Source organism: Pinus tabuliformis, chromosome 6 (assembly GCF_031772625.1).
Source record: "Pinus tabuliformis cultivar Carrire ecotype Pingquan chromosome 6, CPIR1, whole genome shotgun sequence".
NCBI classification, from domain to species: Eukaryota; Viridiplantae; Streptophyta; class Pinopsida; order Pinales; family Pinaceae; genus Pinus; species Pinus tabuliformis.
Window position 1 is genome coordinate 786171741 of NC_142292.1, and position 72089 is coordinate 786243829.

General features: G+C 34.5%; 1 pseudogene; it reads left to right on the forward strand.

The window, feature by feature from the left end:
* The first annotated feature begins 43254 nt into the window (after nucleotides 1–43254).
* Nucleotides 43255–44776, forward strand: LOC149261104 (UNC93-like protein 1 pseudogene; annotated as a pseudogene).
* The last annotated feature ends 27313 nt before the right edge of the window (nucleotides 44777–72089 follow it).

Sequence of the window (72089 nt, forward strand, 5' to 3'; positions counted from 1 at the left end):
CTATCAATCTAGGTAACACCCCATGTCAATGACAAATAATAACCAAATAACCACATACATATACCATGAATGCCAACCAAATAACCAGATGCATATACTATGCATGCCAAAGTATAAAGGAAATCATACATGCAACTCGATACCTACTGCTTAATATATAAGCAAATTAGATACTGTAATTAGATGGGGAAAGTAATATATAAGCAATTTTTTTTTAGTAAAATGGTCCATTTTACAATAAGATGTGTAATTAATTTTTTTTCTCAAGTTAAATTAGATTTGTGCCACATGGCTCCTACCCACAAATTTTCTAGGGATTTGAGATTATTCCAATTCTAATAAGTTCATATTCTAATTAGGTGGGGAAATTAATATATAAGAAAATTTATTTAGCAAAATGGTCCATTTTACAATAATATATGTAATTCCTTTTTTTTCTAGACTGTCCACCAATTTCCTAGGGCTTTGAGATTATTCTGATTCTAATAGGTTCATATTCTAATTAGATGGGGAAATTAATATGTAAATAAATTTTATTTAGCAAAATGATCCATTTTACAATAAGATGTGTAATTCCTTTTTTTTGGAAAGTTAAAGTTGACAAATAACCTTTCTACATGGATAATAGAGTAAATGTGTGTACTGGTATGGCATTCTTAGTGATGCAGTAGTTTTTTCTTTTATATTTATGAGGTCTTCGGCTATATCAACGACATTAATATTTTTAATGTGGTTGTGCTAGTTATTATGCAATTATTAAACTTAATTAAATATGTTTAGAATGGGTGAGAATATTATAGATTTTATGATGTTTATGGGGCAATGATAAAATTATTAAAGAAATTAATATTAGATGGTTTTAGATTTTATGTTTTTATAGACAAATAATATATTTTCTAAAGAATTTAATGATGTCTGAAATTGTATTATAAAAATATGAAAAATTAGTACAAATCTTTTCTTTATCATGAATTTAACAAGTGTAAAGAGGATCAAGTCTTTTGAGGTGTAAAGAGGATCAAGTGTTTTGAGGTGCAATTTTTTTTTTAAGTACAGAACTTGAAAAGAGATTTGTATAATCAAAGATTTTATCCGTCTCCACCTTTAATAAATCTATGATTAAAATATATGTATAGCATGTATAGTTTTTCATTTTTTAAATTGCATTTCTTAATCTTTGACAAAGGATTAGTAGAGGGAGATATTTGATTCCTATCCACCTTTAATAAGTCTCTAATTAAAATAAATGTATAGCATGTATAATTTTTCATCTTTTAAATTGCATTTCTTAATCCTTGGCAATCGCCTTGGGTACTTGGATTGTGTAAACTACAGAGTTTAAACTTGCAATTCTAACAAATAGTTGTTATATTTGAAACAAAATTGTAAACCAAAATGTAAAATAATTTAATCAATTGACATTTTTAAACCATATTTTTTTTCTTTCACTGTATATAATATATGCATAGCCTTTTTAAACCATATATAACATGTTCATAGTTAAAGTTGAAATATTTTATTTAACATGGTCATTGAAATATTTTATTTGTGGATCACATTGTTCATATTAAAATGTTTTTTCTTGTTATTAATATATTTTTAAATATACATCAGTGTTATTTAACTTTGTACGTTGAAATGTTTTATTTATGACCTAGATAGTCTTATATATTGAAATGTTTTATTTATGACCTAGATAAATAATTTTTCTTCCTTTTCTTACTTTTCTAGGAAGCAAATGATTTTTTTTAATTATTTTTAGAAAGAAAATAAATGTTATTACTTTTAATTACTTCTACTTTTTAGATTTTGAAATATTTTATCATGGTCAACATTAAAATATATTTTTTTAAATATAAAGTTGATCTTGAAATAGAATTCAATTTTGAAATATAATTACTTTTTTGAAACTTTTTCTCATATAAATTTAATAATAAAATATAATATTCAATATAAATATTCAATTCTTGCATTGAAATATTTTTCAAAATATAAAAATTATATAGATTCCACACAATGAAAGTGAAAATATAAGATGTTCTTTTAACTTTTAATTGTTTTATCACTTTTTAAAGTTGATATAAATTTATGTTACTTTACATGTACATGCAAATATTTTATTAATGATTGAGAGTGAGTCATATTTTTTACCACATCTCCTTGAACTTGGTTGCAATATAGGATATGAGGGTTCACTTTGATGTCACAGTAAGGGCTCACCCCAGCCAATGCTTGCAACATATATGTAGTGTTCTCGACCCCCAACCAAGAAACACGATGATATCTAGAGCTACATAATTAAAATTAAGCTTAAATTACATTAAATGTTGAAGCGTTCATTCTTATTTCAGGCATAATTTCTAACCTAAACATGGTTGTTATAATTAATATGAATGAAACTCTCACCTCCTAGAATGTTATATTTTCACACATAGAACCCAAAAGTACAATAAACAACATAAATAAATGTACATCAATAGACATTACCCTGAACCCCTAGAATTAGGGTTTTAACATAAACACATTAATCAACATGTTAATTATATATGAAATCATCTATAAAACTGGGAACTTGTATGAAAATAGACGCTGACTAGTTGTGTGCCCTCCATGTTCTACCCAACCATAGACCTGGTGGTTCATAAGCTCAATCATTAGGCCACCCCTGAGTTGGGATGAAAATTCCAAGGCAAAGGTAATTGAAAGTATCCATGCATCCATGGAAAAGTTTCGAACCCAACAATCATGTTTCTACAGGGCTCTAGCCACCCTCCAAGTAAATTTCCAAAGTTCCAACCCAACAACTGTGTTGCTCCAAGGCTCCTGGCATCCTCCAGGCCATAAACCGAACACCTAGTTCCCACCAAAATACCATGGATTCCAAGCCATAAAAAGGGTCATCAAACCCTCAGATCACCAAGCTCTTGGAGCCAACATAGGGACTCTCATCATAAACTGGATGTGTCCATACGACATGGTTAACCTAATAACCACATCCCAGTTAGTCTAAAGTCCAACCCCAAGACTCACTTGTCATCAATCAGTCTCAAATTCCACTCTCTGGACTCACTGAATTATCCCTTGAAGGATTAAATAAATCCTAATCCCAAACTACATTTCTTAATATATTTAGGTCTCTAATTTTCCATGTCGCACCTTCTAGAACCCTCATGGGCTCCAAGTGCACTTTTCACCAAAAATACCCAACTGTTTCCTTTTTCTTTAGAGTTTTGTCCCCGTACTATTTCCGTGGAGTGTGCTCGACAATTAGCCTTATTTTATTAATATATAAGGATACGCACATTTACAATACTTACAATATTCACATTGTGGCCCCTCGGGCCACTTAGTAAAAAATTGGCATATCAATATATATGCAACTACATGAGTGTGGAGGCCAATAAAGTACTTCCATCTCGCCAACCTAATATATACATTACATGTATTTAAATCGTAAAAAAAATTGGGGTATTACATTCCCCCCCTTATTTTATTCATTGTCCTCAGTGCATCGTATATACAAATATACATGTATACAATGTATTAGTAAAAAAGGTGAGGGTATTCTACCCTCATGACTTCTTCTTGCTCCTAGGTCGCATCGTCAAGGCCAAGCATAGTCCATTGTACATTTACCATGCCCATGGATCAATTCTGAAGCACCTTGACTTTGGTGTCTAAAATTCACATCAAATCAACCTCAAAATATCCCTTGGGTTCCATCTAAATCATTTTTCAATCAACAACATGATTAGTGCCTAATACATATTTCTTAAGAAATGAAACATGAAATACATCATGAATATGCAAAGATGCAATGAATATAAACCTTTATGCATTGGGACTAATAATCTCCAGAATCTCAAATGGACCACAATATATAGTTAAGAGCTTGGAACAATTTCCCAAATTTAATGAGCTCTTTTTTTAGTTTTACTTTCAAAACTACATGATCCCTGAATTTAAATTCCTTTCTTGACCTATTCCTGAGAGCATAAATTTTCTACCTATGTTGAGCAACTCTTAAGTTTTGTTTGATTTTAATCATTTTCTCTTCCATGTCTTTGAGAAATTCATGACCCACCATAATTCTATCCACTAGGTGACTCCAAATCGTCGGAGTATTACATTTCTCGCCATATGAAGCCTCAAACAGAATCATTTTCAATAATGCCTCGTACCCATTATTATATATAAATTCAACGAGATGGAGGTATCCCTCTCATTTGGATGCCTTATCCATCACGTACATCTGCAACATGTATTCAAGTATTCTATTTACCCACTTAGTATATCCATCAAACTAATGATGATATGTTGCACTGAAGTTTAAATTGGTACCTAGTCCTTTAATTTATCTAGTCCAAAAATTAGATGTGAATTTTGGACCTCTATCTAAAATTATTTCCTTAGGCTACCTGTGAAGCCTAGAAATTTCCTACATATAAATGTGATCTGAAATTTGAGGAAAACTTCTCCTTCCTAAAAAGTGATTGTTCTTTGAAGCTTTGCAAGGAAAAATAGGTCTTATGAAAAAACATGTTTTCAAAGGTCTCTTCAAGGATTGTGAGTTAGTTTTTCATGTAAACTTAAAACATAAGCAACACCTCATCATTTAACTCATACATGCATTTATGAAGAGAAACAAGGAAGAATTTGGTGATGGAGTTCAACCCTCCCGGGCTACATCTCCGGGCCTGGCAACATAGCTAGATCGCTCCATATATTTAGTGAATAGGCATACATCAAATTTACTGATAATATGAGTGACTATTTTCCCCTTCAAGTAAATGTTCTCCTGCAAATAACTCTTCACTCTAAAAGAATGACAACCTACAATTAATCATGAAACCATCACCAAGAAAAGGGTTCTCTTACAAAGACCCAATACTCCATATGAAAATGAGCATACAAGTACTACAATTCCACATTGAAGTACAAAAAGAAAGATTTCCTCAACAAAACATAATGAGAAAGGACAAAATGAGCTACACCCTACAAGTCGCAGCTACTGTAGTAAACTTTTGAAGGTAAGAGAACCCCTAAAAGACCTTCTCCATGCTCAAACACCTTCAAGAACTGCTCAAAAACATTGTTTGATTCATACAACCAAGGAGTTGAACCTGCAAAAAGTTTATTCATATATGCTCTAATCAGAAAATAGAGGTCACCATTGGATCTAGAATGTCCAAATACCCCTATCTGGACTCTTCTTGAGCTCCAAAAGGCCAAAAACTCACCAAGTTATGGATCTCACAAGCTCTCTACTAAGTTCCTATGTTATCCATCCTACAAAATGGATAAATAGTCTAACAATGCTACAATTTTTCCCTCTTTTCCGCTGCATATGTGACAAATTCACCCGTCGAAGGTGCATTTTGTTGGAAAATTAAATTTCCCAATAACATCTTAGTGCCAAAATTTCTGCTCCTTCTCATGGACATATATACCATGTGGTCGGGGTCCAGGCTAACTGCCCACCCCTACTATTATGCACCTTTCAACTTAACCTGTGGTTGCATTATTGCCATAAGTATGGGATACAGGCTAATAGACTGCCCCTGCTAGGTTGGCTCCTCCATTTGTGTCATTGGTTCCATAGTGACCACAGGACCCAGGGACTGATCCTTAACTCTCGTGCTCATCACCTCAACTCTTGAATGCTTCTGTCATGGTCCGTTGGTTTGTCACATAACCCAGGGCTAGGGCCTCTCCCCCCATTTGTGTGCACCCAACACCTCTGCCAGGGTCTTGTATGATGATATATGTTGATGGGTCGAGCTAAGCCCCAAGCACCTTGTTCCTGCATCTGTTGCGGTGACGTGGGTTGCAGTGACCATGGGCTAGGGGCTTACTACCCAACCCTTCCTCCAAAAGAGGTGCCAATATAAACTTTACATAATTTCGGAGTCCTTATTGGTTAAGAACCACCGTGAGAGTGTAGGGGTAATGCACTGGACTTGGTCGATGCAGGTTATGTGTTAAAACCTGGCTAAGCCTCTATGACCCTTACCAAAATTTTAACCAGCCATGGGGTGTCATGTGGCAGCCTCTGGTTGGGCCATGTGGCATACCCTCATTGGACCACCACATAAAAATTTGACCAATAAAAATGAGCCATTGTGCCTTGTATGAAGTTGCCACTTGGAAAGCCCTCATTGGTTCATACCTACCTAGTAGACCTAACGATGTTAGCAATATGACTACTCAATCAACAACCCAGTCAGCAAACCTATTAATTTTTTCGCTGTTGTTTGAGAAGTTTAGAGCATCATAACTTTGTCATATGACATCAGATTGAGGTGAAACAAGTGTCGTTGGATTCATAACAACCAACAATTCAAATTCATGCTAGTATCGAAAGATTTTGGGAAATTTCATTTTTGAGCTAAATTTTGATCACCAAATCATACCTACCCAGTAGGATCTTTTGGACTCCAAAAGTTTACTTATCCTAGTAAATAAAATGAAGTTGAAACTAAAAAATTACCCAAAACTCTATCCATCATGTTTTGTTTTCAATTAGTTCCCTTCAAGCTCCAATCAAGGTACTTCACCTATCTTCTTCGTGAAGACCTACTATCTTGTCAAGTATCAAGCCAAAATTATTATTACTAATGCAAGAAAAAAAACACTGATGAGTGGAATCTGAACATTCCCTTTAACCCCATATTTCATTGCTCAAACAACCTCATCTTCAAGTTCCTTTTTTGAAGAAAAACTTGAATTTCCATCTTGGAAATCAAAAGCAATACAATGCATGTCGTGCATTGAAACAAATTTTTCTTTACTGTCCTCAAAATATTCCTGTACACAAAAGTTCTCCAGATACAAAAATTCAATCGCACAATTGCATTTTCCTAAAAAGAGATATTCATATCTTATACAATATTAAACAAATGTTCTATTCATAACAAGTTTCATCTTGAACACTTGTATCGGTGAGCACATGACTAGTTGTAGACAAACTTGGACGAAATACACTCTACATCCTAAAAATCCTTAAACATTTTGACTTATAAACAAGCCAACAAAATTACATGTCAATGAAAAACATACTTGTTGCACATAGTGATTATTCTTGTTCACTTTACAAAAGTACCCAAAACAGTTAAACAACAACAAGTATTTACAATTTACAAAGCAACAAAATATACAAATAGTCTACCCAATCTTTTCCTCTCCTAGGCTTAAGGGTTATGTTTTTGCATCTACTTTGATTTGAAGGTTTCCTTAGGAATTCTTCGAGTCCACTTTGCCACATATTTCTTCCCTTGCATTAGTTTTCATAAGCTCCTTATCCTTCTTGGAACGAAACTCTTGATGTAGTTTCCAACATTGTTGATTCCCATGCCCATGCATCTTGCAATGGGTTCAAAAGTACTTTCTCTTGCTTGCCGACAAGGAAATCCTCAAATTTGAAGGAGATTCATCCTGCTTGATGCCAAGAATCTGATCCATTCTTTTGACCATTATCATGTGTTTCTCACAAACAACCACACAATGGTCAACTACATCACAGAAATTGCAAAGATACATGTTCCAAAACTAGTCAAACTTACCAACATTTGGAAAACATCGAATAAATTTGTACTTGTCCCTTGGGCTGCCACTTTGATGACGTGGACTGGATGATGGCATGCAATGTCCTTTAAAGCAGCCATCTCTTTTAGGAGATAAATGAACATTGTCACCACCATCTTGGTGTGACATATCATCCTCTCATGGTTGATTTTAATTAAACAGTTTAGAGCATTCTCAAAACTCCCTTGCCTATTACTGCAACTTGGTCAAAACTAGCTCTGATACCAATTCATCTGAAATTGGAGGAGAACTTCTCCTTCCTACAAAGTGATCGTTCTTTGAAGCTTTGCAACGAAACATAGGTTTTCAAAGGTCTCTTAAAGGAGTATGAGTTATTTTTTCATGTAAATTAAAACATAAGCAACATCTCATCATTTAACTCATAAAGGGTATTGATGAAGAGAAACAACAAATAATTTGTTGATGAAGTTCACCCCTCCTGGGCTACATCGATGGGCTTGCCAACATAGCTAGACTGCACGATATATCTAGCGAAAAAGAGTACATAAATTTTGTTAATAATATGAGTGGCTAGTTTCCCCTTTATGGAAATGTTCTCCTAGAAAGAACTGTCACTCTAAAAAGCATGACAACCTACAGTTAATCATGAAACCATAAACAAGAAAATGGTTCTCCTACAAAGACCTAGTACTCCATCTGAAAATGAGCATACAAGTAATACAATTCCACATTGAAGTACAAAAAGAAAGCTTTCATCAACAAGACATAGTGAGAAAAGATAAAATGAGTTGCACCCTACAAGTCACAGTTGTTGCAGTAAACTTATGAAGGTAAGAAAACACCTACAAGACCTTATCCATGCTCAAACACCTTCAAGAACTACTCAAAAACATTGATTGATCCATACAACCATGGAATTGAACTTGCAAAAATTCTCTTTAGATGTGCTCCAATTAGAAAATAGAGGTCACCATTGGATCCAAAATGTCCAAAAAACCCTATTTCGACTCTTCTTGAGCTCCATAAGGCCAAAACTCACCAAGTTATGATTCTCACATGCTCTCTACTAAGTTCCTCTATTATCCGTCCTACAAAAATGGATAAATAGTCTAACAACACTACAATTTCACCATGTTTTCCACTGTGGAGGTGACAAATTCACCCGCCGAAGGTGAATTTTGTTGGACAAATAAATTGTCCAATAACGTCTTAGCACCAAAATTTCCACTCCTGCTCCTCGTCATATAGACCATGTGTTTGGGGGCCACGCCAACCGCACTCCCCCGCCATTCCACACCTTCCACCTTAACCCGTGGCCACATTATTTCCATAATATTAGGGGTAGAGCTAACAACCCTCCCCCGTCGAGCTGGCTCCTCCATTCACACTTTCAATTCCACTATGACAACAGGACCTAGGGGTCGGTCTTTAAATCTCACGCCCATTGCCTTAACTCGTGAACACTTCCGCCATGGTCTGTTGGGTTGTCACATAACTCGAGGTTAGGATGTGGAGCCTTACCCCCCATTCCTTGGCACCCAACACCTACGCCAGGGTTTTGTGTGATGATATATTCCCATGGGTTGGGGCTAAGACCCAAGACCCTTGTTGTTGCATTCACTTTGGTCATGTGGGGTGTAGTGACTAGGGGTTAGGGGTTTACTGCCCCACCCCTCCTCCAAAACATGCACCAATATAAAATTTATATAGCGTTGAAGCCCTTAGGAGTTAAGAACAACCATGAGGGAATAGTGGTAAGGCATTTGACTTGGTTGATGCATGTTATGTGTTTGAACCTGACTAGGGCTCTCCGAACCTTACCAAAATTTTAACCAGCCACGGGGTTCCACATGGAAACCTCTGATTGGGCCACAAGGTTCCACATGGCAACCTCTGGTTGGGCCATGGAGCACACCTTCATTGGACCACCACATAAAAATTTGACCAATAAAAACTAGCCATCCTGCGCTATACAAGGCTACCACTTGGGGATCCCTCATTGGTCCATACCTACCGAGTAGACCTGATGATGTCAGCAATATGACTACCCGATTAGCAGCCTAGTCAGCAAACTTGTTAAGTTTTCAGTTGTTTCCCAAAAACTTAAGAACATCATAACATTGTCATATGACATCGGATTGAGGTGAAACAAGTGTCACTGCATTCAAAAAAATGAAGACTTTGACTTAACGCTGGTTTCTAAATATTTTGGGAAGCTTGAGATAAATTTTGATCACTAGATCAAAATGTCTTCAATACTTTTTGCTTTATGTGTTGAATTTATCAGAATGAAGTGAACAGACTTCGTAAGCTTACCCATTACAACCATTATGGTGTCATGTACACTTGTTGTTCTAGGAAAACTGGTGATAAAATAAAGTGATACCATCTCCCATTTCAACTCCGAAATGGGAATTGGTTGTAGTAAACCAACTGGGTATTTATGCTCAACTTTCACCCGATGGCATTCCATACACATGACTATATAATTATCCACTTCCCTTTTTAAACATGGCCAACAAAATTATTTCTTAGTTAAAGTCAATGTTTTCTAGTACCTAGAGTGACAAGAATATGGTACCTGATGCATTTGCTATAGAATTATTTATCTTATTGTTGGAACGTCTGAAACATAAATTCTTCATTTATATAAGAGAATATTTTATGGGCTCAATTCATAATCCTGGTAGTTTTTTTGTGTTGCGCCTTGCTGTAAATTATTTTTAATCTTCATATATTCCTAGTCTAAATTACTAGCCTATATAATCTTTCCCATAAAATTAGTTTCATATCTACTAATTATTATGGCATGCATACCATGTACTCTTTGGTTGAGTGCATCAATGTAACCACCCCTCCCATATCTACCCAGTTTCATAGACCTGCTAATGTAAACAAGAGACAAAGAGTTACTATGATATGAACTGACCTCCTAGATTCCATTAACGAAGTGGGGCCGACAACGGAAGATAAAATGACAACTCAACACATCCTACAGTGGCTACATGTCACTCAAAGGCTAAGTAACCACCCCAAGTGTCTAAAACCTGAGCTGGACACCCCTTTTTCTGATATGAGCCCTTAATCATTCCCAAAACAAGGCATCCATCCTTTTGGAAGCCTCCAATCACTCCCACAAGTGTGCTTCCCAACGGTTGTAGCCTAAAATGTTAAGTTAAGAGCATGTGGTCCCGAATTCTGAGCCTAATTTCTAGGTAAGTCTCTAGACCACTGCCTAGAACTCAATGAGACTTTCTAGAATCAATAATGGAACCAATACAAAGCTATCCATACAAAATTTTATCAAGTAATTGACCTTACCAGGCCTAACCATGATAGTCATCTTGTCAAACACATGGCGAACATGTAATCTAAAGGTAATGAATGCATATTTAAATAGAGGGGTCTAGTACTCATTTGAGAATCGTCAAGAAGGTATAATTCCCTCTCATATTAGCTATAATAACATCTATTAGCTCATGCAATCATTAACCAATCATCAACAAATCAAAATAGATCGAGAACCATAGCCAATATACATCATATAAACAACATATAAGTAGTAAATGAACAACATATACACCATAATAAACCAGCCATCAAAGGTGCATTATAACAAGTATAGTTACTCATGGAAATACAAGAGGAAGAGAGCTCTTATTGACATATGAAAATCTAGCCAAATCAAGTACTTCCACATACCACCCGACCATAGATTGGGTTGGACAAAAACTCCCTTTTAGTCAATCACCCCATGCCATATTCCAAGCATGAATGTGGTATCTCATGGAGTAATCCAAACAAACTTGAACCAGGGCTTCCAAAGGCCAAACCACATCAACTCTCAACTAGTGATTCCATCTCACGATCGAACATCACTAACACCTTCCAGATTAGTCTCTAACTAAGTTTTTAAGGGCTCTAGAGCATTTTTCCCAACTACAACTCTAGGAACTAGTAAATCAACAAAAAACCTTCCAAGTTCTGGAACATTTGTCCAACCAAGACTCTAGGACTAGTAACTCAACCCAAGTTGTTCCAAGGCTCCAGAGCATTTTTTCCAACCAACAGCTCTAGGAGCTAATAACTAAAGCCACAACTATAAGGAACCTAAGGGACAATCACAAATAACAAGTGGAAAATCCCACAACACCATGACTATCTAGGAAATGGCAAGGCTAGGAAAAACCATTGTCAATCTAGGCAATCCTCCATGCTAGTGATATATCATAAGAAAATAACCACATGCATATACCATGCATGAAAAAACTCAAAAGGAAATCATACATGCAACTTGATACCTGCAAAGCAATCCCGCTATAGCTATTGGTTTCGTTGTCCCCTTGCACTTTCCTGATTTTTTTTTTCCTTCTTTCCCAAATCCAATGAAAACTAGAATTCTCCAAGTATGCTCAAAAAAATTTCCAAGACTTCTCCAAGTGTGCAATGGTATGAGGGAGAGAGAGAGAATATAATGAGAGTGTGCAAAGACTGAACTAACAAAATCTTGACCAGTAAAAGCTCAACTGACCAAAGCTATGAACTGGTCCTCATAAGCCTTTTTATCATTGAGTCCTCTATTTTCTCCATTTTTCCTTAATTTTATTTCAATTTTCCTCACATGAAATTTTGTGACCTTTCACCTTCCTTTTCTCCTATTTTCCATTATTTTCATAAATAACTTTCAATTAATGCCACTTTTCTTTTGCCACTTTTCATAGCCATTAATTAATCATCACTGATCTCCATCACTATGTTTTACCCAACATTCAACTTGGAGTACATGTCTCATGACCTTGGTTATTATTTTATTTATTTACATAGGAAATCAACTAGGGGTTGTTACCAACCCCTCCCCCTTGGGGGAACACCATCCTCAGTTTTCAATGACACTTATAAACTAGAAAACACATGTTGCATATGAAGATTTATAACACAACTCGATAAAATATTTACATTATATCATACTCCTCAAAACATACCCAACATATCATGAACACCATACCGCTTATTGGAGCTTTATAAAACATCTTGACGTGATATTTACATACATATGAATATACATAGACACAACCAATACACAACATCAAAACATGTACCAAAATACATCTGCTCAACCCACGAATAGGGAAGCATACATAGCCCACATATGATCAACCATAAACCATGTAGCTTCATCAGGCCCAACGTGCTTCCACAAAACTCTAACTTGCTTGATTACTTGATTCCGGAGCATGAGCATATTTTGCTGCAAAATGGACTGAGGTTCTGGCTGTAATTATCCTTTAGGTTTTGCTTCCAATAAAGACCATCCAATCACATGATCAACATATTTCACATACTTCTCAAATCAATGACACATGGAGAACATCATGAACTTTCATTGTCGAAGGAAGTGCAGGTTGATATGTTGTTGGTCCAATCCTCTTAAGAATATTGAAAGGCTCGCAATACCGAGGTGTCAAGTTGCCACATGATCCAATCTTTAGGGAGCTCTTCTTAGGCTATGCGCAAATACACCTATTCCCCAACCTGAAACTCCTTAAACTCCTTGTGCTACTCTGCATAGATCTTCTTTCTGTCCTGTGCCACCTTTAAATTATTTTTGATTACCAACACTTTATGTTCCATCTCTTCCAACATGTCTAGTCCAATCAACACCATGTTCACTGGATCACTCCAACTTATAGGAGTATTACAATTCTTCCCATAAAGTGCCTTAAACGGATTCATCATGAGTGGCTCCTGATACTCATTCTTATATGAAAACTTCACTAGTGGAAGATACTCTTCCAACTTTCACTGCTAATGCATAATATACATTCTCAACATGTCCTCCAAAATCCTATTGACGTTCTCTTTCTATCCATGTGTTTGTAGATGATAAGTTGTAATGAAAGCCAACTATGTTCCCAAAAATGTAAATAAGTCTTTCAAAAACCTGGAAGTAAACTTGGCATCTTTGTCCGACATAATCTTCTTAGGTGTACCATGCAACCTCACTACCATTCTAGCGAAGAGTCGTGCTACCTCACTAGTTGAATTCGTAGACTTTAGTGGAATGAAGTGCACTACATTTGTCAACATGTCCACCACAACCATAATAGAATCATGTTGTCTAGATGTCCTCAAAAAACTTGTAATGAAATCCATGGAAATGACCTCCCATTTCCACTCTGGAATCAGAATCGAATGCAATAACCCACCTGGATTCGTACACTATGATTTTACATGTTGACCATCCAAATATCTCGCAAATAACTTTTCCACATCTTTATTCAAGTTCATCCAATGATAAAACTTCTTAGTCATTGTCAATGTCTTTTGATATCCCGGGTGACCTAGATATGGCTTGACTTGAAATTCCCTCAAGATAAGCTTCTTGAGCTCTCTATTTTCCAACACATAGATCTTGTCCCTAAATCTGACCAAACCATCTACTATGAGATGATAGTCCACATCATTTTCACTTGTACCCTACTGATGTAACCTGCGCTTAAGTTGTTGGTACCTTCCATATTGTTTTCTTTCCTTTAAGATCTGATCTTACAAATCTGTCCCATATGAACACATAACTGCTATGTGATTTACCTGCACTCTCCTTATAAGTGCATATGTAACCCTATTCTCTTTACCTTTAATGTACTTAATCTTGAAGTCAAATTCACTAAGTGTAGCTAACCACCTAGCTTTCCTGGCATTCAAATTAGGTTGGTCAAGTAAGTACCTCAGTCCATTGTGATCATTGTTGACACCTAATCCTTGTGATTGGGTAAATATATGTAAATAAATAAATGAGAAATATGAACAGTCATCGAGAGATGAACTGAACAGTCTCTCCCTCATGTATATAATAGACCTACCTGATGGAATAAAATAGACGAATCAATTTTTGCTTTGTGGAGTTACTGCATGGCCTGACATGGTATCAGAGCCACCTCTTTTTAGCCTTTGTGTCCCTTGTAACTCCCTATCTACTCTCCATATAGCTGAGCATCTCCTCCATAAAATTAGCTGCTTCTAACATGGTAGCTGCCCCACTGCCCATACTACTCCACTATCCAGCGTTGTCCATCCTATCTGACTGTTCATAAACGTTTCAAAAAAGTGGGTGTTGTACTGACATAAAATAAGCACTGTCCTGTGCGTTGAAATTTTTGAAATGGCGTATTTTTTTCCTTGTCTCCTGTAAAGAGGGCATTATTGCACCTGCCACCTTCATTACATGAATTTCCTCACCGCGTCTCCACCAGAACCTATTCTGATTACTCATTAGATCCTCATTTGCGTCAACAGCAGGGTTCAAACCTGCGCGGGGGCTTTGTTCGACGCTTTGTAATAGTTTTAAATCGTTTACCCTATGGAGCTAAGAAATAAGAGGTAGTTTGATTTAAATTCTACTGAGAGAAGAGTTAAGAGGAAGTCCGATTTGAAGTCTGTTGAGCGAAGAAATAAAAGGCAGTCTGATTTGAAATTTATGAAGTCTGGCACTCGAACTTGGAAAATAAAATTACCTTATTTTATTTTTGACTCAGATCTGTAGAAGCATTTTGTGTGCAATAATCTTGAGACTACAAGGACCAGTAACGTAGCTTTTTTCTGCAGTCATTTTGCTACAAGGACCTTTAAGTTAGTGAATTTTTGAGCATATATAATGTTATAATTGAGTTTTGGGCGCTGATATGTTAGTTGCATTTTGAAGAAGTCGAAATTGTGATGTCGTTGCTGCTCTAACTTTGTAGAGCTTGTAGTTGATGTTGTTGCTGCTCCAACTTTGTAGAGCTCGTGGTGAATGATTGATTATTGACTGTGATATGAGTTAAACAACCAAAATCGTTCCCCATAGACAACGTTGCAGTGTTTTCTTTGGTATATTTAATATCATTTTTTTCTTTGGTATATATATATATATATATATATATATATATATATATATATATATATATATATATATATATATATATATAACACTGATATATATAAAGGGTTCCAAGTCACTATTTTTTGGTATATAAAACCTCTGACATTTATGGAATTTATATGCGGTGGATTTATATAATGATGGATTTATGTGGGTCACATAGTGGATTTTAAATCTTTTGAGAATGCCCTTTTGAGTACAATTTTACTATATATTGGCAGAAGTATTTTTCTATCAGTAGAAATAATTTTTTTACAGAATGCATTCAATCATATCCATGGTGGGAATAGTTGTCACTAGCAAGGAGAACTATCCTGAATGGTCCTGGATGATAAAACACACCCTTATCTTCAATGAGTTGTGGAAAGGAGTGTGTGTCGGAGAAGGAGACAATGACCCAATACAGCCTACCTCAGACAAAGAGCTCGTCATTTGGGAAAACAAGAACAGAAAAGCTTATGCATTAATCGTAGCATCTATAAATGAAGAGGTGAATCACCATATTTCATCATATTCAACTGCCTTTGAAGCCTTACAAAAGCTGAAAGAACTCTATGACTCACATTCTGCACTTGAAGTTGTTCAACTCATGATTAAACTCTTCACTCTTGAACTACAAAATAATGATCCTCTTGCTCTTGCATCTGAAGTAAAGTCTATAATGCATGATATCAAATCCACTAAGGTTGAGCTAGATATTCCTCTTATTGCTTTTCTCAAGGCACTTTATCCTACTTACTCCAATTATCTTGAGTCATTGCAAGCAAATGGAAATCTCAAAGATATAACCTTTGACTCTCTTGTGAAAAAGTTTTCTGAAAGAGAGAAAGCTTTTAGAAAGAAGACAACCCCTGAATCTTTTGAAGAGACTTTGTGCCTTGCTCATAAAAAAATCATCCTGCTCAAAATTCTACAAGAGGAAGAGGTGGATGAAGAGGAAGAGGAAGATATTTCAGAGGCAGGGGGGCAAACATTCTCAAGGAGAAAAGGCAGATTTGCAATGTATTCACTGCAAAAGAAATGGATCACATGATGCCTCTACATGCAAGCTACCATGGGACAAAATTGAACAGAAAAGAAACCAATAGAAAGGTAAAGCTGATGATACAGACAAAGGTAAAGCACCTGAATCCGCTCACTACGTTGTGGCACAATGTAACATTGGAGTAAATGAAGATCTATTTAATGCTTCACTTGATTCTTGGAAAAATGATTGGTTGCTTGATTCAGGAGCAATCTACCACATGACTCATAGAAAAGATTCTTTGAAGATTTCACTAATAATGTTGATGGAGCAGTATACTTTGCAGATCAATCAAAAATCAAGCCATCAGGGCTTGGCACAATCAGGCTTAAACTGCCTGGTCTTCCAGAATTTCTTCTGCATCATGTTCTATATCTTCCACAACTGAAGAGAAACTTGTTGTCCCTGGTCCACATCCGCCAGCAAGTTCACGCCATTCATATGTTTGATGGCAAGCTTGAGGTAAGAAAAGCATTTGACCACTCACTTGTCATGAGGGGAATAGAAGAAGAAAGGCTTATCAAGCTGCAAGGAACCTCTGCTCATGCACAACATTTCTCATACAATTCTCATCATGAAGAAGGTACACTTCCATCAAGTTTATTATGGCATGCTAGATTTGGACATTTGAACTATGATAGTCTTCGCTTGTTGAAGAAAAATGGTGTCGCTGGTTTGCCTACAATTCCTAGGAAACTTAAGCAATGTGATGCTTGCAATCTAGGAAAGCATAGCGAAAAGTCTTTTCATGATTCACATTCAAGAGCACATATGAAATTTGAACTCATTCATTCAGATTTATGTGGTCCAATGCCTGTTCCTTCTGCAAATGGAAATAAATATATCATGACATTTATTGATGACTACACCAGAATGCGTTAGGTTTATTTATTGAAGAACAAATCTGATGCTTTTCAAACATTCAAGAATTTTCATAAATTGATTGAAAATGATACACAATCTCATATTGGGTCTATTCGCACTGATAATGGAAAAAAATACACATCAAATGAATTTGAAAACTATCTTCGCCAACATGGGATCAAACATCAAACAACTGTGCCTTATAATCCCCAACAGAATGGTGTAGATGAAAGAATGAATAGGACAATCTTAAATATGTTATGATCCATGCTCTTTTTCAATAATGTAAAGATAATGTTTTGGGCTGATGCTTCTCTATGTGCTGCATATATAAAGAATAGATTTCCATCTATTGCTATAAGAAACAAGACTCCATATGAAATGTGGTATGGACATGCTCCTTCGGTAAAGCATCTTAGGGTCTTTGGTTCCACCTGTTATGCCTTAATACCAAAGGTACATAGAAACAAACTTGGTTCTAAAATTCGTAAGTGTATCTTCTTGAGGTATTCAAACACCTCCAAAGCATACCACCTCTATGATGAAGTAAATAAGAAATTTGTTGTATCTAGAGATGTAATTTTCCTTGAATCATCCAAAACTCAATGTTGTTGAGCGGCATCTTAATCACTTGGATAGATTCGCAAAAGCAAAATCATTTCAAGAATTTGATAATCATATTCCACATCTTGAAGGGGGGATTCCTATACTAGATCAACATGTGGAATCTTCTTCTGAAGAACACTCTCCCCCACATGAAACTCCAACAACGGATGATGCTTTAAGTGATGTAATTGATAGAATTGGGAGACTCAATCTTGATTCAGTCCCAACTCAATCAACGGAGCAGCCTGGACCATTTCAGAAAGGTCCCCCAAAGTGGCTAACAAAGACACTTGAAAGTGTTCATCCTGATGAAGATGGAAAGACAGGAACTAGAAATTCAAACCGGCAAAATGAAGGTGATGTAGATGACTCTAATTCACCTGTTGATATGGATGTTTCTTATGATTGTGAATTGAACTTGTCTACAGATTTTGAACCAATTTCCTTCAAATAAGCTACTTCTCATGATGAATGGAAAGAAGCAATGAAAAAGGAGTATGATGCCCTCATAAATAACGACACCTGGAAGCTGGTTGATCCTCCAATAAGAACCAAACCAATTGGCTGCAAGTGGGTCTACAAGAACAAGTATAAAATTGATGGATCACTTGACAAGCACAAAGCTAGGCTTGTGGCAAAAGTTTTTGCACAGAAGGAAGGGGTCAATTATGAGGAGACTTTTTCCCCCACAACAAAATGGGCTACCATCGAGACACTCTTTGCACTAGCAGCTCAAAACAGTTGGAAAGTCCATCAAATGGATGTAAAAACTACTTTCTTGAATGGAGATCCAAAAGTGAATGTTTTTATGTCCCAGCCTGAAGGATTTGTTGTCAAAGGACATGAACATAAAGTATGCAAACTTGTGAAGTCCTTGTATGGCCTCAAACAAGCACCGCGAGCCTGGTATGAAAAACTAACTGAGCATCTTCTAAAACTCATTTTCAAACATTTTGATCTTGATGATGGAACTTTATTTGTCAAGAAAGTTGCCAAAACAGTTGTATATCTTGAGGTATATGTAGATGATCTTTTGATGACAGGGAACAATGAAAGCTACATTGCATCCATAAAGAAGGAATTGGGGAAAAGTTTTGAAATGACTAATTTGGGCTATGTTCATTACTATCTTGGCATTGAAGTAACCCAACATCGAAAGTCCATATTTCTTTCTCAAAAGAAATACATTGGAGATCTGTTGAATAGGTTTGGCATGACAGAGTGCAGTCCTCTTACTACTCCAATGGAACAAAACTCAAAGCTCCATCTATTGAAAGAAAAAAATTCGACGATGCAACAAAGTATAGACAGCGTGTAGGAAGTCTCAACTACCTAACTACTACCAGACCAGACATTTCATTTGCTATTGCAATCCTCTCTAGGTTTATGCAAAAGCCTTGTGAGGGACATTGGTCTGCTGCAAAAAGAGTTCTAAAGTACTTGAAGCGAGCTCAAGACTTTGGAATCAAGTATACACAGGTGGACGACTTCAGCTTGATTGGATACTCTGATTCAAACTTCGATGGAGACAAAGAAACTGGGGTATCTACTTCAGGATATGCTATGAGTCTTGGATCAAGAGTTGTCTCCTAGAGATCTCGCAAACAATCAGTTCGAGCAGATTCCACAATAGAAGCAGAATATGTGGCAGCAACTGAAGCAACAAAATAAATTGTGTGGCTCAGGAAAATTCTTGAATATTTGCAGGTAAAACAAGTACAATCAACTCCACTCATGATTGACAATACCTCTGCAATAAATTTGGCCAAGAACCCAAAGTTCCATGATCGAACGAAACACATCAATACTAAATATCATTTGATTAAACATCATGTTGAGGCCAAAACAATCCATCTCCATAATTGTTCGACAAATGAGCAAATTGCAGACATCTTCACCAAAGGGCTTCGAAGAGAAAAGCTTGAATGATTCAGAATGATGCTTGGACTCACCAACATCCCTTCATATTAAGGGGGGGAATGTTGACACCTAATCCTTATGATTGGGTAAATATATGTAAATAAATAAATGAGAAATATGAACAGTCATCGGGAGATGAACTAAACAGTCTCTCCCTCATGTATATAATAGACCTACTTGATGGAATAAAATAGACGAAACAGTTTTTGCTTTGTGGAGTTAATGCTTGGCCTGAAAATCACTCATCAATACAAACCTCCTGCAAAGAACATAGTGTCTCCACATATTTAATGCATGAATGATTGTTGCCAACTCAAGATCGTGTGTCACATAATTTTGTTGTGTTGGAAATAATACTGTGGGGGGGCGTGAATCAGTTTTATTAGATCAATAATTTTATTTCCCAAACAGATTTATATATGCTACTTCTGCTAAGTAAACTAGCATGTATACGTGACTGTACTTTAAGCAACTAGCGTATACGCAGAGAACTTTTGATTTAAACAATTTATCATGTATTGAGCTTTAACCAATATATCAGAGATTTATTAGATAGTGCAGTAAAAGTAGAATAAAGCATCACACATAAGCAACACACATGAACACCAAGATATAAGGTGGAAACCTAATGTGGGTTAAAACCACCTGCTCCTGTCATCTTTGTATTCTTTTAATAATAAGAAAATTTATTTACAATATTGTACTGGTGCAGACTCATACTAGTACACAGGCAGCGACTTGCAGAAGGCTACAACCTCCTCTCGTTCTCCAGCTACTACTGGAAGGGAGCTAAAACCCCCTAGCTCTTGTACTAGCCAATATGTTTACTAGTACGTACGTGCTAGCCTACAGAAAAACTCCACTCTTCCATCAGGGACCACGTTTCATGACTTTTCAGACTAGATACTCCTGGAACACAATGCCACAATCTGAAGACCACGTTTCATCCAATTTTCATACTAGACCCATCAACAAAGCACTGATCGCAGAAGCCTAAAAACAATAATTTATAAATAGTTTTATTGTATTTATGATTAGTTTTATATTTCTATTTTGTTGAGAAGTGTATATATATGAATTTTGTATGGAGGGAGATTTGTTGATTTTTTTTTAATTGAGGATCTAGATTGATTGTCAAGGGTATGCTTCTTCTTTATGTCTATCAATTACTTTAATGTATTAACAAGCTAGTTAAGTTATATTGGCTTTTAATAAATTTAAAAAATTAGATTCGTGTCATGTTCCCCTACGCCTAACAATTTTCTACGAATTTGAAATTCTTCTAATTCTAATAAGTTGCTCATTATTATTTATAATATTCATTTATATATAACCAAATTTTATTTAGCCCAATGGTGCATTATTTTTAATAAATTTAAAACCACCCACCAATTTCATAGGGATTTAAGATTATTCCAATTCTAATAAGTTACTCTTTATTATTTATAAATTTCATTATTATCTAAGCAAATTTTATTCAACAAAATGGTCCATGTTTTGTGAACACTAAAATTGCATATTATTTTTTGCAGTTTTTTTTACCTTGAATTATTTTTTATAATTTTTTATTGGATCACATTATTTCTTACAGTTTTTAGTTAAGTTGCATTGACTTTTAATCAATTTAAAAAATTAGATCCATCCCATGTGCCTCCCCACCTACAAGCTTCCTAGGGATTTTAAATTCTTCCAATTCTAATAAGTTGCTCATTATTATTATCTCTGCAGCTAGTCATTTACTTGCTATTAGTTTTGCTTTGATTTAAAAATATTTCTATCCAATGTTTAACATTATGAAATTAAATTTATTATTTTTAAATAAAATTATTTCTATTTATCTCAAATATGATTGGTGGAAATGTCCCCCCTCTTATTGTGTAATAATGACTAGAATTGACTTTTATGTACTCTATTATTAATTAGTATGTACTATATCACTAATTATTATGTACAATAAATATAAATAATTTGAAAAATAACATTATATATTAATTATTGTGTACCATTAACACAAATGGTTTGTAATTAAATTCAAAAATTCCATTTTCTTATTCGTGTAAAGTATTGAATAGACCATTTTTATGGTTTTATTTTTTAATATAAAAATTGAAAAAATATATAAAACTAACATGTGTACAATTTGTACAACTCTTAAAACAATCTATACTCTAATGACATGACATGTGTACTATATAATATGAGCATTATATAAAAAAAATTGTCATCATTCAATACTAAATAAATAATTATTAACTTGTTATTATTCTCTTCAATGTCATATATATATATATATATATATATATATATATATATATATATATATAAAACTAACTTTTATCTACCAAAAAAATGTTTAATTATATTAAAAAATAATAAAACAAATATTCATATAACTCATTTTACAATTTTATTATTGTTTGGAGTATATAAAACGCACCATGACATTAAAATATTTTATTAAACTAAGTGGTAGGGAATACTAGCTATGCTGCCTTATTTATAATATTCATTTATATATAAAGAAAATTTATTTAGCAAAATGATCCATTACTTTTAATAAATTAAAAGAAGTGGATTGGGACCAAATAACTCCCGTATCAATCAATTTTATAAAAATTTCAAATTATTCCAATTCTACTAAATTCTTCCATATTGTAATTATACCAATTCTAATAAATTTTTTTATTATTATTTATAACATCATTGGTATATAAACAAATATTATTCAACAAAATAATTTATATTTTATGAACGTTAAAATTAAATATTATTTCTTGCATTTTGTTACGTTAAATTATTTTTTATATCTCTAAACGAATAGTGTTTGCGTTCCTGCCTTGAAACATAACAATATCGCTTTCTTTTTATTGGATGACTTTTTTTATTTCACGTGCAAAGAATCGATTGAACAAATATCCGAACGCTCCGATCGTATACCTCGCTTAATATCATAATCGCATGACGGACAAACTTAGAATAGAAAATATATATATATATATATATATTTTATGGGGGTGAAATAATAAGTAGATAAATTTTTGGTGTGTTTTTATTTTTAATTAATTTTCAATTATTTAGTTTAGATTTAATGTTTTTAGGTTATAATGTTAATGGTTCTAATTAATTTATAAATAGTTTATTTTATTTGTGATTAGTTTTATATTTCTATTTTGGTGATATGTGTATATAATGAATTTTTTATGGAGAAAGGTTTGTTGACTTGTTTTTTTAATTGAGGGTCTAGATTCATTGTTAATGGCATGGTTGACTTTTAATAAATTTAAAAAATTAGATTTATGTCATGTGCCTCCCCACTTACCAATTTTTTAGGGATTTGAAATTCTTCCAATTCTAATAAGTTGCTCATTATTATTTATAACATTGATTTATATATAACCAAATTTTATTTAGCATAATGGTCCATTATTTCTAATAAATTTAAAAAATTAGATTCAGGCCAAATCGCTCCCCACCCACCAATTTCCTAGGGATTTGAGATTATTCCAATTCTAATAAGTTCCTCCATGTTGAAATTATACCAATTCTAATAAGTTACTCATTATTATTTATAACATTCATTTATATACAAGAAAATTTTATTCAGCAAAATGCTCAATTACTTTTAATAAATTTAAAAAAATAGATTAGTGCCACGTGGATCCCCAACCACCATTTTCTTAGAGATTTGTAATTATTCGAATTTTAATAAGTTCCTCAGTATTATTTATAACATTCTTTTATAAGAATAGAGACTTCCTTCAACAAGATATCTATCAAAGATCCATAAGGCAGAAAGAAGGTTTAGATATCCTTAGATGGGGCTACAACAACCTCAGATCTTTTTCAATCAAGGAGGCATACCACATCCCAACTCAGGATAGACTACCAAACCCATACCCTTTCTAGAGAGACCTATGGTTCATACACACTTGGCCAAAAGTGAAAACTTTCAGTTGGCTCCTCATCATATTTTGAACCCTCACTTGGGACAACCTTTTGAAAAGGTTCTTTCAAGGTCATATTTTCAACCCTCACTTGGGACAACCTTTTGAAAAGGTTCTTTCAAGGCCCCTCTCGGTTTTTCATGCACAAATCCCAACAATAGACAATAAATCCCCTATTTGGCTCTTACACTATTACAAACAGCTTATGGAGTAAGCTAGCACATGATTTCCAACACTTCAATTAGAAGTAGGGAAACATCACCCAATGCATCAAAAACTAGGCCAAAAATCCCTTCCAAAGTCCCATCCTTAATGATATTTGGACCATTGCTCCAAGTCTCTTAACTCGGGAAATTTGGAAAGAGAGAAACCAAAGAATATTCAATAATAAGCATAAAACTCCATAAAGAATTTGGAATCTCTTCCATAACAATATTGAGGAGACTTTGGCCCTTTCACATTTTGATAATAAAGAACTCCAAGTTCCTCCATTAAAGTGGGAGATCCTAGCATGGTGGAGTCTTAAGGTATTCAGGACATAGGAAGCATCCTCATGATGTTGCACAACAATTTCCTCTGTTGATGTATGGAAACCTCCTTCATTCAATCATTTCAAACTTAACTTTGATGGAGCATCCAAAGGAAACTTGAGGGATGTTGGAATTGGAGGGGTCATTCGCGATCACAAATGGGGGTCATCAATATATACAAGGGATACCTTGGTTGTGATATAAATATTGTAGTTGAGCTTGAAGAATTGATCCAGGGACTTCGCATAGCAAAGAGAAACCACCTATTTATTCTAATAGTTCAAGGGAACTCCAAGATCATCATCCAAGTAACACATAAGCTTCTCAATGACATTCCTTCCTGCAAATGTTCCATCAGCTGGAGACTAGATCACAACATGCTACAATTAGCATATTTGTTCTCTCAAAAGGAGACTATTATCTTTTCCCACGCAAGGCAAAAAGCTAATTCGCCAACATGCTTTCTTGAAAAGGGGGAGTGGAAGAACAAGTGAAATGTAAGAACTAGTCTATGTCCTCCCCAAACATAGTTGCATGGTCTCTCCATTGCAACCACATTGTCGATTAGGACCTTCATCAACTAGCTCTGAGTGTCTCCTAGTTAATCACACCCCAATATCTTGGGAAAGACACCACCCACACCTGTCATGACATTCACTTCCATCTAACACCCCTACTTAAATGTTTTAAACCATGTAATCTAACCTCAAGGAATTGTACCTACTGAGTGGTCCCTCTATTTATTGCAACATATTGCAACTCGAACAGAAAAGAAACATGTTTACCTTTTCTCCCACATCCTATGTAGTCCAAGCTCATTCTATAGATCTTACAACTCCTTAGATGGGCACCATGCTAAGAGAGTGAGGACACACTTGTCATGGTTGTAAAGGGCATGGGCGCTCACCGAGTGCTCCCTAGCTGGGAGACCACATGGAATTATTTGATTCAGACATTCCTAAAAACATCAAACACAGTGTTTTCACCATGGAAGTGGAGGAGCATAAAAGACTTGATGGGCACTAGGCAATAATGTATTTATTGGCATGTCATCTCTGGAAGTTGGAATGAGCATGTGCTAGAGCCAAAAGAAGGGTAGCAGAATCAAATGCATAAATTAGCCATAACTGAAGCTTGCTTCGCCACCTCTCTAGAACCATTGGCATAGATTTTCCTCTTATTCTTGATGCCTCCACATCTTTAAGCTCTCTAGAAATGTTGTTCTGCTTACATCCTTCTCAACAACCTATCTCTTCTTCTCCCTCTATCATCTAGGGATGGTAATGGCATCGGCTCGTCTGACCAAGGTCCTCCAAATCAACAATTTGTTGCTAAGGAGAGTAGCTAGCAACCACTCTGCAACAATGGTGTTCAGCTCATTGACACGGTACCCTATCCTCCATGCCCCAACCCCTTTAGTTGCTCCATTATGGAGGAAATTCCAGATGTAGGTCCCTTTGGCATCACGAGAAATGTTGAAGTTGTTGTTAGTCATGCGACACCATCTCTTTCAGGTTCAAAGGGCAAGCACATAGAATGAGAAGGTTCACTAGTTTGTTTTACTTGCTTTTTTTTTCCCGTGTTCCCATAGTAGCATGTGTACGGTTCGTCGCATATGCAGTCACTTTTGTAGAAGGCTTATGTAACCTATCTATGCTTTGGATTTTTTCTTGGACAATGAATGTATATCAGATTGTTCCCTCCTTAACAAACTATCTAGTTTCCACTTTTTGGGGCAAAAGGTCCTCATCAAGCTCTTATTAGTGGGGCCTTGGAGCCCGGACTCACCGAAAATTTTTGCATGTAACCTATGTACAATTTTTTTGCTAATATAAAGTTGTTTATTCCAACAACCCCACCCTTGGAGTTGAATATAACATATAAAAAAATATTATAATAAAAATGGATATATGTTTTCTATTTTAGAATATAATATGGATGAAAAAAAAAAATCTTAGTGTTTAAGCATTTTATTAATGTGCACATCTACCATGATTTGAGAGGGATTAGATCTCTAGATATGCATAGTGACACATTTGATCTGTCTCAATGCTTGGTAGAACTAAAGTTATGATAGCTTTAGAGTTAATTTAATAAACACCGTTTCAATATTATTTATTGATTTTTTATTTTTATAATTTAATTTTATAATCAAGTTTATTTAATAAAGGAATAATTAAAATTACATATATTAATTAAATGTTTAAAAATTAGAGTTTAAATATTTTATATTTATTTATATATAATTTTATTAATTTTAGTAAAAATGATTATGGAAATAATAACTTTAAATTATTAAATTTATAAAAATATATAATTTCAATTTGTTAGAGATTTCTAAAAGCCAACTATGTAATGGATTTTTGATATGTCCAACTTTTCGATGCTTACTCCATCCATCATCAGGGGCCAAAGAGTTTTGTAGACGGAGCTTTGGTCTCTAGTGACATTTCTAAAAGCGAACTATGTAATGGATTTTTGATATTTTCGATGGCTACTCCATCCATCATCAAGGACCAAAAAGTTTTGTAGATGGAGATTTGGTCTCTAGTGAAATTTTTTATAAGTCTAACTTTTAGATGGTTACTCCATCCATCATCAAAGATTAAAGAATTTCATGGATAGAGCTTTGGTCTCTAGTGATAAATGAAATAACCATCTGAAACATTCTAGAAATCAAAAATCCATTGCACAATTCTCTTCCAAAAATCTCTGGCAATATGAATAAATATAAAAATATTCACTTATATAATTTCAAGTTTTTAAAAACTTTAATCCATCCAAATTTACATCACTGAATTTCTCTATTTGAATTTCGGAGTTGTCTTTAAAGAGACTTTTTCAAATCTTTTCCGGTGGGTTTTTCCAATCAAAATCTGGTAGCAATTTATTGAAATCACAAGTTTGATAGCTAATTTCTACACAATCAAAGCGTCCCAGGGGTTTTTCAGGGTGCTAAATCCAAATATGCAGTTAAAAAACAATTTTAAATAATACAAATTCAGATTTAACCTCAATTTTTTCTGTCGGATTCCGTCACCGGAATCTCCAAAAAATCGCACTAAAGACAACTCCTTTGAATTTCATGTTTTTAAAAACTTTAATTCATTGAAATTTACATCAATCACTCATCAATATAAACCTCTTGCAAAGAATATAGTGTCTCCACATATTTAATGCATGAATGATTGTTGCCAACTCAAGATCGTGTGTCACATAATTTTGTTGTGTTGGAAATAATACTGTGAGGGGGGTGAATCAGTTTTATCATATCAATAATTTTATTTCCCAAATATATTTATATATGCTACTTCAGCTAAGTAAATTAGCATGTATACACTACTGTACTTTAAGCAACCAGTGTATATGCAGAGAACTTTTGATTTAAACAATTTATCATGTATTGAGCTTTAACTAGTATATCAAATATTTATTAGACAGTGCAGTAAAAGTAGAATACAGCATCACACATAAGCAACACACATGAACACCAAGATATAAGGTGGAAACCCAATGTGGGTAAAAACCACCTGCTCCTGTCGTCTCTGTCTTCTTTTAATAATAAGAAAATTTGTTTACAATATTGTACTGGTGCATACTCATACTAGTACGCAGCCACCCACCTGCAGAAGGCTACAACCTTCTCTCGTTCTCCAGCTACTGCTGGAAGGGAGCTACAACCCCCTAGCTCTTGTACTAGCCAATATGTTTCTACAACCTTCTCTCGTTCTCCAGCTACTGCTGGAAGGGAGCTACAACCCCCTAGCTCTTGTACTAGCCAATATGTTTACTAGTACGTAGGTGCTAGCCTATAGAAAAACTCCACTCTTCCACCTGGGACCACGTTTCATGACTTTTCAGACTGGATACTCCTGGAACACAATGCCACAATCTGAAGGCCACGTTTCATCCAATTTTCATACTGGACCCATCAACAAAGCACTGATCGCAGAAGCTTAAAAATAATAATTTATAAATAGTTTTATGTTATTTATGATTAGTTTTATATTCATGGAGGGAGATTTGTTGGTTTTTTTTTTAATTGAGGATCTAGATTGATTGTCAAGGGTATGCTTCTTCTTTATGTCTATCAATTACTGTAATGCATTAAAAAGTTAGTTAAGTTACATTGGCTTTTAATAAATTTAAAAAATTAGATTCGTGTCATGTTCCTCCTACGCCTAACAATTTTCTACTAATTTGAAATTCTTCTAATTCTAATAAGTTGCTCATTATTATTTATAACATTGATTTATATATAACCAAATTTTATTTAGCACAATGGTGGTATTTTTAACAAATTTTAAACCAACCACCAATTTCTTAGGGATTTAAGATTATTCCAATTCTAATAAGTTACTCATTATTATTTATAAATTTCATTATTATCTAAGCAAATTTTATTCAACAAAATGGTCCATGTTTTGTGAACGCTAAAATTGCATATTATTTCTTGTAGTTTTTTTACCTCCAATTATTTTTTATAATTTTTTATTGGATCACATTATTTCTTACAGTTTTTAGTTAACTTGCATTGACTTTTAATAAATTTAAAAATTAGATTCGTCCAGTGTGCCTCCCCACCTACGAGCTTCCTAGGGATTTTAAATTCTTCCAATTCTAATATGTTGCTCATTATTATTATCCCTGCAACTAGTCATTTACTTGCTATTAGTTTTGCTTTGATTTAAAAAAATTAAATCTATCCAATGTTTAACATTATGAAATTAAATTTATTATTTTTAAATAAAAATTATTTCTATTTATCTCAAATATGATTGGTTGAAATGTCCCCTCTCTTATTGTGTAATAATGACTAGAATTGACTTTTATGTACTCTATTATTAATTAGTATGTACTATATCACTAATTACTATGTACAATAAATATAAATAATTGGAAAAATAACATTATATATTAATTACTGTGTACCATTAACACAAATGGTTTGTAATTAAATTCAAAAATTCCATTTTATTATTCGTGTAAAGTATTGAATAGACCATTTTTATGGTTTTATTTTTTAATTTAAAAAAAAAAAAATTGAAAAGATATATAAAACTAACATGTGTACGATTTGTACAACTCTTAAATCAATCTATACTCTAGTGACATGACATGTGTACTATAATATGAGCGTTATATAAAAAAAAATTGTCATCATTCAATATTAAATAAATAATTATTAACTTGTTATTATTCTCTTCTTAACTTGTTATTATTCTCTTCAATGTCATATATTAAATAAATAATTATTAACTTGTTATTATTCTCTTGTTAACTTGTTATTATTCTCTTCAATGTTATATATATATATATATATATATATATATATATATATAACTTTTATTTACCAAAAAAATGTTTAATTAAAAAATATTAAACAAATATTCATATAACTCATTTTACAATTTTATTATTGTTTGGAATATTTACAACACACCGTGACATCAGAATATTTTATTAAACTAAGTGGTAAGAAATGCTAGCTATGCTGCTTTATTTATAATATTCATTTATATATAAGGAAAATTTATTTAGCAAAATGGTCCATTACTTTTAATAAATTAAAAGAAATGGATTGGTACCAAATAACTCCCCAATCAATTTCATAAAAATTTCAAATTATTCCAATTCTAATAAATTCCTCCATATTGTAATTATACCAATTCTAATAATTTTTCATTATTATTTATAACATCATTTGTATATAAACAAATATTATTCAACAAAATAATATAACATCATTTGTATATAAACAAATATTATTCAACAAAATAATTTATATTTTCTGAACGTTAAAATTAAATATTATTTCTTGCATTTTGTTACGTTAAATTATTTTTTATACCTCTAAACGAATAGTGTTTGCGTTCCTGTCTTGAAACATAACCATATCGCTTTCTTTTTATTGGATGACTTTTTTTATTTAACGTGCAAAGAATCGAGTGAACAAATATTCGAACGCTCCGATCGTATACCTCGCTCAATATCATAATCGCATGACGGACAAACTTAGAATATAAAACACATATATATATATTTTATGGTGTGAGATAATAAGTAGATAAATTTTTGGTGTGTTTTTATTTTTAATTAATTTTCAATTATTTAGTTTAGATTTAATGTTTTTAGGTTATAATGTTAATGGTTCTAATTAATTTATAAACAGTTTTATTTTATACAGTTTTATTTTATTTGTGATTAGTTTTATATTTCTATTTTGGTGATAGCTGTATATATATGAATTTTTTGTGGAGGAAGATTTGTTGACTTGCTTTTTTAATTGAGGGTTTAGATTCACTGTTAATGGCATGATTGAATTTTAATAAATTAAAAAAATTAGATTCATGCCATGTGCCTAACCACTTACCAATTTTTTAGGGATTTGAAATTCCTCCAATTCTAATAAGTTTTTCATTATTATTTATAATATTGATTTATATAACCAAGTTTTATTTGGCATAATGGTCCATTATTTCTAATAAATTTAAAAAATTAGATTCATGCCAAATCGCTCCCCACCCACCAATTTCCTGGAGATTTGAGATTATTCCAATTCTAATAAGTTCCTACATGTTGAAATTATACTAATTCTAATAAGTTACTCATTATTATTTATAGCATTCATTTATATACAAGAAAATTTTATTCAACAAAATGCTCCATTACTTTTAATAAATTAAAAAAAAATAGATTAGTGCCACGTGGATCCCCAACCACCATTTTCTTAGAGATTTGTGATTATTCCAATTTTAATAAGTTCCTCAGTATTATTTATAACATTCATTTATAAGAATAGAGACTTCCTTCAACAAGCTCCCTATCAAGATCCATAAGGCAGAAAGAAGGTTTAGATATCCTTAGATGGGGCTACAACAACTTCAGATCTTTTTCAATCAAGGAGGCATACCACATCCCAACTCAGGATAGACTACCAAACCCATACCCTTTCTAAAGAGACCTATGGTTCATACACACTTGGCCAAAAGTGAAAACTTTCAGTTGGCTCCTCATCATATTTTGAACCCTCACTTGGGAAAACCTTTTGAAAAGGTTTTTTCAAGGCCCCTCTCGGTTTTTCATGCACAAATCCCAACAATGGACAATAAATCCCCTATTTGGCTCTTACACTATTACAAACAGCTTATGGAGTAAGCTACCACATGATTTCCAACACTTCAATAAGAAGTAGGGAAACATCACCCAATGCATCAAAAACTAGGCCAAAAATCCCTTCCAAAGTCCCATCCTTAATGATATTTGGACCATTGCTCCAAGTCTCTTAACTTGGGAAATTTGGAAATAGAGAAACCAAATAATATTCAATAATAAGCATAAAACTCCATAGAGAATTTGGAATCTCTTCCATAACCATATTGAGGAGACTTTGGCCCTTTCACATTTTGATAATAAAGAACTCCAAGTTCCTCCATTAAAGCGGGAGATCCTAGCATGGTGGAGTCTTAAGGTATTCAGGACTTAGGAAGCATCCTCATGATGTTGCACAACAATTTCCTCTGTTGATGTATGGAAGCCTCCTTCATTCAATCATTTCAAACTTAACTTTGATGGAGCTTCCAAAGGAAACTTGAGGGATGTTGGAATTGGAGGGGTCATTCGCGATCACAAATGGTCATCAATATATACAAGGGATACCTTGGTTGTGATAGAAATATCGCAGCTGAGCTTGAAGCATTGATCCAGGGACTTCGCATAGCAAAGAGAAACCACCTATTTATTCTAATAGTTCAAGGGAACTCCAAGATCATCATCCAAGTAACACATAAGATCACAACATGCTACAATTAGCATATTTTTTCTCTCAAAAGGAGACTACTATCTTTTCCCACACAAGGCAAAAAGCTAATTCGCCAACATGCTTTCTTGAAATAATGGGAGTGGAAGAACAAGTGAAATGTAAGAACTAGTCTATGTCCTCCCCAATCATAGCTGCATGGTCTCTCCATTGCAACCACATTGTCGAAAATGACCTTCATCAACTAGCTCTGAGTGTCTCCTAGTTAATCACACCCCAATATCTTGGGAAAGACACCACCCACACCTGTCATGACATTCACTTCCATCTAACACCCCTACTTAAATGTTTTAAACCATGTAATCTAACCTCAAGGCATTATAGCCCATCCCTTCTGAATCCTCCACATCTACTTGATGATCGCCCACCTGTCGATTTTAATGTTTCAATTACTGAACATTCTCATGCCTTTGTACCTACTGAGTGGTCCCTCCATTTATTGCAACATATTGCAACTCAAACAGAAAAGAATCATGTTTACCTTTTCTCCTACATCGTATGCAGTCCAAGCTCGTTCTATAGATCTTACAACTCAGATGGGCACCATGCTAAGAGAGTGAGGAAACACTTGTCATGGTTGTAAAGGGCATGGGCGCCCACCGAGTGCTCCCTAGCTGGGAGACCACATGGAATTATTTGATCCAGACATTCCTAAACACATCAAACACAGTGTTTTAACCATGGAAGTGGAGGAGCAAAAAAGACTTGATGGGCACTAGGCAATAATGTATTTATTGGCATGTCATCTCTGGAAGTTGGAATGAGCATGTGCTAGAGCCAAATGAAGGGTAGCAAAATCAAATGCATAAATTAGCCATAACTGAAGCTTGCTTCACCACCTCTCTAGAACCATTGGCATAGATTTTCCTCTTATTCCTGATACCTCCACATCTTTAAGCTCTCTAGAAATGTTGTTCTGCTTACATCCTTCTCAACAACCTATCTCTTCTTCTCCCTCTATCATCTAGGGATGGTCATGGCATCGGCTCGTCTGACCAAGGTCCTCCAAATCAACAATTTGTTACTAAGGAGAGTAGCTAGCAACCACTCTGCAACAATGGTGTTCAACTCATTGACACGGTACCCTATCCTCCATGCCCCAACCCCTTTAGTTGCTCCATTACGGGGGAAATTCCAGATGTAGGTCCCTTTGGCATCACAAGAAATGTTGAAGTTGTTGTTAGTCATGCGACACCATCTCTTTCAGGTTCAAAGGGCAAGCACATAGAATGAGAAGGTTCACTAGTTTGTTTTACTTGCTTTTTTTTTTCCTTTGTTCCCATAGTAGTATGTGTATGGTTCGCCGCATATGCAGTCACTTTCGTAGAAGGCTTATGTAACCTATCTGTGCTTTGGGTTTTTTCTTGGACGATGAATGTATATCAGATTGTTCCCTCCTTAACAAACTATCTAGTTTCCACTTTTTGGGGCAAATGGTCCTCATCAAGCTCTTATTAGTGGGGCCTCGGAGCCCGGACTCACCGAAAATTTTTGCATGTAACCTATGCACAATTTTTTTGCTAATATAAATTTGTTTATTCCAACAATCCCACCCTTAGAGTTGATTATAACATATAAAAAAATATTATAATAAAAATGGATATATGTTTTCTATTTTAGAATATAATATGGATGAAAAAAAAAAAAAATCTTAGTGTTTAAGCATTTTATTAGTGTGCACATCTACCATGATTTGAGAGGGATTAGATCTCTAGATATGCATAGTGACACATTTGATCTGTCTCAATGCTTGGTAGAACTAAAGTTATGATAGCTTTAGAGTTATTTTAATAACACCATTTCAATATTATTTATTGATTTTTTATTTTTATAATTTAATTTTATAACCAATTTTATTTAATAAAGGAATATAAAATTACATATATATAATTAAATGTTTAAAAATTGGAGTTTAAATATTTTATATTTATTTATATATAATTTTATTAATTTTAGTAAAAATGATTATGGAAATAATAACTTCAAATTATTAAATTTATAAAAAATATATAATTTCAATTGGTTAGAGATTTCTAAAAGCTAACTATGTAATGGATTTTAGATATGTCCAACTTTTCGATAGTTACACCATCCAAAATCAGGGGCCAAAGAGTTTTGTAGACGGAGCTTTGGTCTCTAGTGAGATTTCTAAAAGCGAACTATGTAATGGATTTTTGATATTTTCGATGGCTACTCCATCCATCATCAAGGACCAAAGAGTTTTGTAGATGGAGCTTTGGTCTCTAGTGAAATTTTTTATAAATCTAACTTTTAGATGGTTACTCCATCCATCATCAAAGATCAAAGAATTTCATGGATAGAACTTTGGTCTCTAGTGATAAATGAAATAACCATCTGAAACACTCCAGAAATAAAAAATCCATTGCACAATTCTCTTCCAAAAATCTCTGGCAATATGAATAAATATAAAAATATTCACTTATATAATTTCAAGTTTTTAAAAACTTTAATTCATCGAAATTTACATCACCGAATTTCACTATTTGAATTTCGGAGTTGTCTTTAAAGAGACTTTTTGAAAGCTTTTACGGTGGGCTTTTCCAATCAAAATCCGGTAGCAATTTATTGAAATCGCAAGTTTCATAGTTAATTTCTGCACAATCAAAGCGTCCCAGGGGTTTTTCAGGGTGTTGAATCCAAATATGCAGTCAAAAAACAATTTTAAATAATACAAATCAAGATTTAACCTCAATTTTTTCTGTCGGATTCCGTCACCGGAATCTCCAAAAAGTCGCACTAAAGACAACTCCATTGAATTTGATGTTTTTAAAAACTTTAATTCATTCTAATTTACATCAATCACTCATCAATACAAACCGCCTGCAAAGAACATAGTGTCTCCACATATTTAATGCATGAATGATTGTTGCCAACTCAAGATCGTGTGTCACATAATTTTGTTGTGTTGGAAAGAATACTGTGGGGGAGGGGGTGAATCAGTTTTATCAGATCAATAATTTTATTTCCCAAACAGATTTATATATGCTACTTCAGCTAAGTAAACTAGCATGTATACGCTACTATACTTTAAGCAACCGGTGTATATGCAGAGAACTTTTGATTTAAACAATTTATTATGTTTTGAGCTTTAACTAGTATATCAGAGATTTATTAGACAGTGCAGTAAAAGTAAAATAAAGCATCACACATAAGCAACACACATGAACACCAAGATATAAGGTGGAAACCCAATGTGGGTAAAAACCACCTTCTCCTGTCGTGTCTGTCTTCTTTTAATAATAAGAAAATTTGTTTACAATATTGTACTGGTGCATACTCATACTAGTACGCAGCCACCCACCTGCAGAAAGCTACAGCCTTCTCTCGTTCTCCAGCTACTACTGGAAGGGAGCTACAACCCCGTAGCTCTTGTACTAGCCAATATGTTTACTAGTACGTAGGTGCTAGCCTATAGAAAAACTCCACTCTTCCACCAGGGACCACGTTTCATGACTTTTCAGACTGGATACTCCTGGAAAACAATGCCACAATCTGAAGGCCACGTTTCATCCAATTTTCATACTAGACCCATCAACAAAGCACTGATCGCAGAAGCCTAAAAACAATAATTTATAAACAGTTTTATGTTATTTATGATTAGTTTTATATTTCTATTTTGTTGAGAAGTGTATATATATAAATTTTGTATGGAGGGAGATTTGTTGGTTTTTTTTTAATTGAGGATCTAGATTGATTGTCAAGGGTATGCTTCTTCTTTATGTCTATCAATTACTGTAATGTATTAACAAGTTAGTTAAGTTACAATGGCTTTTAATAAATTTAAAAAATTAGATTCGTGTCATGTTCCCATGCGCCTAACAATTTTCTAGGAATTTGAAATTCTTCTAATTCTAATAAGTTGCTCATTATTATTTATAACATTCATTTATATATAACCAAATTTTATTTAGCACAATGGTGCATTATTTTTAATAAATTTTAAACCACCCACCAATTTCTTAGGGATTTAAGATTATTCCAATTCTAATAAGTTACTCATTATTATTTATAAATTTCATTATTATATAAGCAAATTTTATTCAACAAAATTGTCCATGTTTTGTGAATGCTAAAGTTGCATATTATTTCTTGCAGTTTTTTTTTCCCTTGAATTATTTTTTATAATTTTTTATTGGATCACAGGATTTCTTACCGTTTTTAGTTAACTTGCATTGACTTTTAATAAATTTAAAAAATTAGATTCGTCTAGTGTGCCTCCCCACCTACGAGCTTCCTAGGGATTTTAAATTCTTCCAATTCTAATATGTTGCTCATTATTATTATCCATGCAGCTAGTCATTTACTTGCTATTAGTTTTGCTTTGATTTAAAAAAAATTAAATCTATCCAACGTTTAACATTATGAAATTAAATTTATTATTTTTAAATAAAAATTATTTCTATTTATCTCAAATATGATTGGTTGAAATGTCCCCTCTCTTATTGTGTAATAATGACTAGAATTGACTTTTATGTACTCTATTATTAATTAGTATGTACTATATCACTAATTACTATGTACAATAAATATAAATAATTGGAAAAATAACATTATATATTAATCACTGTGTACCATTAACACAAATGGTTCGTAATTAAATTCAAAAATTCCATTTACTTATTCGTGTAAAGTATTGAATAGACCATTTTTATGGTTTTATTTTTTAATTTGAAAAAAAAATGAAAAAATATATAAAACTAACATGTGTACGATTTGTACAACTCTTAAATCAATCTATACTCTAGTGACATGACATGTGTACTATAATATGAGCGTTATATAAAAAAAATTGTCATCATTCAATATTAAATAAATAATTATTAACTTGTTATTATTCTCTTCAATGTCATATATATATATATATATATATATATCTTTTATCTACCAAAAAAATTTAATTATATTAAAAAAAAAATATTAAACAAATATTCATATAACTCATTTTACAATTTTATTATTGTTTGGAGTATATACAACTCATCGTGAGATTAAAATATTTTATTAAACTAAGTGGTAGGGAATGCTAGCTATGCTGCCTTATTTATAATATTCATTTATATAAGAAAAATTTATTTAACAAAATGGTCCATTACTTTTAATAAATTAAAAAAAATGGATTGGTACCGAATAGCCTCGTAATCAATTTCATAAAAATTTCAAATTATTCCAATTCTAATAATTCTTCCATATTGTAATTATACCAATTCTTTATTATTTATAACATCATTTGTATATAAACAAATATTATTCAACAAAATAATTTATATTTTGTGAACGTTAAAATTAAATATTATTTCTTGCATTTTGTTACGTTAAATTATTTTTTATACCTCTAAACGAATAGTGTTTGCGTTCCTGTCTTGAAACATAACCATATCGCTTTCTTTTTATTGGATGACTTTTTTTATCTAACGTGCAAAGAATCGAGTGAACAAATATTCGAACGCTCCGATCGTATACCTCGCTCAATATCATAATCGCATGACGGACAAACATAGAATATAAAACACATATATTTTTTATGGGGTGAAATAATAAGTAGATAAATTTTTGGTGTGTTTTTATTTTTAATTAATTTTCAATTATTTAATTTAGATTCAATGTTTTTAGGTTATAATGTTAATGGTTCTAATTAATTTATAAATAGTTTTATTTTATTTGTGATTAGTTTTATATTTCTATTTTGGTGATAGGTGTATATATATGAATTTTTTATGGAGGAAGGTTTGTTGATTTGCTTTTTTAATTAAGGGTCTAGATTCACTGTTAATGGCATGGTTGAATTTTAATAAATTTAAAAAATTAGATTCATGCCATGTGCCTCCTCACTTACCAATTTTTAAGGTATTTGAAATTCCTCCAATTCTAATAAGTTTCTCATTATTATTTATAATATTGATTTATATATAACCAAATTTTATTTAGCATAATGGTCCATTATTTCTAATAAATTTAAAAAATTAGATTCAGGCCAAATCGCTCCCCACCCACCAATTTCCTAGGGATTTGAGATTATTCCAATTCTAATAAGTTCCTCCATGTTGAAATTATACCAACTCTAATAAGTTACTCATTATTATTTATAACATTCATTGATATACAAGAAAATTTTATTCAGCAAAATGTTCCATTACTTTTAATAAATTAAAAAAAAATAGATTAGTACCACGTGGATTCCCAACCACCATTTTCTTAGAGATTTGTGATTATTCCAATTTTAATAAGTTCCTCAGTATTATTTATAACATTCATTTATAAGAATAGAGACTTCCTTCAACAAGCTCCCTATCAAAGATCCATAAGGCAGAAAGAAGGTTTAGATATCCTTAGATGGGGCTACAACAACCTCAAATCTTTTTCAATCAAGGAGGCATACCACATCCCAACTCAGGATAGACTACCAAACCCATACCCTTTCTAGAGAGACCTATGGTTCATACACACTTGGCCAAAAGTGAAAACTTTCAGTTGGCTCCTCATCATATTTTGAACCCTCACTTGGGACAACCTTTTGAAAAGGTTCTTTCAAGGTCATATTTTCAACCCTCACTTGGGACAACCTTTTGAAAAGGTTCTTTCAAGGCCCCTCTCGGTTTTGCATGCACAAATCCCAACAATAGACAATAAATCCCCTATTTAGCTCTTACACTATTACAAACAGCTTATGGAGTAAGCTAGCACATGATTTCCAACACTTCAATTAGAAGTAGGGAAACATCACCCAATGCATCAAAAACTAGGCCAAAAATCCCTTCCAAAGTCCCATCCTTAATGATATTTGGACCATTACTCCAAGTCTCTTAACTTGGGAAATTTGGAAAAAGAGAAACCAAAGAATATTCAATAATAAGCATAAACCTCCATAGAGAATTTGGAATCTCTTCCATAACCATATTGAGGAGACTTTGGCCCTTTCACATTTTGATAATAAAGAACTCCAAGTTCCTCCATTAAAGCGGGAGATCCTAGCATGGTGGAGTCTTAAGGTATTCAGGACTTAGGAAGCATCCTCATGATGTTGCACAACAATTTCCTCTGTTGATGTATGGAAGCCTCCTTCATTCAATCATTTCAAACTTAACTTTAATGGAGCTTCCAAAGGAAACTTGAGGGATGTTAGAATTGGAGGGGTCATTCGCGATCAAAAATGGTCATCAATATATACAAGGGATACCTTGGTTGTGATAGAAATATCGTAGTTGAGCTTGAAGCATTGATCCAGGGACTTTGCATAGCAAAGAGGAACCACCTATTTATTCTAATAGTTCAAGGGAACTCTAAGATCATCATCCAAGTAACACATAAGCTTCTCAATGACATTCCTTCATGCAAATGTTCCATCAGCTGGAGACTAGATCACAACATGCTACAATTAGCATATTTGTTCTCTCGAAAGGAGACTACTATCTTTTCCCACACAAGGCAAAAAGCTAATTCGCCAACATGCTTTCTTGAAATAAGGGGAGTGGAAGAACAAGTGAAATGTAAGAACTAGTCTATGTCCTCCCCAACCATAGTTGCATGGTCTCTCCATTGCAACCACATTGTCGAAAAGGACCTTCATCAACTTGCTCTGAGTGTCTCCTAGTTAATCACACCCCAATATCTTGGGAAAGACACCACCCACACCTGCCATGACATTCACTTCCATCTAACACCCCTACTTAAATGTTTTAAACCATGTAATCTAACCTCAAGGCATTATAGCCCATCCCTTCTGAATCCTCCACATCTACTTGATGATCGCCCACCTGTCGGTTTTAATGTTTCAATTACTGAACATTCTCATGCCTTTGTACCTACTGAGTGGTCCCTCCATTTATTGCAACATATTGCAACTCGAACAGAAAAGAATCATGTTTACCTTTTCTCCCACATCCTATGCAGTCCAACCTCGTTCTATAGATCTTACAACTCCTCAGATGGGCACCATGCTAAGAGAGCGAGGACACACTTGTCATGGTTGTAAAGGGCATGGGCGCCCACCGAGTGCTCCCTAGCTGGGAGACCACATGGAATTATTTGATCCAGACATTCATAAACACATCAAACACAGTGTTTTCACCATGGAAGTGGAGGAGCATAAAAGACTTGATGGGCACTAGGAAATAATGTATTTATTGGCATGTCATCTCTGGAAGTTGGAATGAGCATGTGCTAGAGCCAAAAGAAGGGTAGCAGAATCAAATGCATAAATTAGCCATAACTGAAGCTTGCTTCGCCACCTCTCTAGAACCACTGACATAGATTTTCCTCTTATTCCTAATACCTCCACATCTTTAAGCTCTCTAGAAATGTTGTTCTGCTTACATCCTTCTCAACAACCTATCTCTTATTCTCCCTCTATCATCTAGGGATGGTCATGGCATCGGCTCGTCTGACCAAGGTCCTCCAAATCAACAATTTGTTGCTAAGCAGAGTAGCTAGCAACCACTCTGCAACAATGGTGTTCAGCTCATTGACACGGTACCCTATCCTCCATGCCCCAACCCCTTTAGTTGCTCCATTATGGAGGAAATTCCAGATGTAGGTCCCTTTGGCATCACAAGAAATGTTGAAGTTGTTGTTAGTCATGCGACACCATCTCTTTCAGGTTCAAAGGGCAAGCACATAGAATGAGAAGGTTCACTAGTTTGTTTTACTTGCTTTCTTTTCCTTTGTTCCCATAGTAGCATGTGTACGGTTCGCCGCATATGCAGTCACTTTCATAGAAGGCTTATGTAACCTATCTATGCTTTGGATTTTTTCTTGGACAATGAATGTATATCAGATTGTTCCCTCCTTAACAAACTATCTAGTTTCCACTTTTTGGGGCGAATGGTCCTCATCAAGCTCTTATTAGTGGGCCCTCGGAGCCCAGACTCACCGAAAATTTTTGCATGTAACCTATGTACAATTTTTTTGCTAATATAAAGTTGCTTATTCCAACAATCCCACCCTTGGAGTTGATTATAACATATAAAAAAATATTATAATAAAAATGGATATATGTTTTCTATTTTAGAATATAATATGGATGAAAAAAAAAAAATCTTAGTGTTTAAGCATTTTATTAGTGTGTACATCTACCATGATTTGAGAGGGATTAGATCTCTAGATATGCATAGTGATACATTTGATCTGTCTCAATGCTTGGTAAAACTAAAGTTATGATAGCTTTAGAGTTATTTTAATAAACACCATTTCAATATTATTTATTGATTTTTTATTTTTATAATTTAATTTTATAATCAATTTTATTTAATAAAGGAATAATTAAAATTACATATATATAGTTAAATGTTTAAAAATTGGAGTTTAAATATTTTATATTTATTTATATATAATTTTATTAAATTTCAGTAAAAATGATTATGGAAATAATAACTTTAAATTATTAAATTTATAAAAAATATATAATTTCAATTGGTTAGAGATTTCTAAAAGCTAACTATGTAATGGATTTTTGATATGTCCAATTTTTCGATGGTTACTCCATCCATCATCAGGGGCCAAAGAGTTTTGTAGACGGAGCTTTGGTCTCTAGTGAAATTTTTTATATGTCTAATTTTTAGATGGTTACTCCATCCATCATCAAAGATGAAAGAATTTCGTGGATAGAGCTTTGGTCTCTAGTGAGATTTCTAAAAGCGAACTATGTAATGGATTTTTTATATTTTCGATGGCTACTCCATCCATCATCAAGGACCAAAGAGTTTTGTAGATGGAGCTTTGGTCTCTAGTGAAATTTTTTATATGTCTAATTTTTAGATAGTTACTCCATCCATCATCAAAGATCAAAGAATTTCGTGATAGAGCTTTGGTCTCTAGTGATAGATGAAATAACCATCTGAAACATTCCAGAAATCAAAAATCCATTGCACAATTCTCTTCCAAAAATCTCTGCCAATATGAATAAATATAAAAATATTCACTTATATAATTTCAAGTTTTTAAAAACTTTATTTCATCGAAATTTACATCACCGAATTTCACTATTTGAATTTCTGAGTTGTCTTTAAAGAGACTTTTTGAAAGCTTTTCCGGTGGGTTTTTACAATCAAAATCTAGTAGCAATTTATTGAAATCGCAAGTTTGATAGCTAATTTCTGCACAATCAAAGGGTCCCAAGGGTTTTTCAGGGTGTTGAATCCAAATATGCAGTTAAAAACCATTTTAAATAATACAAATCAAGATTTAACCTCAATTTTTTCCGCGGTCACCAGAATCTCCAGAAAATCACTCTAAAAACAACTCCTTTAAATTTCAAGTTTTTAAAAAATTTAATTCATTGAAATTTACATCACCGAATTTCACTATTTGCCCCCAAAAAAAACCAAACTAGACAAAAATACAAACTAACTTAGTTTGAAATTTTACAAAATTCTCAAAAAATTTTATTGAATTTTACTAACCAATTGTTTGTCTTTTATGGAGTGATTTGTTTGTTTTTATAACATTTTTAAAGTTTTTTTTCGAAATCGTAGAACCTAATTTAATTTGAAATTTTACAAGGCCGTCAAATTTTTTTATTGAAATTCCAACGTGACCTAATACAATACAACAATACAATACAAGTGGGAATTTGAATGTATGATAGCGATTTGGGCACAAGGCCGTCAAATTTTTTATTGAAATTCCAACGTGACCTAATACAATACAACAATACAATACAAGTGGGAATTTGAATGTATGATAGCGATTTGGGCTATACGTAGAATGTGATGTCAAAAATTGGAAATTGCATACGCAACTTCCGGACGTTGCTTTTCTCTTTACTTGTGCGATGGCAGACTAATCCCTACATCTCTTACGCAACTTCCGGACGTTGCTTTTCTCTTTACTTGTGCGATGGCAGACTAATCCCTACATCTCTTAATCCATTACAGCGAATAGAAAGGATTCAAAAGTCTGGGTTGTCCATTTCCTATTAAAGGCGGGCTGCTCATAAATCAATAATTCCCACAAATGTCCGAAGTTGGGCTGCACAGAAATACTGATTTTAGCTCTCAAAGCCCATCCTTAAAGCACAAAAATCTGTAAGTTATTTGGATTTGGGATTATAGGGCTGCCTCGAAATCTTCCGATGAGGAATGGTAATCGTGATGAAGAAGAGGGACCCCGTGAGAAGGTTTCTCATTCCAAATGGTTCCGCTACAATTCCCCCGTCACTCAGATGCTTCTGATATCTCTGATCTGCTTCTGCGTCGCGGGCATGATCAACGCCCTCGCTGGATTGGGCGGAAGCGGGCAGGAGAATGACCAGGCCTCCAACGATGCCAACACTGCCGTTTACGCGACCTTTGCAGTCTTCGGCATTTTCGCGGGCGGAATTTACAACATCATCGGTCCTCGCGTGACCATGTTCGCAGGCTGCTGCGCTAGTGCTCCCTTCGTCGGTTCTTTTCTCTACTACAGTCATCACCATAATGAAACTTTTCCTATTATTGCAGGTTTGTTTGCGGGCGTCGGAGGTGGACTGCTCTGGGCCGGACAGGGTTCGATCATGACCTCGTATCCCACCGAGGGCACTAAAGGCAGATACATTTCTCTCTTCTGGGTTATATACAATCTGGGAGGAGTCGTAGGCGGTTTCATTCCCTTTATATTGAATTATCACAGCAAAGCCGCGTCTGTTAACGACGGCACCTATATAGCCTACATGTGTTTCATGGCCTTTGGGGCTGTTGTGAGTCTGGCGTTGCTTCCACCCAACAAAGTAGTCAGGAGCGATGGCAGCAAGCCGACTCTGCGTAAATACTCCAACGTTGGCACAGAGGCCAGGGAGGTTCTCAAGCTATTCGCCAACTGGAAGATGATGCTGCTCTTCCCTGCTGCATGGGCCAGCAAGTTCTTTTACACTTATGAATTCAACAACGTTAATGGCAAGAATTTTACAGTGAGGACCAGAGGGTTCAACAATATTTCTTTCTGGGGTTCTCAGATGTTAGGGTCTGTGATAATTGGGCAGGTTCTTGATTTTAGTTTCCTGAGCAGGAAGAAAAGAGGGCTTCTTGGCGTGGCCATCGTTGCAGTACTGGGGACTGCTATCTGGGGAGGTGGTCTCGCCAATCAGCTGAGATATAGCAGAGATAAGCCCTTGCAGCTGCTCGATCTAAGGGACTCTGGCGCTGCTTTTGCAGGGCCATTCGTTTTATATTTCAGCTATGGATTACTGGACGCCATGTTCCAGACTCTGTGTTATTGGACGATCGGAGCTTTGGCAGATGACTCCCATATTCTGAGCAGATACAGTGCTCTCTTCAAAGCCGTGCAGAGTGCAGGACAAGCGGTGGGTTGGGCTATGGACACGCAGAGTGTTTCTCTGCTGGAGGAGCTCGTAATCAACTGGAGTCTTGTTACAATCAGCTACCCGTTTTTGATTATCCTCATTGCCTTGGCTGTAGATGATGGTGAGACTGCTACTTCCCCTGAACCCCAAGCAGACTTCCAAGCTGAAGCGAACCAAGTGTCAAGCTGAAAGGAAACAGTTATCTACCTTGACAGATGTTTTGTAAAGAACGCTATGTTTTGACAGCATTCCCTTGGGTTGGAACCCTCGGTAACTAATGGTTTTACATCTGTCATGGTGTACTGTAGAGTTTGTTGGGATTTTTTTTTTTTTTTGTTCTGGGCCTTGGTTTCTTCTTGAAAAAGTGCCCTTGAATAAATAATGTTTGCTTTATTGGATATAGTCTCCAAAAACATTTGCGCTGACTTTCCTTCAGGCTAAAAATTGTTATGTTTTGGGATAACAAGCTATTATTGCATTCCATAAAAATAGACTTTGCTCTGGGGTGCAATCTAGAATTTGAATCTAGTTTTTTTTTTTTTCCTTAGTCTTCTTCTTTTCGCTATGGTAGCAATCGAACAAGTCTTGGTTATTCAACAATTGGGATGTAATGACACAGATTTGCTAGATTCTGTAAAAATGGTCATTCTGGTAACTTGTTTGACAAGTTTGGCATTTCAAACAATTGAGTATAGATGAGGAGACAATCATAAAAGAGCAAATAGAATCACTAACACAGATGCATCCTTAAATAGATATATAATTATGAATAATTGAAATCCTCATGGAAAGGTTCAAATACAAGAGTGTATAATCATTATTTATAGATGAGGAGACCATCATAAGAGAGGAAATAGAATCACCAGCACAAATGCATCCTTAAATAGATATATAATTAATAATTATGAATGGTTGCACTCCTCAGGGAAAGGTTCAAATATAAGAGTGTATAATTATTATTTCAGGACAATTAAATAACTCTACTAAATGTATCCTAGTAGAAAGGAAAAATTGTAGATTCCATTTAGATTTTCATAGTTACATGGGTACAGTTCCAAGCATTGGAGAGCACATACCCCAAGCTCCTTCCCGGCTCTAGGAGTTTGGGGGTTGATTGCAAACACTCCAAGCTTCAACGGGTACTCTGGAGCTTTTAGGGAGCTTCACTGCAACCAATTTTTGGTGTTTTGGGAGCTCCAATGCAATGAATAAGTGCAAACATAGGTGTATTTGATGTTGCCAGCTTGGGTGCTCGTTAAATTAATGGAACTATGCCAAGGGAAGGATGTGCGGCTGGGTTTAGTTTTGGATATGGGTCTCGAACTAAGAGAAACAACCTTTTTATGGAAAACCCTTCTATTCTTTGTCATTGGAAAGCTATTCATTCTCCTCATATATGCCAATGGCGGATGGATATAAAAGAATTTAGGAAGATTTTTGGCCACTGGAAAGACCATAATTATGGCCCGAGGTGAATGGACGAAAGATGGACTCCTAAAGAAAAAAAAATAGTTGAAAATATGAAATATAAATATTATGAAAAAAAACAATTTTTAATTTAATTTTCATATTTATTTAAGTATAAAATATATATTAACTTGAAAATTTATAATTTTATTATACAAACACTTTTAAAATAACATTGGATTTAAACTCTGTTGTTGTAATTTTTTTTAATTACTATTAATATATATTTTATTTTTTCTTATCTTTATTATAATTAAATGTAATATATATAATATTGGTGAAGTTACATCAAGGGCGAAGAATTGAACCAATGAATTAACATATAGTGTTGCATGAAATCACCTAATAATTCTTTAATAACAACATTTTTTCCAGTTTGGGAGTTTTGCATGTTTCTTTGCTCGAAAGGAATTTGACTGAGAAATTGTTGATGAATTAATATTTTGATTTTTTTTTGGCAATATTTCAAAGTTCAATCTTTTACATGCTTCTTTGCAAGATGGAATTGGATTGGCAAGTTTTTGATGGAAATAAATAAATTATTTTATTTTTATTTTTAATATATATTAAATTTTAATATATTATATTATTGTCGCTCCCAACTTGACGTTTCCTGTAAATTTGGGCAATACTTCCAGCCATGACGGATACTAGTTCCTGTCCTGTGTATCGAAAGTACTTTCGTACTAGAAACTTGTGCAACATAGTAGATTTTCTTTCCATATTAGTCTCACAACCCAAGTTGGTCTAAATTATTTCGCTCAACGTCATAAAGATGCTAGTCTCACAGCCCAAGTTGGTCTAAATTATTTCGCTCAACGTCATAAAGATACTAGTCTCACAGCCCAAGTTGAAAATGGGGCATTGGCAGTCTATGCTAGAACTTGTTCATCGCTCTCTTAAACGAGCTCATTCTGACTTAATTTCCTCGAAAGAATTCATGATTGGTTATGCGCGTTGGAATAGAGCGTTGAATAAATTGTGTTTAAGCCTTCTCTGTAGTGATTGAATGCCATGAAAATATTTGTGTGTTGATTCCTTTTGGTGCACTTGTGTGTAAGTTGGTGTGGCTGCTCAGATCCATGCGTGGAGACTAACTGCATTGTGAATGGCACTCAAGCTCTGACTATTGTAAGAATTGTGCAGGTTGGAGCAGTTGTGGGCTACCTGCACGTTTCTATCAATTGTGGGGTTCACTTAACAAGAATCTCATAACTAAATTTTGGGGAGACATAACAGTTGCAAGAATAATGAGCAGATGTGAGTGTTAATGACGAAAATATTTAGAGGAATCCTTTGCAAAATGTCATTGCTGCAACGCGAGAGATCGATCATGATTTGCCATAGACTTTCCCTTCTCATCCCTGGTTGGATACTCTAGAGGGACATGAATCTCTACGAAGGGTGCTTGTTGGATACGTCTCCTCCTTATTTGATTTTGTGAAATTTTTTCCCTAGTAAGACGCGTAAGCTTTGTAGCTGGAATACACCACAAACTAGTTGAAGAGAAGGAGACCCTCAAGAACACTCTCAACTATTTGGCAGTCGCAGTTGCATTCAAAGGTGTCTTCTCATCTTCAGATGGATGGTTATGCTAGAGGTTGAGCACGTGAAATTCTTGATGGTTTGTGCAATGGAGGAAAACACTTCATTCAATCATGACTGAAACGATTAATTACAAGGCACTCCTCAGTAAGTAAATTCACCCACCTAATATAAAGAGAGTTACAAAGCCTCTGTTTGAAGAAGGTGAAACCTTTTTGGGAACAATTATTTATTTGGAAATTAATTAAATAAAGTAAGCAATTGGGCATGGTTACATCGTTGAATATGTGTTGTCCAAAAGAACTGTGTGGAGAAAGAATTTGCAGTACATTATATTTCTGCTGCGTGTGATACCTCTGCTTCATACGCTTGCTGTGAAGGTGGTTTGAACAATGCGACCATCGTGCAATGTGATATGATGTTGCGTATGCATTGGTCATTCTAGTATGCTTCTTTTGAAGTTTGTTGAGTTCGTTGAAGACTCTTGGAAATGACTGGATATCAAATGGAGCCAAGTTGCATTGATATCTGAATGTGGGTCAGATTTATCACTTCAGAACTTAGACTAAAATAGGATTTCAGAGGTTCTGTCTTTAAGGGAAGAAATAAGGCTTCCTACGCTGGCCATCTCGGTTTACGCTGGTCAGACTTGCCGGTGAAAGCAATCTCTCACAGTGTTATTTGGTTACCCACAGTTATATATAAAAGAACGCACTGCATGGATGGGAGATACATTGTTTGGAGCTGAACGCAGAAGGTGGATGCTGGAATGCTATGGAGATTTTCACTGATAGCGTGGCTGCTTCATTGGCACAAGAATTTCGAGGGTTAATTTTGAATTCTTCTCACAGTCACTTCTTCAGATCTGCGTGGGTCCCTTTCCACAATCAAAAGTGGTTTCGTTGCATCTATTGGGCTTGAAAACTTTGTGTAAGGTGCAACTGGTCTCATCATCATCTTGAACAACTCAGAGGTTGTTGCGTTGAAGCAAAAATTCCAGATTGAAAGGTCACTCCTAGTCACTGGATTTGGCTATGAACATGATGAAGCTTGGGAAGAAAATATTTATCTTTTTAAATAATTCACTCACGTCAGCAGCTTAGATATTGCACTAGTATGCATAGCGTACACATGATCAAGCGATGGGTCAGTAGCATGCATGCTATTGAAGTTGTAGAGCCTGCTCACAAAGGAAAGAGCAATGTGACAGACCAATTGTGTGGGCTCATTGATTACTACATATAGGCAACTTTAGAATTTTCCTCAGTTAATTGGCATTGTTTATTTGAACCTGTTTGATCATTGTTTCCCTTTTCATTAATGTTTTCATTATTTTCTAGTTTTCACCTTCAACTCAATATCATCTTCTAAAGGCTCTATATCTCCATTGAGCTTGATCTTGCCCTTGAATATTTTACAGCATCTGTGTCATTACAATAATCCATATCAGATCATCGATTTTGTCGAGAATGGCCAAATTTTATGAAGTATTAGAGTTATTGGAAACTTTGATACAATCTAATGTCGATGACACAATGAAAATAAGCAAAGACTCTCTTTCAGACATTCAAATTTGTCTACAAAATGCACAAGAGAAAATTGACTTTTTGCAGCTTGAATCTCAACTACAGCAGGAAGAATTACAGTAGTGGAGTCATCATTCTGAACCTGTTTCTGTTCAAAAGATTGAAATGGACTCCCATAACCAGCAAGTTGATTCAGATCTAGTGCCTAATGAAGTAGCAAAATTGCATGCAGACACATAAATTTAGCCAACACTTTCCAAGCCCATCATTAGACCTTGGGAAGAGCTCTTCCATAATAAGCACAGAACTGGTCTTGGATATGACAAGGATGTTTCCTTTCATATTCCAGATAACTAAAAGCCCATCCAGTTTCAGAGTGTTGGATTCTTTCATGATAGTTCAACTTTAGCTGTTCCAAACTCTACCCCTCTTCAACAACAACAGATTGTGAAATGCCAACACTGTGACCGAGTTGGCCATTTGAAAGATCACTTTTTTATCTTCATCCATGTAAGCATTGTCATAAAACCAGTCATTCTTCAAACAGATGCTTTAGAAACAAACCTCCTACAAGAAAAAAGATTCATCTTGGATGGATTGCTTCTTGGCAATGGGCATCAACAGCCAATAAGATATTCTAGTCACATGTCAGAACTTGTTCTAGAGTATTGAACAGTCTTGCAGCTGAGTCACCTTGTATCCGACAGGGGGGAAATGATGGTCATCTACAAGCTTGAATGTCACATCAAGTGAGTCTGAGCCACAACCTGCCATACCAGATTCAGAGTTGTAGCCAGAGACAAAGATGCCCCTGAGCATGCCTTCAGTCGGTGATACCTCTTCAAAGAATTGAGGACACTTCCTCTAGCAGAAGACTTCATCTTCTTGCCAGTTTTGGAAGAGTTCCAGGAATTGCGTTAAGCATTCCAGAGTTGTTGGTAATCCTTAAACCATCACAGGTTGAGACCTCCCTTTTCAGGTTGATATTATCCCTTTTATGCAAGGTGAGACCTCCCTTTCATGGTTGAAGGTTTCCGTCTTCAAAACAATAGGAGCACTTCCTCTAGCAGAAGACTTCAGCTTCTTGCCAGTTTTAGAAGAGTTCTAGGAATTGCACTAAGCATTCCAGTGTTGGTGGTCATCCTTAAACCACCACCCTTTATACCAACATTTTAGAGAGCACATTTAGCCTAGTGCTGCCATGCATTTTCTGCACGTTTTGTATTTCAGCTCTCTTCTTTGACTCATACGTAACCCTTTGGATTAAGGGGGGGAATGTTGGACACCTAATCCTCTAAGGGTTGGTGTGGAAGCTGAACAGCCAAAAGGAGTCCAAGAAACCACTTGGAATATGAATCCAAGGGTCACACAATGTACTATAAATGTATATCATTTGTTAATAATAAGTGTACTCTCCTATTTATCTTTCCTATTCAGTTGCTCCCATGTGTGTGTTTAACAACTTTGTATCAGCAAAAAGTGAACAAATATTGGTCTCCATGATTTTTCTTTCAGAATTTAGTCTTTACTACACCAAGGGCACTTTAAAAACATTTTTTTTTAGAAAAAGAAACCTTTTGCGTTAAAAAGTCATTTTTAATTTTAGTTATTTTACATAAAAATTAATAACAATTTAATTGTCTTAAATATAAAATATAAAGTTGAAGACAAAAATAATTTGAGACAACTATATTTTAAGACAAAACTTTATATTTAAGACAAAAACACTTTAAGACAAAAATATTTTAAGACAAAAATAGTCTAAGACAAAAATATTTTAAGACAAAACTTCATATTTAATACACAAACAAAATTATTTTAAGACAAAGCTTTATATTTAAGACAAAACAATTTAAGACAAAAATATTTTAAGAAAAAATTATTTTAAGACAAAACTTTATATTTAAGACAAAGATAGTTTAAGACAAAAAATTTTAAGGCAAAAATTTATATTTAAGACAATGACCACTTAAAATGAAACGCATTTAAGACAATTAATAATTAAGACAAAAACATATCAATTTAAGACAATATTATCTAACAAATGCGAAATTGACTCTGATAGTGTGCCTTCTTGCATGCTAGTATTGTCCCGCACCTATACCAAGGTTGCTATTTCACTTACAATTCATGTTATTTTATATAAAGATAATGATTTGTTGGGCTCTTCATTTTGTGGGGTTAGCCGACTCTAAAGAATGCGACAACTTTCCTCGTAAGATTTCTTGGACATTAATTCATCTTATGTCCATTCGATCTTTGTTGATACGATTAGAGACAAATTTTATTTTGTTGCATTCGACACTACTACACAGAGGGGGCTTTTAAGACAAAATAAATATTTTGTCTTAAAATTTTCCATACGAGGTGCTAGTAAAAAAGGTAAAGGTAAAGGATTAGGAGTCTGTCTTTATGTTGTTGATGGGTTTTTGAAGAAGTGAATCAATGGAGGTCGACAATAAATGATAGGATTTAGAGCGATGGAGATCAACAACAGAGGTGTGTTTCATGAGAGGAACAAAAGAGGCACTTTCGCTGAACGTGGATAGACAGTAACATACATGGAGTACTTTTTGGGGTCTCCATCGATTGTGTTTAATATGTGTTTTTTTAATGTTTCATTTACTTTAAATAGTATTTCTTTCTTTTTAGAAAGAAAAAAATGATATTTTTGTATTAAAATATAAGGATAGTAAAATATTCAAATTTTGTTCCTTATATTATCCTTTCATACTTCTCCTATCATTCCTATGCCCATACATTTCTATTTTCTTGTTCTACAAAAATTGTCTTTCTTAACATCAAAATTTAGCTTATAACCATTACATTTTCATAAATGAACACTTTCATTATTTAAAGATACAAAACTTCCATCAAAATCAGGTCTATTTTAAATTTTCTCCTAAGAGTAGTTGATGTTTCCTCCAATTACCATGATACCCTGCGTGAAGTCTAAGATTTTTTTTTTCCTTGTTTCCTTCGAAATATCTCTTTTAGATAGGAGGTCTGTTGTCCAATTCCATTCTCTGTATATCTATTGTAAATGTATATGATTAAAAGTCTTTATCAGGTTTTGAATCCTCATCATACAATTTGCAAGTATTGGGGGGTTGAAATTAGTATGCTTGTTTACCCAGTCAATGATTCATTTTCCAACTTAATATACTTGAATTTTGTCTAACATTAGCCATTTTGAGGTGATAAGGACTCCCCATTCCTCCCTCCCACCAGAAGTGGAAGAAATTACTAGACTTAGTAACTATGACTGCACCACCTCCACATTTCCTTCTATTGCTGGATCCATAAAATGCCCAATCAAATATTCTTTCCAAATATAAATGAATGTTCATTTCTTGTATCTGTTAGACTTGATCATCAGCCTGATCTCATTGAGAAAAGCAACTGTCTTGATAACGAATTCTCTAAAAATCGCATTTTTATGATAAAAAATGTTAGCATTCCTATTTCTCCATATGATATATAATGGGAGGGGTATGTACTTCATGTGTGAAGTGAACCACGATAGAAAACATCTAAACAAGGGTTGATTAGAACCAAAAAAAGGAAGCTTCATCTTCACCATAACTCCATCCCAAATCAGGCTTGCATATGAACATTTAATCAACAAATGATTTGTATCTGCCCTCCGCCCTCACGCATAAAGGACATATTCCAAGACCAATGAACCCACACTTTTGTAAGTTGTTCCATGTTAATATACGATCATGTGCTAGTAGCCAACAAAACAAAATTAATTTGTTTGGTAGATTCCATCTCCATATATCTTGTAGACGCTTATTATAGTCATTGGTCCTCTCGGGCCTTCGCAACTTCAAGCAGATGTCTTGGACCATCAGATTGTGAGTTTTCATTTTACAACCCCACCTCCCCCATATCATATAGTCCTGCTTATCACCAACAGTGATGTGAGAAGATCGAATTTGTGTTACGTATGACCCCCATTCCTCATGATATGTCTCTGGTATGCCAATATCTTCGACCCTTCTCCAACTCTTTTGATCAATGTCTTGAGTCCCCAACATATATATATGTTGCAAGCCGATAATGTCCTTTCTGTGAAGGATTTGCAACAACTGAAAGGACAATGGATGATTTCTAACCTTTCCCATGATGGCATCTAATCCAATTTTGATCTTGGGTACATCTCCAGCTCCCCAACGGACAAACCCCAACATCTAGTGTAGAGTGAGTTGAAAAGTGTAACTAGGTTCGGTCTTCATAATGACAGGTGTAAATATGATTTTATGTAATTGATGTAAAGAAGAAAATAAAATTATTTTTTTAATGCTTGAATCATGGGTTTCATGATCAAGGAATTTTATTTTAGCTAAGGTTCCCAATGTGAGCCTTTAGGTTTGTCATCAAGTCATAATAGTCTATTGCATCAATGTTATGTATGGAAGACCTTACTTGGGCATGTTACAAATATATGTGAGTCATTGAAAGAGTCAAAGAGACCCTCCAAGATCAAGCTCAAGCATCTCCTTCAATTCAACCTCAAATGAAATTATGAAGCTTCACCAAAGGATATGTCGGCTCACACACAACTCAAGTCAACTAATTTACATGGGTAAACCACTATAAATAGGGCAACTCGACTTCATTTCAAGGACATAATTTCAGTCAAGGAGAAGTATGCAATAAGGAGTGCGAGAATCACTAGGAAAGGAGCCTCATAACCAACAAAGAGAAGGAAAGGAAGAGTGATGTCCTTAACTTTGTTTTTGGGTCTGTTTTGGGCTGAATCACTCCATAGGTGTGAAGTATAGATGATATCTATTGCAGAAGAAGCTGAAGTACTATAGTCCCTTTTGAAGGTCAAGTCAAGGAGAAAACTAAGGAGTATCTCAAGTCAAGTTGTCAAGGAGGTAGCCTCCACCTAAAGCGAATGAAATCAAGGTACAAGAGAAGGTCATCTACATGTACTAGGGTTTCTAATTTAGGGCCAAGAAGTTGCAAGTGTAAAGTAGAGAAAAGGAAGTTGAGATATGAAAGGGAGAAGAGGTAGAAAGAAGAAATAGGGACTTGACTATCGTTGACTCTATTAAGAAATAGAGGTCAAAATAAGAAGCTTAGTGTCTTGGTCTTGGAGAGGTCAAATAGGTCAAGGATCTTGGTCTTGGTATTTGTCAGTTGAAGTCTCTATAAGAAGCAGATTTTGTTTTGGTTTTCCTCTCAAGTGGGAGAGGTTTTGGCCCTTGTTGATCGCCTATATTTTGTGTCTCTTGTCTCTTTATTATTTGCGCTTTGGTACTTGTTTGATGAAGAACACTATAATAATCTAACTAAAGATAATATCATAATCTAAAGGAGTAGAAAGAATTCACAAGAAGTGATCATTACAAGAGAAATCACCTAATTTCTATGGCCTATATTTCTCAATAGAGTGTGCATCATACTTCTCCATATGTGTGATATAACATATTTCTTCTTGGCACCACTACTATTCCATGAGGAGAAAGTTTAACCAAACATATATATTTTCCTTAATTATATTAGACCACACACCATTTCTTGACACTTCCCTCCACGTGTTTTTTATAATCAATTCCTTGTTAAAAGTGGATGTATCTATGAAACCCCAACCTCCATCCACTGGACTCGCAAGTTTCAACCATCATACAATATGAGTTTTGTCTTGTAATTGTGTTCCATCCCATAATGAGCGGCTCGTGATAGATTTTATCTTATGGATGATCTCCCTTGGAATTAAACTAAGGTGCATTCAATATACTAAAATTTTTTGTAGCACTAATTTCACCATTACCATCCTTCCTCCCATCATCAACCATCTATACTTCCAACTGCCCATTTTTTTGTGAAATATTTCAATTAACCATGCCCTATCCTGGTTATAGTATTCTTTCGGTTTCATATTAAACCCAAGGTAGGTGAAACCATCATCCAAGATTGACGATGCTACCCCAAAACGGATCACATATGTCCTTTGTTACATTCTACTCACTATCATCGTGTAACAACATCGATTTTCCTTCATTCACACAAAAACCAAACACAACTCCAAATAATTTAATGAGGTTTCTAATGGTTCTCCACTCCCCCACCATGGATTCTGCATTGGGTAACATATCATCTATGAAAATTAAATGAGAGATGACAATATTTATGGTTTCTTTGATCCCTTTAATAATTCCATTATCCTTTGACACCCTTATTTTTCTACTGAAACAATCAATAACTAAGAGAAAGAGTAATGTTGGTGAATGAATCATAGATTTTAATTAGGAAGACAATGGAAGTAACAAGGGTTTAGATGTGTGAAATTACAGAGATTCTGAACTCGTTGGCGCGAGATGAAATGATCAGAGATATATGGCATCGATGCTTTGGGTTGGGCCGGGTTATGTCAAGATTTGCAGCCTTTTCTAAGCTGAGGTCATTTCTATATCTCCGCAATGAAATTGGTGTTGGTTTGCTCAAATTAGGGAGTTGGTTAGTGTTGGCAGTTGGAAGTTATTCCTCTAGGGAGAAGCTAGAATCATTGATAGAGGCTAGGGATCTACAGTACTAGGAAATGCATGGATCTGGAATGATTTCAGATATGATGATCTTACATCTTTTTCCATCTGCTACAGGAGAGGTATCGTGCAGATCAGACAACCCGTTCGTGACTTCCACCAAGATCTACTCCTACAATGAGGTTTCAGCAGTAAAATCATGGCTAAATATGGTGGATTGGGTACCTCTACCCTAGCTGAGGAAAATATTCTGTCAATATAGCGGATTGTGCATGGATCTGAGCTGCTCAGACATTATTTTGATGGATCGATACTCTATAATAGTAGACCAGAGGATAATCTCAACCTACCTCACACCCACGTCGCCATAATCCCTGATAAACATCTTAGATCGGTCCCACAACATAAATCGGTGTCTTGGCTTACATATCTACCAACCAACGAGATTGGTTCAGAACATGCAGCCACCAACACAAGCCGACCAAGAGCGCAGTTCAGCAGAGAGCACTCCAAGGTTGGATCTTGAAGATCAAGTGCCAGATCTACCAAAAGGAACCACGATTCACCTATTTATTAGATCATTGGAAGCGAAATCAATTTGTTTGAAGATAGGGGTTTAGGAGTGGACAAAAAACCTCAAACAAATGCTACACGAAAAGATGGGTATACGAGCCAGACTTCAAACCCTGATCTATGAAGGGAAAGTTTTGCAGGAAGATTACAAGCTACAAGATTATACTATTGTACGTGATTCAACCATTTCTTTTAACACAAGACTTGTAGGAGGAAGCCTTGGATCAAGCTAAAAAAACTCAGGCTCCTTCAAAGACGTAGTTAAAAGAAAGGTGGAAACGTAACCACCACTAGATTTGACTCCCACTTCACTTGGTCCCTATATCATGGAGAAAATGACCCAGGTCCCAGCATTGACAATCAATGTACCTGAGGTAAATGATATGCATGATGAATTCTTTTCTAAAGCAATGATCTGCAGGTTTACTGGGTTCTAGCCCAAATCTGAGGCACTTCATCAATGGATTTTTTCCACATGGACGAAAAACGTTGACATTCATTTATGTTCTAAACGCTTCTTCATTGTCAAATTAGTCACAAATTCAGGTAAGGAATATGCTTTGCATGAGGGACCATGGTTTTGGGGAAATGTTGGTCTATTCATGATACCATGGTTTCTAGGATTTGATGCAAATACTATGGTGGTTTCTAAAATGCCAGTGTGGGTAAGATTAAACAATTTTCCCTTGCATTTTTGGCATCCTAAAGTATTAACAGTAATTGGAAATACCCTAGGGAAATTCTCAAAAATAGATCCAGATCATGTCTCAAAGTGAATCTTCACCTTTTCCAGAATTTGTGTGGTGGTAGACCTCAACAATGGTTTAGCAGATCACATTCTGATGTACCACAACAATCAGTAGTGGTCCCAGACTCTAGACTATGAGAATACAACCTTCAAATGTTGTACATGTCTACAAACTGGCCATCTTCAAAGTACTTGTACTCAAAATAAAAAAAAAAAAAAGCAAACACAAAAGCCAAAAGGTTGGAAATTATCTACATCAAAGACAGCTGCAATAGTGGATGAAGAGAACACATATACTACCACAAACAACAATGATCCTTAGGCTACTATGCATTAGGATGAAATAATACCCAAATCATCCTTAGATCCAATGTCTACTGCACAACAACAACAAATTGAGATGAATCCCTCTGCCAAAGAAGAAATCAACACCAAACGAACTCATGTTTCGAATGGCTAGAATTCTGTCAAAGACATCCCACCAAATATATCTAAGTCTCAAAGGACCATTGTATCATCCACCCGCAACTCTAGTGGTTAGTGGAAAATGGACAAAAAGAAAGGTGGGAAAGAATACTATAGGGTAACTATTTCATGAGTTATTATTGATCCTGGTCAACAAGATCCGCCATTATGCATATGCTTGACAACATCTACAACATGTAATTTTGTTCTTTTTTCATCAATAAAATTGTGATTTTTCTTGGGGGAAAAAAACTAAGATAAAGAGCAATCGAGACATGGCACATCCCTATCTAATTCCTCTATATGCATTGAAAAACCATGAAGGCAAGCCATTAATCATGACAACAAAATTTGTAGTTTTGCAACATGCCAAAATCCATTTAATGTTAAATAGAGACATAGCAGATTTTAACAAGACCAAGAAGAGGAATTCCTAGTCAATGCAATCTTATGCCTTGCTCAAGTATACCTTTAGAAGGCAAGTTCTTTATTTGCGTGGTTTAATAGAGTGCATCATCTCCTAGGAAATAAAGAAAAATTACATATGTCCTTCATGAATGCATAATTACATATATAATATATATGTTGTCAGCTACGGAATAATTTGCATCTTGTATGTGTATATCTTCTAAGAAAACAAATTGTTTCGTTGTAATATGCTTCGACAATACCAGCTTCAACCTACGCGCGACCAATTTTGATATAATTTTGTACACCAAGTTGTAGAGAGATATGTGACGATAATATGCAAAGCTTCTTGGTTCCACCCTTTTAACGATTAATGCTATGAAAGTCACATTTATGGCACCCGAGATGAACCCATGAATCCTAGATTCTTCATCTACTGCCAACAAATCCGGGATCACGAAATCAATGAAGTGAATAAAAACTTCAACCCTGCACCCATCTGGGACCAAACTTTTCTCCTTTGTGCATTCCTCCCTTTCTTTGTCAATTCCTCCCTTGTGATTAGTTGTCTCCGTCTATCATCATCCTTCGATGTGAACATGTTTGGAACTTCTTTGATGAAATTCATGTGTGACCATAAAGATGTCTTTTGTGCTGAGAATTGGCCTTTGAAATGTGTGACCATCACCTGTTCAATAGATCTCTGTAAACTGAATATGTGTATGGTGTCATCTCTTATCCTCCATATGGAATTGATATGTTTCATGGCATTGAAATGTGCATGGAATATCAAGTATTTTTATCTCCATCTTTTATCCATGTTTCCCTGCTCTTCATGCGGATGTCTTCTTCCCATGAGTAGAGAATATCCCTTCTCTTACACTCCAATTCAGTTATCTTGTGTTGGTATTCCTCTGAGAATAATAATGGGTCCTGAGGATCATTGAAATAACATAGGCAAATGTCAATCTCCCTAAGAGATTTAGTTTTGCCCTCCTTCATCCCCCTAATCCATTCCTGAGTGACCCTTTTCAACTCTCTAAGCTTTTGACATATGGATTTCATGTGATTATGTGGAGGAGGAACAATGATTGAGACCAAACATTTCAGATGAGATCCCCAAATTAATCCATTTCAAGCCATTTCGAGGTGAATTTAAAGGGTTATGATATCTTTTGTTCCCCTTCGTCCCATGTCAACATAATGGGAAAGTGATCAGAAATAAATGTTTGAATAATATAAGATCTTATATATGTTGGATGATTAACCATAGTCTGATTAACCAAAAACCTGTCCATTCTTTTTTAGATACCCTCCTCACTAGTTCTCCCATTCCTCCAACTGGGGCCAAGAGGATCTGACATCACATCCAATAGGGAAAAATCATCCATCAAACCTCTGAAATAAGTAGCCATGTTATCAATTCTAGAATTTTGTCCCCAAATCTCTTCACTCCTCATTGAAAAATTAAGATGTCTCATGATGATCATGGAACTTAATCAAAGGATTCAAGATTGCATAATCTAGTCCCAAAATAGTCTACGCCCCACATATGGAGCATATGAATTGACAATTCAAACCCTTTGACAATTTCCCATCATGTGTCCAGTCATGATAATCCCTGCACATGACAGAAATGCCTGCATCTCAATAATTTTTGGATCCCACATAACCCCCAAAACACCAAATAATCTAATAGCATCAATTGTAACTACATGCCATGTAGGGCACATAGACAACATTTCCTCCCACGCCTTATCTCTGCAAACCATCATTTCTTGGAAAAGGATTAGAGAGGGTTTATGAACCCGAATAATACCTCTGAGGGAGCTTAATTTTGGGGTCGCTCCAAAACCCCGGATGTTAATGGAAATAATAATCATGAAGGCACAACATGCATGGTTACATCACCTCTAAGGACCTAGACTCCATCAAAATTAAGACTAGAGGCATTCCCAACAGTAAAATCAGAATCAATATCAAACCAGTTAATGAGAGATCCAGCCTCATCGACATAACCCAATTCGATCGCGTTATAGAGTGCAACCTTTTTATATTTAGGGGGTTTCTTCTTCCCATGTGTGACATTTTTATATTATTGTCAACCTTTAGAATCTAGAGGATTATGGAAAAGGGATATTTTAATAGAAAGGGGATCCATATTCTCAGATGAGGACAAAATAGCCTCCAATTCCTTGTTAGGGGAAAATATACCAGGGGACAAGACCCTATCCAAAGGCCGAAATGACAACCCAACTACATAGGATGACTTATTGGAAAGAGGGGAGGAATCAACTAGAGGTTGAGTTTGAGGGACAGTATCCCCACGACCAAAGTCATTCATGCAATCTACAAAGGGATGGGGATATTGTAACGGATCATTAGTGGATATGGGATTGACCATTACTAAAGCTAGAAATGGCATCACCTCTTCAAGGGACGACTTGCTATAGGGGCTTCACTTTATTAATTATCACGTTCATTCATAAATGGGGCTTTAAAATTGTGAAAAATAGAGCCAATATATTATAGATATTGGGGGTGGGGATTTTGGGTAGATGGTTACAGGTTTTGGAGGTATTAAAATGAGTATTTCATAAAACTAGGGGATATCTACTAAAATAGGCATAGAGTAGTGTTGATTATTTAGTAATAAAAAGAAAAGGGTAATATAAATCGTGAACACAATGAAGGTTATTTATCTCACCACTTCAAAGGATGTTACGAGTTGAAATAACCACACAAGGGAGAAGATTATACGCTACCAATATTTTTTTACAATGTTTCAAATCATATGTGAATGAAGAGGACTTTGCAAAGGTTTTCTACAAGCGTCAAGGGTTTCTAGGCTTTGATAGTTTATCAGAATGGTGGCATGAGCAGGTGTTATCTAACGTAATGTGGTTAGATGAGGTGGATTCAGTTGTAGATTTGGGTGTTGTGAAGATGCCAAAGGTTGTTGAAAAATGTGTAAGTAGGCTCAGTCTTCATAAGTATGAAATGTACTCTTAAATGAAAATAAATTATTATTATTGAAGCATGGGTTTCATGCTCAATTTCTTTTATTTTATAGGTCAAGCACCCATTGAGTACTTCTAGGGTTTTTCCTAGGTTTAAGAGTCATTGTCATATATTGAAAACCATATGGGCACATTGTATCTTGTAAAGAAAATTTATTTTGTCCTTAAAGTGTCAAAATACCTCCAAGATTAAGTTGGCCTACATGAAGAGCCACCTCTACCCTTGAAAGATCCTCTATAGAGAGAGGAACTTGTACTCCATTAGACAAATGCACTCATCTCATTCTATGCAAATAAGAGGAATAATAAAGGTCAAAGAAGGAAGGAACGAAGAGGAAGTTGAAGAAATTGAAGTGCTTGGGCTAGTTCTCTCTCTCTTGTGAAAGTCGAAGTTAGGGTTTCTGCGCTAGGACTATCTCTGGTTTGATCTTGAAGGAAAGAGAGAAGGAAAGGCAAGTGAAGGTCACTTAGGGCATCTCACTAGCTCTAAGTCTCAAGGAAAGGCAAGCGAAGGGAAGAGAAGGCTATACGAGGGAGATCAAAGTCTCTAAGAGGAGCAACAACAGTTGCAGCAGTTGCCGGGAGACAAAATTTTGGATCTGCAATAGGAGGTCGAAGTCCTTGTAGTAGGAGGTCGAGTTCATATTGATCTTGGAGGGTATTTATCTGAGTCACTAGGTCATGGTATTCATCAATTGAAGAATCTATAAGAAGAGAAGATATTTAAGGGTTTTCCCCTCAAGAGGAGGGGTTTTGGCCCTAGCTTGCAACCTATATATTGTGTCATTGTTCTTGTTGGTTTTGTAGTTGTTTGATGTATCTCACAATGTAATAATAAGGAAAAAAGATAATAAGGAAAAAGGTAACAAAAAAAATTATCAAGTTAAAGAGAATTAACATATTTACTGCCCTATTGAATTCTCAACACCTTTTTCTCTGCTTATCAGCTATTGTGGGTTGTTGGCTTGCATTGGGGTGGCCATGGTTAGGGCTTCACGATCATTTTGGTTCCTATCAAATATGCTCTAATTTATTCTATGGCAGCTCCATTAGTGGCCTTGTGCCATTTTCTTCATGGTTATTTTCAAGGCCCTCATCCTCCTCAAGTGGAGCACTTCCTTTTGTCTTTTGAATGAATAAAATGGGTCCATATTTCCACTTGCCACTTTCTATTTCATGAAATCCTTTTAAATCATGAATTTAATATTAATCTAAGGGTTTAATTGTGTTAACAACCTCATGGTATCTCCTAATGCAAAATTTCTTCCAGATATGAAGAAAAGGTCTTGAACAATATGTACATTGAGAAATGTCGTGCAAGAAAGAACTTGTACTTGTTTCAAAAAAGCATAAATAAGACGAGATAGAGAGGTATTACCCACATTGAACAACTAAGAGAAATAAATGCACAATAAGGATGAGATTATAAGTCTTAAATAGGTTGAAAGGAAATTGTACATAGAATGAATACAATCATATGGACATGTATGGCCATATGGAGCAATATAACAGTTGTACAACTTCTGCCTTTCTTTTTTGTGTAGATCATACACCTCATTTTGAGATGATTATGATGACTATGGAATTGTTATTTTAGTAACTTGCAGAAGTTTCCTTGAGGTATGAAAGCTGGTTTTGAGAAGAAATTACTTATGTATCTAAAAAACTCTTTTATTCTTCCAATGCTTATATTTTTCAATTATTGTGTAATTGATGCTATGATCTGAAAGTAATTTCCACATTATACTAAATTTAGAAATTGATCTATTTAACTCGGGTCATATGGATAATAGTCACCTAGGGTTGAATTTTTGTAATATACTTAGCTCCCAATACCTAAAAAGGTGAAATATGCCTCCAAATATGTGAAAATGTGTCCTTACCGCAAAAAAAATCTACTTTAGGGCGAAACACACCTTCAAATACATGGAATCTCTTCTATTAGGGTTATTTCTCACCCCTTCTTACCTGTAACATCCCCCAACCACCTCCTTGAAGAGGGTTTCCAACCTCAAGACGCAAGTGGACTGTTGAGCAATTTATTGGACTTAAATTGCTGCATAAATTATCGACCAGGGAAACTCGTAAGCTTGTGATGATGCCAGCACAATATATGCAGGAGTAGGAAACTAACCTATGTCTAACTAAATTATTTATGATTCAATACAATATGTAAGGGAAGAGGCTCCTAACTAAGGAGGTCCTGGCTGTCCTTCCCTACAGTATCATAAAGAAATCATTGATTACATAAAACTAAAAAAAAACTTGAAATGAAGACATGAGAATGAACTTAATTATTGTTTAGATTCAAGTAGAGAGAGAGACTAACTTAGTCTCTTGATTGTCCTCTCATGTACTAATCCAAACTAAACTAAGATTCATTCACAATCATAAGAAATGAATTAACTTGAAAACATGAAAGCAAAATGATGAATTTCAAGTACCATATAAATGATTGGAGAGAGAGCCTAACTTAGACTCTTGGTATCTCCTCATATGATACTTGAAACATAAAAGCAAAAGAATGAATTTTAATTATCATGCAAATCAAATAGAGAGAGAGTCTAACTTAGACCCTTGGTTGTTCTCTCACATGCTGATAAGATTTTAATTCAAAACTCATTCACCAATCAAATCCTTAAACATCTAAACAATGAAATGACACAAGATCTAATATGAAATAACATGTTTCTCTCATCCTTTTAGAGTGAGCTCAATTCTCTTAAGAACAAGACAAATTATTCCATATACTACATTAAGAAAACTTATATCTAAAACTACATAAATTCATATCCTACATTCACACAATTTATATCTAAAACTACATAATGGAAATATATGAAAAATGAAGCCTTATTCTATTCCATCATCAATTGGATACAATGCTCTAAGAGTCCTCTTCTTTGGAATGGAGGAGGTACTCCTATTTATACAAAAACTTATGATAACAACCTCATAAATGTAGACCCACTATTCTCTCCTTTGACCCACATATTTCTCAACCAATGATGACACATAACCCTATCCTCCATGATCTCCTCCATGAGGTCCATGATCTTCTCCATGAAGCTTATCTTATCAAATTCGAATTTGATCATTCAAGGCCACATAAAGATGCCCTGGAAGCTTCCTTTCTGCCTACACATGTCGACAAACTCATGCTAATTGTTAGGTATAAGTTTAAGCATATTATTTTCTAAGTTTTAGCCATAAATTCACTTAAAAATGTTAAGAATTAATAAACTTTGGAAAAGTATTGTTAGAACCCAATAATGAGGTAAACGTAATGATATGGAGGTGGAATAGAGGTAACATGAAGGTAAAATGTGAAAATATTGGTGAATAATGGAGTGAAAATAGGGACTATTTTGAGGCCCAACATCTCCCCCAAACTCAAGATATTGCATGTCCTCATGCAATCAATGGTATTGCATGTCCTCATGCAATCTATTACATTACTTTTTGAGCTTTGGCTTAAACTCTGCATGATATCATTTACATAACTTTTGCAAAGCATTATTTTGATGAATTACAACTTGGTTGGTTCTTGTGTTTCAACCATATTTTGTTTGTTGCATTCAATGTATGATCTTTGCATATTGATAATGTGATTTTTGTTGCAGATTATTTTTGTAGGAATGCATCATGGTTGGTTCTTGTGTAACAACCATGATTTTGTTGGCATCCAATTAACTTTTAAATACTTTTATCAAAGCCACTTGTAAGCTCATGTAATAATGGCAGAGTATTTTTGTTGGAATGCGTCATGGTTGGTTCTTGTGTAACAACCATGATTGTTTTGGCATCCAATTAACTTCTAAATACTTTCGACAAAGCCATTTGTATGCTCATGTAATAGTAAATATATTTTGGAGGTAAGTGGGGTTTAGAATGTGGATGTTGTATGAATGTGACAAAGTATGTATGTAAAAACAGATGGTTTGGAAAGGAAGTGAAGTGGGGAAAAGAAGGGAAAAGGAAGTGAAGTTTTTCCAAAAATTATTATTCTAACTTTTCAAGGAATTTAATGGTTAAAAGTTAGAAAATATCATACCTTAACTTACCCTTCCAAAAATGGATGAGAGTTGTTCACGTGTGGCTGCAAAAATGTCGTTCATAGTCCTCCTTACTTGGTTGTGAAAATGGGGGATGAATCATGCATGTTCAGCTACCACAATTCTGCTCTGAAGCTTCTTCTTCAAGTTGTGGATGAAAGATGGATCTGTATTGTCGTATCAGCTGTTGGATCCTCTGCTACTAGATGAAAAATCTGAGGAGTCTGCTGATCATGGCTGAAAGTTGTATCTGCTGCTGGATGATGAATCTGATGAGTCTTGCTGAATATGGTTGAAAACATATAAGGCTTGGAAGGTATACAAAATATAGAAGTTACATTTTCCTCCCAGCCTTATTTATTCACTTGTCCTCAAGTGAAATACAATGTATACAATGAATGGAAATACAATGAATGGAAATTGGCTTCATCTGCTACAAAATATGGGTCTTCAAGTCTTCAACGCTCGATGGCACAAATCTTACTATGTGATTAAATGTGTCGATGTCGAACATAGCAAGAAGTTGTTGACTTAGTGGCCGTTAATGAATGCCCCTAGCCAACACAAAAGCTCCCACCATTAATTCCAATGGGAGTCAGGATGCCTAACACATCTTTGTAGGTACGAATAAATTTGTCGTAGTCGAGTCACCTACAAGATCCAACGAACAAGGGATATTAATGTACTCCCATTGTTCATTGGCAAGAGTACTTGCCATTAAGGCATGCAAGCCTCTAGGTGTTCTTTCAAGGATACTTAGACTCTAGGACTTTGACTCAAGCAGGGTTTTATTGGCAGAAATGAAGGGGAATGGTAATGACAAGGAAAATGGCGATAAGGGGAATGGAAATGCATGAACTCTTGCTGTGAAAAATGGATATGGAAATGTCATTCTTACAATTGGTGGAATTCAAAATCTTTTTCAGAAAGGAAGGTGGAAGGTAGTGGTTGTGGAGATGGATTTGTCTTGAGAATTTTTCATGAATTAGTCTTTGGAAGACCAATTGTGCACATAATGTAGTCTCCTTATGATCACTTGATTATCCTGTAACCTGTAAAAAAACTTGGTACAAAGAAAACATAAGTGTGCTCAAGAAGAATTGCGCATATCCTTCATGATTCTTAGGCAAAAATTTCGTACCAAATAAAACAGATCAAATCAAAGCGTTGAATGTAACTCAATTCATGATATCAATTTCATTCCATTCTTCAAAATAACCATGTAAAATACTACTCCCTGTCAGATAACTCATGAATGTGCTTCGCAATTCTGTTCTGTAAAGCATACAAGAATCATGTGATGAGTTTATGCCATCTTGATGCTATCGAGAATTTAATCCTCCAATTGATTTTTAAAATTTATTTCCAAGTATCCTATTTTTCGAATCTATGTGAATTTTGTGAAAATTTTTTAGATTTTTTTTTAAATGAAAACATAATTTTTTAGATGTTTCATTAAACAATAAATTAAAAACATAGATTTTTAATTTATTATTTAAGTGAAATTTTAGATATATATATATATATATATATATATTTTTTTTTATTTTTTTATTTTTAACTGAAAAACAACAAAATTTTGTTTGTTAAAACCTAATAAAAAAACTATTATTAAAGTTAGCTCTTTTTTTTTTTTTTTAAAACAATAAAAATAAGAATTTTTTTAATATACAATCCTATTAATTTATTAATATATTAATACAATCATAATATAATAATATATTAATACGGTTAATATAATTAATACAATTGTATTAATATATTAATATAATTAATATATTAATATAATCATAATATATTAATGTATTGATATATTAATATATTAATATAGTTAATCATATTAATATATTAATAGAATCATAATTAATATAAATTAAATATGTAAATCAAAACAAATCAATTGTTAACCAATTATAACTAAATATATACACAACAAATCACAACAAATATATACAAATATTAATATATTAATACAATTATCATATTAATAATAAATTAATATAATAATAAATTAATATATTCATACAATTAATATATCAATATATTAATTATAATAACAAACAGATTACAACAAATATTGAAGAAATCAAAACAAAATAAATAAAAACAAAATAAACCTAAAAATACCAAAACAAGCCAAAAGAAATGCAAAACAAAACTGATGGCATCTCCTGAAGACTTTTGATGGCAGCGACTTTTGATGGCAGCGCTCTTGAGCTCCTGGTGAGCTGGTAAAATGATTTTTCTACCTCCTTATGCTTTGCCCTCTCCATTCAATCCAATGATAGAGGGTGTAATATCATTGGTCCTAAGAACATAGGTCTGAACCTTTTGATTGAGACTGCAGACTGTACAGTCTCATCATGGCTTCCTGTTTTGATGCAGAAGAAGATAGGTTGAGTTCTTTGCCTGATGCTCTTTTGTCCGATATTTTATCATGATTGCCACTGAAATGGGCAGTGAGATGCTCCATACTTTCCAGGAGATGGACTCTACTGTACACGATGCTTCCTTGTCTCAGTTTCTCTCCCTATGCAATTTTGGGCGAGAGCTGTGATAAGGCCGAAGCCAAGGTAAGACTTGAAAACATAATTTTCCATCTCCTGCTCAGCTATACTGGTTATCTCCGTGCGTTTCATCTCATCTCGACGCTGGATCAGTGGCCTTCTTGAATTTCAGTAGTGATAATGTTTGCAGTTGGGTACGATTTGCAGCGAAGAGTAACGTGCAGGAGCTTCATTTGAATCAATACTGTTATCGTTACAATGATATTACAGGGAATAAGGCAACACCTCCTGCCGCCCTATTCTCATGTGCTGCTCTCACCACTCTTTCTCTGCGTTGCTACGATCTCACCCGCCTTCCTCCCAGTTTCTCAGGATTTTACCATCTAACTTCTTGTTGCCTCCAAAATGTCAGTCTCAGTTATGAGTCCTTGGAGACCATATCGCATTTTCCCCTGTTAAAACATCTGTATCTCTCAGATTTGTTTGCCGACGACAATCGGTCTTGTTATTTCTGCCAGCAATCTGGTTAGATTGGAGATATACCGTATAATACACAATGGGCTTCGCTGTCTGAGCATTCGTTGCCCTAAGCTAGCGAGAATATCGTTGAGGAATATTGATACAGATTTACAGTTGTACAAGATCCCTCTGTATGAATTTTCCAATAAACTCGTCTGTGCCAAGATGGCAGGCAATGGGGATCTGGTAGAGTTAGAATTGGGTCCTCGACAGATGCGGAGAGCCAATTTTGCTGGTTTTCCAGCAACAAGCCGAAGCAGGCTTCTTGAAATTATTGGAAGTTTGAAAACACTGAAAACCCTAAAAATTAGTAGCTCCGAAGGTTTTTCAAGGAAATTTCCAATTACTGGTCTCTTGGAATGTCTGCCCAACCTCGAAGCTTTCTCGTTAACTGATCCTTGCAGGGGCTTTGAAGACATGGATTATTATCATATGGAAGTTGGAAGCTTCAGCGCTTCAGAAGATTTTCAACAATTATCTCTTCGAAAGGTCAGAGCATCTGATAATATTAATTCAATTCGCTGAATGCAGCGTTGGAGTGGAATACTCAACGCATCCTCCTCCCATGGCACTGCTTGTAGAGTGGCTGCATCTCGAATTTCAAACTGGCAAAGAAAAAGAAAATATTTTTTTTTTTTTTTAATGTTTTGCTGCTTTTTTCCTTCTTTAACAACAAATTAAAAACTTTTTAATTTGTTATTTAAGTTGAGTTTTTTAAGTTGTAAAATTAACAAATTTTTTATTAAAACCTAATAAAGAAATATTCTAACATTAAACCATAACTAAAATGAAGTTAGTTTTTTTTTTTTAAATAAAAAAACAAAAGAAATGGTTAATTTTTTTCAATAATAATATGTACATATGTGATACATATATTATTAAAAAATTTTATTTTTTTTTTAAATCTAAAATTAAAAAAACCAAATTTCATCTAAAAATTTAAAAATGTGTTTTTTTCACAAAATTCTTTATTTCTTTTTGCAAATTAATTCTTCAGCAAGAGTTTTTTTTTATTTGAACCAAATCAATAGACTTTCTGATCTTCCTGATCGCACGAAGCGCAGGAAGAGAGCATACTTATCGATTGATTTGTGTTTATTTATGCAGGGGGGGTGTTTTTGAAAAGACGAAATTTAAAACTAGCTAACACTAAACCATCAGAAAACTCAAACTTAAATTCCTTTGTGAAGATCCTGCTGTCACCAGGTCTCACCAGTTATTTTGTCTAAAGAAAACTACTAGAACTGAATTAAATTTCTAATGCTTAATCCCTTAGCACCATTCCCGGCAACGGCGCCAAAATGTTGAGCAATTTATTGGACTTAAATTGCTGCATAAATTATCGACCAGGGAAACTCGTAAGCTTGTGATGATGCCAGCATAATATATGCAAGAGTAGGCAACTAACCTATGTCTAACTAAATTATTTATGATTCAATACAATATGTAAGGGAAGAGGCTCCTAACTAAGGAGGTCCTGGTTGTCCTTCCCTACAGTATCATAAAGAAATCATTGATTACATAAAACTAAAAAAAACTTGAAATGAAGACATGAGAATGAACTTAATTATTGTTTAGATTCAAGTAGAGAGAGAGACTAACTTAGTCTCTTGATTGTCCTCTAATGTACTAATCCAAACTAAACTAAGATTCATTCACAAGCATAAGAAATGAATTAACTTGAAAACATGAAAGCAAAATGATGAATTTCAAGTACCATATAAATGATTGGAGAGAGAGCCTAACTTAGACTCTTGGTATCTCCTCATATGATACTTGAAACATAAAAGCAAAAGAATGAATTTTAATTATCATGCAAATCAAATAGAGAGAGAGTCTAACTTAGACCCTTGGTTGTTCTCTCACATGCTGATAAGATTTTAATTCAAAACTCATTCACCAATCAAATCCTTAAACATCTAAACAATGAAATGACACAAGATCTAATATGAAATAACATGTTTCTCTCATCCTTTTAGAGTGAGCTCAATTCTCTTAAGAACAAGACAAATTATTCCATATACTACATTAAGAAAACTTATATCTAAAACTACATAAATTCATATCCTACATTCACACAATTTATATCTAAAACTACATAATGGAAATATATGAAAAATGAAGCCTTATTCTATTCCATCATCAATTGGATACAATGCTCTAAGAGTCCTCTTCTTTGGAATGGAGGAGGTACTCCTATTTATACAAAAACTTATGATAACAACCTCATAAATGTAGACCCACTATTCTCTCCTTTGACCCACATATTTCTCAACCAATGATGACACATAACCCTATCCTCCATGATCTCCTCCATGAGGTCCATGATCTTCTCCATGAAGCTTATCTTATCAAATTCGAATTTGATCATTCAAGGCCACATAAAGATGCCCTGGAAGCTTCCTTTGTGCCTACACATGTCGACAAACTCATGCTAATTGTTAGGTATAAGTTTAAGCATATTATTTTCTAAGTTTTAGCCGTAAATTCACTTAAAAATGTTAAGAATTAATAAACTTTGGAAAAGTATTGTTAGAACCCAATAATGAGGTAAACGTAATGATATGGAGGTGGAATAGAGGTAACATGAAGGTAAAATGTGAAAATATTGGTGAATAATGGAGTGAAAATAGGGACTATTTTGAGGCCCAACATGGACCTTTGACCAAACCCATGTGTAACTTAGTGCTACATGGCATGATCTCAAGTTGGGTGTTAATCTTGTGAAGATCCCTTTTTGCTTAGATCCTTCATCCACATGGTCTTAGGCCCTAGTTTTAACCTAAGAATAAGGATATCCATCAATGACATGACAAAAGAGAATGTAATACATGTAACCATTCCTCCAACTACATGTAAAACATGCCCGAATGGATCCTCATAGTAAAATGCATCTCTAGAAGAACCTTCATCAAACCAACCATACGCCTTCTATGTGCTTGTTCTTCCCTTATGTGATGAAGAGTTCTTAGGCTTAATGGATTTCAAATGTAGATGGCATCCCAAATGGGTACAAGCTCCCTGATAGTGTTTTTTACCTACACATCGTAGGATACCTCTAGAAGAAATAAGTGTTTTCGTCGCACCCCCCCCGCCCCCCCTCCCCCCTTTAACCATATAACATGGTTTTTTAGTCGCCATGTCTCCTCATTTAGTCTAAGGATGTACCATTTACAGTCCTTGGACTCCCATAAATTGTCAATTTGTGCCTATGAAAGAAATCGAACATCGAATAAAGTAATTTATGTGAACCATCTTTGCCTCAATCTCCTCCAACTCTTTCTGATGTGCAACCTTTTTTTCTCACTCCCATCTTTTTACCACCCTCTTGCGGATGTCAAGCTTCAATGAAACTTAATCCATCCAAGATAATCCATCATGTACAAATAACTGGGACCATGATTTACGAATTGTCTTGCAAAACGCCTCGTCAGTCAGCCATGTTTTGTTGAACTTGAAGATCAATCCTTTCCACATCCTATTCCCCTTCCATTGTAAAATGATTGGAGTGTGGTCAAAGAGAGTTGTCAGAGAGACCCAAGATTGCATATACCCCATCATGTCCAGGAGATTTGTATGAACTAAAAATTGGTCCAACCTTGTTGCAATGTGTTCAATACCAACCTTGCAGTTCCTCCAAGTCAACACAATGGGATATGGACATATATCCACCATAGAGTTTGTATATATAATTTTTGCTATGCATATCACATTAAAAAATTAAATTAAAACAAATTATAAAATATATCAAAGAAAATATCATTTTTATTATATCTATATAACTATATGTATTATAAATGTTTTAATAAAATAAAAGTACTTTTTTCTTTTCTTTTTTTTTAAATAATGAGATGTTAAATTTATATGTAATATAAATAATATTACAAAGATTTATCATATATCTATTTTAATTCTAAATCCACAAAGTGTTGAGGGGTCAAATTTATAAATGTGTAACATTTCTCAAGTTATATACTAAAAAAGAGGGGATCAAATTTCTAGGTGTAAACATTTCTTAAGTTATATACTCAAGAAGAGGTTTACATATTTAGTGATTTGATTTATTTTGATACTTGGTATATTTATAATTAAAATGGATCTCTGTTGGTTTAGAAATTAACTTAGATCCACTTTAATCCTAGAAATATGAAACTTGCAAAGGATCAAATCTCTTGTCAAAATATTTTCTCAAATTTTACACTCAAAAAATAATTTATACCTTTACAAATATCACTTTAAATGTCTAATAAATTTAACTTTAAAATAAATATAAATTAAATATACAACTTTT